General features: G+C 45.8%; 1 protein-coding gene across 1 annotated transcript; it reads left to right on the plus strand.

The window, feature by feature from the left end:
* The first annotated feature begins 6,516 nt into the window (after nt 1-6,516).
* On the plus strand, nt 6,517-50,049 carry Slc15a1 (solute carrier family 15 member 1). The gene is given in 24 exon segments (XM_052734203.1): nt 6,517-6,535; nt 19,780-19,796; nt 20,162-20,243; nt 20,339-20,480; nt 21,415-21,534; nt 24,279-24,378; nt 24,593-24,683; nt 26,833-26,870; nt 26,872-26,917; nt 29,197-29,279; nt 30,043-30,129; nt 30,601-30,690; nt 32,966-33,010; nt 33,127-33,159; nt 33,241-33,329; nt 34,747-34,828; nt 35,892-36,011; nt 37,186-37,332; nt 39,775-39,824; nt 44,240-44,347; nt 44,467-44,575; nt 45,228-45,371; nt 47,782-47,889; nt 48,984-50,049. Coding segments are annotated over 24 exon segments (2,142 nt in total). The 3' UTR covers nt 49,176-50,049.
* Nucleotides 50,050-72,089: the final 22,040 nt, after the last annotated feature.

Below are 72,089 nucleotides of genomic sequence, written 5' to 3' on the forward strand. Positions count from 1 at the left end.
ACAAGGTTCTATGCTTTATTGCATTTCTTAGGACAATTGTTATCTCTCTCCATTAGAGAAAATTCTGGTTAGAAATAAATGTGTGGCCTCTACTGGATAACCCAGTCATATCTAACAGGGTCCAGACCAGATCTTCGCACAACTGACTCCATGATGGAAATGCCGTTTAGGCTGTAAAACTCGGCAGGTAGACAGCACCACCTGCCAAGAATGAAAACAAAGACCTAATCCATCAAAGTCCACAGTTCTGGGAAAGTCTCTCATGTACTAACCTTGCTTTTTGGCTTCTGTAGTTCTGCTTCTGGCTAACTGTTCTTGTTATCTGAAGTATGTCAACCCAGAACATGGTTTTTGTGCTTAAAAGCTCACCCTGACAAAGTGACTCAGTACTGCACTGGGATCCGGAACACCCAGGGTAGCTGCCAGCCAGCTAATAAGACTTCCTATTGGCTTAAACCCATGTCCAAGCAGTTTTCTCTAATGAATACCCCACAACACATGGACCCACGCTTTGTACTCACCCAGTGTCCTACATATCATGGCAACTGGGACTGCATGCCTTGAGTATTGCAAGCAGTTTTCATTGATGGGGCATCATGGAACGGTGTGGACATGCCTACTGGTCTATCTCTGCAACTCATAGGCCTGTTCCAGTGTTTCCCCATACTTCACTTACAAAATACAGACAAAAAATAAAATTAAAAATTCCAAGACGGTGTGCTGGAGAGATGGCTCTGCAGTTAAGAACACTGGCTGCTCTTCCAGAGGACCTGAGTTCAATTCCCAGCGCCCACATGGCAGCTCACAGCTGTCCTCGATTCCAGTTCCTGGGGATCTGGCACCCTCACACAGACATACATGCAGCAAAACACCACATAAAAATAAATATATCTTAAAATAAAAAAGAATTCCAAGATGATGATACCAGAGCCTTAGTGAAGCACAGGACCTTCTGAGTGCGTTGTGTGGTGATCACACAAACCACAGTCCCACACAGACAACTCGGGTTTTATTTACCCTTTCAAAAATTAGTAAAAATGTTCAAATGGTTAGTTGGTAAAGCCACCTTGCAGTCGTGAGGACCTGAGTTCAATGTCCAGAACCCAGGTGAAAATGCCAGGCATGGTGGTGTTTGTCATGTCTGTGCAGAGAAGGCAGCCAGGAGGATGGCTGGGGATCTTTGGCCAGCCAGTCTAGACCAATTGGTGAGCTCAAGGACAATGAGAGACCCAGTTTGAAAGGAGGTAGACGGTATTCCGGAGGATGCCACCAACGGTAGTTCTCAGGCCTACACGTGTAGGCCTGTGCACCCATGAATATACTCACATATCTGCACATATGTTAATACCCAAGCATTAAGAAAGAATGCTCAAGGGGTGATAGTTCAGCATAGATGTTAATCCCCTCCCAGACCCACTCTTCGTTAGTAACACTATTGCTGACAAACTGTCTGTCCCAAGCTTTGGAGACAGATAGAATTGATTGGAGTCTCAATTTCAGTGTTTATTTTATGTGAGATTGGACAAATTCCTAAACCTTTCTTAGTTTCAGTTTTCTCCAGTGTGAAAATTCAGGTGAGGATCCACTTATGGTGGTGGCGAGGATTAAGGGAATGAGGATAAAATGTCTGGTTCTGGGGGTCCCATGGAGCAGTGTTCAGAGTGACTGCAGCTTTTATTACTGAGAGAGTGAGTCACACGTTCAGGGAACAGTGTAAGCGAAAGGGCCCAAGATGCACAGGTCCAACCCCTCGGATGGTTCAGCTCAATCAATGATGGTTTCGTGAGCTTGGATCAGTGACAGTGACAATCAATCATGGCTGCCCACTTGACTAGACTTAGGATCACCCGCAAGATACCTCTGCACCTGTCTCTGAGGGTGTTTCCAGAGAGGACTGACTGAGGAAGAAAGGCTCACCTTGAATGTTGGGGCCACCATCTGATGACCCGGGGTCCTGGACTCAGAAGGGGAAAAAGGAAAAGAGTAACCACACACCAGCTTTCCTCTTTTTTGGCTTCCTGCTCTGCCAAGCTGTGAGCAAAGCAAACCTCCCCCACCTGCCATGGACGGGATCCTGCACAGCGACTTCACTGCCAGGCTGTGTCCTCTGAACCTGAGCTAAGATGGACCCTTCCTCCCTGAACTGCTCAGGTGTGTGGCCACAGCAATGAGAAAAGCATCCAACGAAGTCACTTCCCTTTTCCATACCTGGGATCCCCGGCCTTAAAATGCAGTAACTTGACTATTTCATCAAGTTACAGAGATTTCAGTTGAGAGAATATATATGAAAATACTCTGTACTAAAATACAGATGTTAGGGGGAGAAGTAGGGGTGAATATGACCAAAATGCACTGTATGAAATTTGAAGAATTAATAAAAATATTACATATGAAATGTTAAGGAGTTAGAAAATCATCCTGTCAGATGAAAGTCAGTTTGTCCATGCTTCCTAATACAAAATATGTGAACTGTAGTGTGAATTCTAATTGGTCTTAATAATAAAAACCCAGAGGCAGATATTGGGGTAAATGCTGAAAGATCAGAGAAGTAAAGGAACCAGCCACCAGAGAGACTTTTTACTTCTACCGAATCTTCAGACAGAAGGGGGCTAAGTTCCTGTCTCCTCCTGCCTTATATTACTGTCTCCACCTCCCTAGTGCTGGGATTAAAGGCATGAGCTTCCACCTCCTGGCCTCTATTGTTAACTAGTGGCTAGCTCTGCCCTCTGATCTCCAGACAAGTTTTATTTGTCAGAATACAAACAAAATATCACCACACTGAACCTAGAAAAAAAAAATATGTGTTAAAAGCATAGATACATCTGGGTGTGGTGGTGCATGCCTTTAGTCCCAGCACTTGGGAGGCAGAGGCAGGTAGATCTGTGTGTTAGAGGCCAGCCTGGTCTACAGAGTGAGTTCCAGAACAGTCAGGGGATGAAGAAGGGAAAGAGAAAATGATTTCAGAATTCCGAAAGCAGGTTCAGCAGTGAGTTGGAGCAACTATGTTAACAGAAGACTTTGGAGGATACACAATTTTGATATGCCTCATTAGTGGGGTACTCACTCATTCTATTTTCTTAATTCTATTGTATGCTTTCTTTTTTGAGACACAAATGAATTTCAGAAACTCAAGGTTGTCCTTGAACTCCCTATGTAGGCAAAGATGACTTTGAAGTACTTCAAACGGCTGGGCTTTTTAATCTGCTAGAGAAGCCCCATGCTAAGACCTGGAGGGGTGAGGGGAGAGCGAGCTGAAGAGAGGCCACACAGTGTGACTCTCCAAGTCAGTGTAGAGGACAGAGACCCTCCCAGATCTGCTGCCCCCACCACACGCCAAGGAGCAGTCCAGCCTCTGGAAACAGAATGCAAGCTCTGTGGACAAAGGACTGTTTTGTTTCACAGTTTGTGTGATGCCAGGCACTAGCCCTTGAACATGGAGGTAACAAATGACTAATGCTTGAGCGAAGGGTTGAATAAGCAGAATAGAGACAGCACAGGCCTCCTAAGTGCCAAAACACCAGCGACTGTCCAGGATCCCATCGTTTCTGATTCCGTGGATGCTGGAGCTGCTGCTGCTGATCCAGGACCACACCGAAACCCTGATTGGAAGTGGGGTGCTTTCATGGAGGCCCACGATATGGAAGCTTATGAACGCAACAACTCAAAGTTCATCTGCAGAGGAGACCAATCAAAGGAGGAGCCAGCTGCTCACCTCCGTCCCCAGGGCTAACAGCAGGTGTGTGCCCGCCTCCCCGCCGGCCCTGTGTGGTCCTTCCACCTGCGGCCACTAGTCTTCTAACAACATCAGCTGTTAGTGAGTATCAACCACTCAAGGGTGGAAGAAGTTTCCTCCTCCTGTGCCCACTGAAGGAAGGGGAAGGACAGGTGCAACTGCCTGTGAAGAAGGGCTTCCTCGGCTCCACCCACACACCACCGCCTCCCAGCAGGGCGGCTGGGAGTTCTCAAGGGCAGATGATAAGGACGGGTGATCCGATAAACAAAGTGAAGCATAATGGTACTATAGAAGACCCAACATCTCCCTTAAAGAAAGGGAGTTCTGACCCATGCAGGAATATGGCTGAGCCTTGAGAAGCCACTAAGAGTGAATCTGCACAGTTCACTCACACAGGACACCTGCAGGGGTCAAACTCAGAAGGAAAGCAGAGACTGCCAGGGACAGGGGAGCAAATGCAGACTTGTTTAATGGTACAGAGCTTAGCTTGAAAGCTGAAGTTCTGTAGATGGATGAAGTTGGTGAATGTACTTAATGTCTTCTTAACAGTTAAGATGATCAGCCTCCGTTATGTATATCTCACTGCCGTTTTAGGACAGTTGTGGGGTGTGAAAGGGGTAACTCTCGCCTGTAATCTCAGCTATAGATGAGCTGGGGCTGGATGGGGAGTCTCTCCTCAATAGATAAGTGAATAAATAATCAACAAACAATTGAAACTCACTTTCATTTCCATCATAATGCTCCTCTGTAGGCTTCTAAAGCCCAAACCTCCTCAAGGCTGAGCAGAAAGATGGACATGCCAAGTGTTCCACTCTGTAATCCCAGAGCTGGGGTGGGGAGGGTGGGGGAGCAGGACTCCAGGTCTCTTGTGCTGCGGAGCAAGTTTGAGGACACAGACACACACAAACTGCTTTCCCACACAAAGGTAGAGCGGTTCTCTGAGCTGTTGTTTGCAAAGTGGGGTCCCAGCACCAGCACAAGCCCTTTAGACTGTCAAACAAGCAGGTTCTCGGCCCAGTTTGGCTCTCTTGACTCAGCAAAATCTCAAGGTGGTGCTTGGCGACACACATTTTAACAAGCCTCCAAGGCGACCACTCACAAATGGAGTCCTTGGTTCCAGATCTCTCCAGCTGCCCCTGTCACTTGGGACAGTTGCACCTATCCTGTCCCTTAGGGTCTGGGAGCAGCGTCAGGGACAGGTATCCCGCCGCAGCCAGGGTTTATGCGATGTTAACCTCGGCTCCTTCAAGGGTGGAGCCCCGGCCAGCCCCGCCTCACACTCCTACAGACCCACAGGTAGCCAGCTGGGCAGGGCCTAGAAACAAAGTCAGGGAGCCTCAACTCCTGCTCGCCAGTCACCAGCCGGGAGCCTTGGAGCCGCCACCATGGGTAAGTGAGCATGGGCAGCTGGGGCGGGGTCTCCGGGAGCAGGGACACTTCTGTCGCGGAACGCTGGGCGGGCGAGATTGCGGAGCAGGTGCCACCGGGCGGGGGATGACTCCTCGCTGGCAACAGGGAGCAGACTGGCTGGAGGCTGTAAACCTAGGCACAGGGTTCTGAAGTCCCCTCCTAAGCGGTCAGATGCCAAGGCTGGGGCAATAAATGGCAGCACCCGCCACCCGCCTGCCTCTTAGAGACTCGGGTTTTCATTCTCTCGGCGCCAAGTGGCTGTGGTCTTGGAGTTGGACTGAGTTCTGCTGGTGATGGCAGGAAGGAGCGGTGCTGGGGGCGCTGGGGGGGCCCGGTAGGGTGTCTTTGCTCTGCCTTTGCCTCTAGCTGAGAGAGTGACCCTGGAATTCTCAAGGGAATCACTGGCCCCAGGATAAGTCAGTCCTGGCCTTCTTCAGGTTCTTCTGCGGTCCTCAGATTTAAAAGACGCACAAATCCAGTAGCCCATTCTTGAGCAGTCCGTAATAGGCCTGCCCTGCTTCAAAGTAAGCCGGCTCTGGAAGTGACTGAGAACCACAGACCTGAGGCCACCGGTTCCCTTAAAGCTGGGATAACAAGCTGACTCCCCCAAAGCCCCGCTCTGATGGCCAGCCCCTGCTCTGCAGGCTGCGCGGGCACAGGCAGCCAAGAGCCAGCTTGCTCGCATCGCATCGTGTTCATTCTACGTCGTCGCTACCCTCGTCCCTCGTGCCTCACTTCCTACCGGACCACACCAGGAGTTTTAGAGATAGCGTCAAGGGAGTGGGTCACACACTGGACGTTAGCTGTAGCAAACTGCTGTAGGGAAAGAGTTCTCGGGTCATTTTAGATGGAGGGCATCAGACTATGGACCGCACCCAGCTTCAAAGGGGAGCTCCGGATCCCACTCCCACGGCCACGCTTGTAACATTGCTTGGGGCTGCTTTGAGCTGCCCGTGTCCGACTCTGATATCAGGGGCCTGGCTTGTCATGGGATTAGCATTGTGTGACATGTGTCTTGCCCGTCTAACAGATAGCTCTGGTGAGAACAGTTCTCAGAAACCTGGAAGAAATGAATATAGACTTTAAAAGCATAGGGCCCCAAAGGAATGGGTGTTTCCTTATTTATAAGCTACCTCAACTGGAGTTTTGCAGCAGGGGGTTGCATGGCATGAGAATAGCAACCAGCGGTCTATATTCAAACCAGGGTTTGATTTGTAGACATCTCAGCTTTCCAATGTCAAGAGCAAGGAAATGGAAAAGATAATTAAAAAGTGTTGTTGAGGGAAAAAAAAGTTGCAGTGACTTGCTCTCTTGAAAACAGTTGTGGGCAGTCAGATTGTGTCGAAGTTGTTTCAGGTGCTGTGTGATGGACCATGACGCTAGAAATGCTTGGTGAGTGAACAGAAGAGCAGAAACTGGTTCTTGGAGGAAGTGGTGCCCCAGCTGCCGACTTCTTCACTGTGGTGTTCACACCAGGGACCCTCCTTCCCCCTGGGAATCCAATGACTGGGGAGGAGGGACCTGTGAGTCTGTAGCACTCACAGGCTAGGCAGCTGCCTGGGATGTGGGCATCCATGGCTGACCTGACCGTGTCTGATGGAAATCTTAAACCTCAGACTTGTTTTTAAGTGGAGATCAGCAGTCTTTTCTGAGCGGGACCAGTGGTAGTGACGCCTGGGCTCTGTCCTTGGAGTGTAGAAACAGCCGCAGACACTGTAAACACGTGGGTGGAGCTATCCCAATAAAACCAGTTACAAGCATTGACAGTCAGGTTTTGTATGGTTTTCTTTTCACTTTTAGTTGTCTTTTTTTTTTAAATACTCCTTTTAAATTTTTATTGAATTTTATTTATTTACTGTGTATGTGTGCATACACACATCTCATCCACTCTTGTGTTTTTTGAGACAAGAGTCTCATTCTGTAACTCAGACTGGCCTGGACCTCAACAATGCAGCCCAGACTAGCCTCAAACTCATAACAATCCTCCTGCTTCAACCTCCCAAGTGCTGGGATTACAAGTGTGAGCCAACAGACCTTGCATTTATATAATTTTCCATGTACTCACAAAATAGCCTTCATTTTTTTTTCTTCATCATTTAAAAATAGTACATCAGTCTTAGCTCCTGAGCTAGATGCAGCACTGAGCCCAAGTTTGCTGACAGCTGACTGAAGGAATGCATGCTGAAGAGAGGCACTTTCCACACCGGTCTCTCCGGGCTGTCTGGTGGAGAGAGGTCTCTGAACAACAGAAACACTCACAGACTGGGGAGAAGCCTCAGGAGAGAGCAGCCACATCACCGTTGGGAGGCCGGGGAGACATTCTTTCAGTGTTTCTAAGACTTGGTCTCTTTCCTGTCGTCACTCTTATCTAAAACCTTACAAAGGGTCATGCTGGATTTGATGCTGCTGTGGAACACGTCTGACACATCAGTTAACTCACGAACTTAAGTCTGGCTCTGACAATGAGGTACAAGAGTCAAGTTCTGAGAAGGAAGCTTCTGGATTACTTGAGAAGTCTGCTTCCTCGGTGCAGCGTGATCTACCACATGCCTTCCTCAGATCTCAGCCTTGTTTGTACGTCTTAGGAGTCTTTCCAAGCCAGCCTCTTGCTTGGGTGTGAGGGGATGAACCAGCCTTGCCTAACCTCCCACCTGGCCATTTAAAGTCCTTCCTCATTCTCTCCAGTGTGCAGGGCTGAAGTGCAGGGAAGCCGGCATTCTGCTCCAAGCTAGGAGCGATAAGCTCGCAGCTGAGGCTTCTACATGTGGATGGAGACCTGACTAGCAGCTAAGCTGGGGGCTTGCTAACATTTCTAATTTTATTTTTACCTTTTTTTTTTTTTTGAGATGAAGTCTCAATTTAAATGCTTTGTATCTGAAAATGATCTTGACCTTCTAATCCTCCTGCCTCCACTTCCCAAGTGTTGGGATTACAGGTGTACACCACCCATTTTATGTGGTGGCAAGATCAAATCCAAGACTTTGTCCAGGCTACGCAGACACTCTACCTACCATGCTCCATCCCTAGGCTTTCTAACTTTAGCACACAGGAACCCACCTGAATGAGCACCACCTCTAGGTCCCTGGCTCCACGGAACTGGGATGGGAGCTAAGGATGGGCTAGTACACAAGTTCTGAGGGTGCCCCCGTTGCTGGCCCTGGGACCACACTCCGAGAATGATAGCTTACAATGACTTTAAGTGATCATGACTGGCCAAGCTCTCTTCTCCTTGACCCTTACCCGTGTTTAAATGTTGCTATTGTGTTCTAGAAATTAGATTGTGGTAATAATTAGTGTGGCCTGCACCCCGGGTACATGTGAGTACATGTCCATTGTGATGGGTAGATTTGTGGCAGTTTGGAAAATGACTGGAGGCAGGGAGAATCAAAATGCAGTGATGGTCCACTGTGGCTGGCAGCGTAGGCCTAAGTCCCTGATTTATACAGATGTTTACTTCCCATGGAAGGCCAGAGAACAGTCCCTCCTGGAAGCAAATCATATCCTTGGGGCAGGAACCAATAGAAACATTTCTGTCCTCTGGATTGCTGTTGAGATAAAGGAAAGCACAGGAAGCAGCTGATGATGGAGTTATAAGATGGAGGCATAGCATTCTTCCTGCTAAATCTTGGTTTTGCTGTTCACACTTCCAGGAGCCTCCTGGGTCGGGGGAAAATATCACCATCTCATTTTCTCAGGTTTTCTGATTTTTAACTTTCCTTCTGCCCTTGAAATTACTGAGGCATCTCATGAAGAACAGAGAACAGATCTAGGGCTTATGCATTTGGCTAGTCCAGCTCCAGGAAACTTCACTAGCCGAAGGGCACGTTCCCATTCTGTTCTCCAAGGAGAACCACTTGGGACAGAATGGCCACATACCATGGAACCATGCTTAGAGACTGGGACTTCTCAACTCTGTTGTGTTCCCACTGCGGGTCCAGAGCTCCATGACACAGTGGCAAGTGGATTCTATCCCTGGCCGGAGGGAAAGTGGGTAGGTTTCTCAGGTGAGCCGATAAAGAAATAAAAACAAGGGTGAGTCCTGAGGGACATCTGCAGTCCCGCCCTGGTGACAGAGAGGAGTAAGAGCAATGTTATCAGGAGCCGGTGACAATGACTGACTCAGAGAATCCTGTAATGCTGAGGTTGCAACACAAGGAACCGCAGAGTCTCTGTTTTGTAACTTTGTCCCTTGGTTTACAAGCACAGCTGCTCCCGGCTGGCAGGACAGAGGTGAAGCAGGTCTCAGCACTTGGCTAATGCTATTGCCGGAACTGGAAAGGCGGCTCAGCAGTGATGAGCACTTTCTGCTCTTCCAGAGGACCCAAGTTTGGTTCCCAGCACCCACATAAAATACCACCTGAATTCCAGCTCCAGGGGCTCTATCACCATCTTCTGGAATCTGTGGGCACCTGCACTCACATGACATACGTATGCTCTCTCTCTCTCTCTCTCTCTCTCTCTCTCTCTCTCTCTCTCTCTCTCTCTCTCTCTCTCTCTCTCTCTCTCTCCCCCCCTCCCTCTCTCCCTCTCTCCCTCCCTCCCTCTCTCTGTCTCTCTGTCTCTGTCTCTCTCTGTCTCTCTCTCTCTCACACACACACACACACACACACACACATCTTTTTTAAAACAGAAGAAAAAGTACACTGTCTGGGGGAGGAGGAACAGGATCTTCCCCAGACTTCAGAGGTGGGAGGTTTTCCAGGTGTTTCCACTGAAGCCTGCCTGAAGCTCCCCCACCAACTTGCAGGAGATTTCCACCTATTGGATAGTAAGTGGGTGGAGGTGCTAATGAGCATGCGCCTCCCTAGGAGTTTTGGTTCAAGAATCAGACTCAAGACTAGAAAGAATACAAAGGTAGGAAAGCCCATCCCACGGTCTCAAACCAAACCATTTAAAATGCCCGCAGTCTGCCCACAGTGACAAGCTTTTGTAACAAGCTCTGTTGGAACTCATCAGCGGTTCACTTGTAAATTTGAGACATTCTTGAGGAAAAGAATCCTCTCTGTTCAAGCCAAACACATGAACTCACATGGTGTGATTCTTTCCCATGGCTCCCATAACTAAAGCGGCACAGTGATCTAAAACATGAGTGTGTTTCCTCATAGATATGGGAGCTGGGAGTTCAAAGTCAAGGTGTTAGGAAGCGATGCTCTGTCTGAAAGCTGGGGGGGGGGGGGCAGCTCTGATCCAGGCCTTTCTCTTGGCTTCTGGTGACACTGAAGTCACTGGCTCAGGGACATTGCTTCAGTCTATTTCCCCTGCCACGTGACCATCTTCCTTCTGTGTGTCTTTCTCCCATCTCTTCTCTTGTAAGGACATCACTCACAGTGGATTAACAGCCCACCCTTCTCCCACTCAACCTCACCTAGATGAATTATCTTTGTAGCAAGCTTATTTGCAAAATGGTCATATTGTGAGATTCTGGAAAGCACTGTGTAACCCACACATAATACCAAGAAAATGTGTTATATTGCATACATACAGAGTTAAGTTGTAGTATATGTAGCACATAAAGATGACTGTATTGGGGTCAGCAGCAGCATCCCAGGTGTCACCTTGGGTAGCCAGTGACTCCCCAGCAACATAGATGGACTTTTGTGTCACAGTCTCAGTCAATCCTAAACAACCTATTTAGTAATGGAAAGGGCATGAGAAAAATTACCCCCATGATATAGGTAACATCAGGCAAAATCTGTGCGGGGTGTAATGATGCACATCTTTAATCCCAATACTCAGGAAGTAAAGGTGTGCAGATCTCTGTGAGTTCAAGGCCAGCCTACTCTACATAGTGAATCCAAGACATCCAGGGCTACAGAGTGAGAACCTGTCTCAAAACTCAGGGAGAAATGTATCAGGTGAAATCACAATCACTTAAACTGTCAAAGTAAGCACAGGCAACTTACCTCATTATTCTAAAACTCAGGACATTGCTCTGCAAGTCTGTGTTAGGGGGAGGATTGGGCGGGAGTCAAGTCTCCAGGCAGTCCGTGCATAATGTTCAGTCATTTATACACTTTTTATTTTCAAAGTAGCCATTTCTTCCGTTTGTTCATCCCCAGATTGTAAAACTGGGGGAAAAAGTTACTTAACACTTACATGGAGCATTATTAAATAATATGTAACAAAATTGAAAATGCACACACTTTACCAACTTCTAGAATTTTCTTATCTTTTCATATTAGCAATGAGGTGTGTGCAATCTAAATGTCAACAAGGAAAGCATTTTCGTTCTGTCTCAAGCCTTTCAGATTAATTTTGCCATAGTGAAGCAGGTTTTAATTTTCTAGTCCTGATTCATCACCTTAAGAAAAGAAAGTGTTGTGTAGGAAAGTTGTAGTCTCAGTTGTCTTTGAAACAAACTCCTCAAAAGACCAAAGGCTAATTCCTTTTAATTTAACAATCTATAGATGGTGTGGATCTTGTTTTCCCCTGTGAAAATATATTTTGTGTATCGATACAGCATGCCCACATACATTCCTGCTGCTAGTAGGCAGGTTTCTGTCCCCCATTGGGAATCTCCAAGTTGAGCTGGAGGGGATGTGTTGCCCAGGAGGCCTGCAGCCACCTTCCTCTTGCTTCTGTCTCCCTCCAGAGGTCTCTCTTCTTTAACAAGGAATACAGCCATCTCTTCTGTGTTGGCTAAATGCTTAGTCTAAGCCTTAGGCTAAGTCCTGACCCAAGGGTGTCCTGCAGTAAAATATCCAAGTGTAGATAAAGAAGCCAGCTTGGGGAACAAGGGTTATGTCAGTTACTTTCTATTGCTGTTACAAAACACCACGACCAAGGCAACTTATAAAAGACAGCATTCACTGGGACTCACAGTTCCGGAGGGTTAGAGTCCATGACCATTGAGGAGGGGAAATTGGCCACAAGCAGGTAGGCATGGGTCTGGAGTGGTAGGTGAGAGTTTATGTCTTGATCCATAAGTGTGAGGGATGAGGGGAGGGAGGGAGACTGGAAGGGAAGGAGAGAGAGGGGGAAGCGGGGCGGGGGCTGGGGGACTAATTGGGATGGTTTGAGCTTTTTTAAAACCTCAAAACTGGCGGCGGTGGCGCATGTCTTTAATCCCAGCACTTGGGAGGCAGAGCCAGGTGGTTCTCTGTGAGTTCGAGGCCAGCCTGGTCTACAGAGTGAGTTCCAGGACAGGAACCAAAACTACAATGAGAAACCCCCCTGTCTCGAAAAACAAAACAAAACAAAACAAAAAACCTCAAAGCCCACCCCTAGTGACGCATCCTCCAGCAAGGCCATGCCTCCTAATCCTTCCCAAACAGTTCCACTAACAGGAGACCAAGCATTCAACTATATGAGCCTATGGGGGCCATCCTTATTCAAACCACCATAGTTTACCATTGTGATGCCTAGGGAAACAGTCTTACTGAGCACCTGGTCCCTGTCTATATCTGGGCAGAATTTAAGACTACTTCCTGGGTCTTTTGTTTTGCTACATAATAACTCTGGCCTGCTGGCCATTTCCTGCCATGAAGCAATCCGGGACTGAATGATCTCTGTTCTTGTCCTAGGATAGCTGGATCCTGTGGCCCACCATACCATACCCTGTATGCTGAGTCACAACAGAAGATGTGCTCAGAGAATCGTGTCTGGTTATAAGACAAGATTGTGTGCATGTAGGCACACATGTGTGTAGAAGGCCAGGATTAAAAGCATATGCTACCATGCCTAACAATGTCAACTGTCTTCCTTAATCTCTCTCCACCTTATTTTTTCAGACTCTCTATTTCTTACCTGTTTATCAGGCTGGCTGGCCAGTGGGCTTTGGAGGCCCTCCTGTCTCTGCCTCTGTAGTGCTGGGATTTATGTGCTGTTTGCCATGACTGGCTTTTTCTGTGAATCTTGAGAATCTGAACTTAGGTCCTTATAAACATAAGAAACTACTGACTGAGCCATCTTCCTGGTCCTTTAGAAACCTTTTTAAAGGACAGGGGGATGTTGCAACGGTAAAGTAACAAGTGGTACCTAGCAAACAGCCTTTGACCGTTATGGGCTCGGATAGGTATCCCCGAAGTTCATATGTAGAGAAGTCCAGGCCCCCAGTACCCAGAATGTGACCTCTCTAGAGACCAGGGCAGTTGCAAATGTGACCAGTGAAGAAGAGACCATAGTAGAGTAGGGTGGGCTACAAGTTCAGAATAACTAATACCTTTATTAGAGGGGCAAATGTTAGCGTAGATACATACACGAGAAGGATGCTGTGTGGGCATGAAGACAATGCTTCTATAAACTGAGGAATACCAGAAAGTGCTAGAAAGCCCCCAGAGAGGTCCAGAACATTCTCACTCTCCAGCACAGAATACAAAAACTCTGACAACACTTTGATCTCAGACCTCTAGCTTCCGGGACTGTGAAGCAATGGATCTAGGCTGGTTTTAAGCCACCAGCATCATGTGATACCTTGGATTATAATTCTACAAAATGCTTATGCTGTCCAGGAGCTGTGCCCCGGACCTAAGCAGTGGGTGCCAGTTGAGAGCACACATGAGACAGAGCATGACCTGACTGACAGATGAGAACAACGCAAGTAGGTCGTACAGAAGAGTGCCCTGGCATCTGGCCTGCAACACAGACATGTCAGGAGCTGCTGTTGGCACTGTGAGTTCTGTGGTGCCCACTGCTGAGGAGCTGAAGCTAGGCAGCAGTTAAGTGGCTCTATGTTCCATGCCTGTCTCCTGAAGAGCTATACAGATACCCATCACATGTGTTGAGACTCAGGAGGTGCATGGGGTCTGGACTCATCACAGGCCCCTCCTCCTCCTGTGTCCCAAGAGGACTACATGACTTCTGCTGTGACTCAGATCAACCATGGACAATCTGGTCTTTGGTAAGGTCTTTAGCACTGAGCTGATCCTTTTAGCATTTAGGTAGCTTTCTTTATTCTTGGGGTGTTTGTTTTTGTTTAAGACAGGATCTCTCTACATAACACTGGCTGTCCTAGAACTCACTATGTAGACCAGGCTGGCCTTGAACTCACAGATATCTGCCTGCCTCTGCCTCCCCAGTGCTGGGACCACCATCCCTGGCTTCACTTGCTTTGGCAATGAATGGCATAGAAAGGACAATCCCCAATGCCATCATCACACCGTTGCTTCTTTGTATTGTGGTTATAGGCACCCATTGAATAACTCAAGATAAAGTTCATATGTCAAGATCTGTAAGGATGTCAGCAAAGTCCCCTTTTCCGTGGAAGAAAAGATGCCCAGAGGGTAGGGTGCTGATACTTTTAGAAGTGTTAGGAAATAGTTTTTCTCCATCTGAAAGTAGGGGTTCCTTTCTCAGACCTCAGCAAATGCTTTGTTTTTCCAAGACCCCAAATCCAACTTCTGGAAGTGCGCTCTGTGGCCCGAGGGTTGCTGAGGGATCTCAGCTGAGTGCCATATGATGTTCTGACCATGGATGGCATATGCCCACAAGGTTACAATATATTGTAGACCTGTGATAAGTTGTACCCTCCAGGTTTGTGTCAATACACTCCATAATGTTTGAGCAATGATGAAAATATCATCATGATCTTTGCTATCAATGACGAAATACGTTTCTCAGAACACACCCCATTAAGCAGCTCTCACTGTATTGATTTCTAGGCAACAGAACACTACTTAGAGATTCTAACCTACATGGTTTAAAATGTGCTCTGGGTAAATCACAGGAAATATTCTTGTTAACAGAGAAATGTTTTTAAGTGATGGTCTCACTAGAGTCTCATTTTTTCCCTGCTTCTCTGTCCCTCCACTGCATTCCAAAGTTAGTAATGAGAGAAATGCGGAATATATCCTGACTGTTATTAAATTTTGTCTAAATTTTTTAGACAATAGAAAGTAAAAATCTATTAGGCATAATAACAGCAAAATGTTTAGTCAGTGATTAGACATATTGGCACCACTGAGCTTTCTAGATAAGGGTATCTGGAGTCTAGATGTGGCCCTGATCATACTTACATCTCTAAGTGATCTAGAGATCATGGAAACATGAGTCACTCCAACATGCTGCCTGAGTGTAGTGACCAGGATAACCACCACACCGATGGACTGAAGTAACCAAGCCATGTTGAAGTTGAAATCAGATGGAGAGGAAACTATTTCCTGCCACTTCTAAAAATATCTGCATCTGAGTTCAGATCAAGTCTGAACTTTTGGCCCCTAGTTCTGCACTCGACCTTTCTATGATAGCAGTCCTGTTCACAAAGGTACATTTGGATAAGAAACGTTGACTTTGGTGTGTAGCCAGCAGATAGCTCTGATTTCTATAAAAAGCGCTGAGCGACCTCTGCCCGGGAATAATAAAGGCAGTTCTCAGGAATGCACACCTTTCAAAATACAAAATACTTCCCGTAGGATGGCTGGGCCCTGCCCCTCAGGCTTCTGTTTGAGTGAGGTTGGACATTTCCTTTTCCATGATGAAACTCTAGGTGTGATGATTGGTCAGCTAAGGTCTCAGCCCACTAAACATTTCCCATAACCGTATATACATTGTATGTAAATCAGTGCTAGGTAATATTTAACAGAAATAGAGAGTTGCACTGTGGAGATACGGGTCCTTCCTTGTGAGCCAGAGCACTGGGGACATGAGAAAGGCACCCATGTGGTGAAACTCACCCTGGCTCTGTGGACTCTGTCAGTCTCACTCCTTGTTCTGTCCTTAGAAGGCCACGGGGAGGTCATATTCTGTGAGGTTTAAGTAGATGGAGCACTGGGGGCACTGCTGTACCTTCAAGAACACCTGCCACCCTGCAATAAATCAGGGCACTGAAGAACACCCAAAACCTGGTTTGCCTCCTCTGCCCTGTTCCCTGGGCACTAAGACTCTTCCTTGTGTGGGAATGAACGGTGCTGTAGGGAGTGTCTGTAGCTAGTATACTGTATTACCGTGTTCTATCAAGAAGAGGTTATGTACCCCAAAGACTAGGCAAGGGTGGAGGATGAGAAACCATGGAGCAGGTACCCTTGGGAATGCTCAAACATCAAGTGTGAGGGGGGAAAAGACACCAAAACTCAAGACAGTGACAGAGGGGTGGAGAGGGCTGGCCTCTAAGAAGCAGTGACTGTCGCCCAAGCCTCCAGCTAAACTGGAGTGATCCATGGCATGGCTTCGGGAAAACTTCCTCTCCCTCTCATCTACCCAGGGCTCCTCATAGGCCAAGCACAGCAGAAGTTGTCAGGTCCTAGGGATGAACAGAAGGAGAACGCTCAGCCAAGGAATGTGGAGTTGGGGTGGGGGGTGGGGCGTGGGGGTGGGGGTACAGGGTAGTTACTTTTCTCACTGCTCTGACAAAATACATGAAAAAAGAAGGGAGGGTTTATTCGGGCTATCTGAGTGTACAGACCATCACAGCAGGAAAGTCCGCCACTGCGGCAAAAGCATAGTCACGTGACCTCCACAGACAGAAAGTAGAGAGAGATGACATCTGGTGCTCAGTTCAGCTTCCCCTTGTTCAATGCAGGACCAGCCCAAGGGTGCGGTTCACACTCAGGACAGGTCTTCCCTCCTCCTCAGTTCAACCTCTCTGGAAATATCCTCTTAGCATGCCCAGGGATGTGTTGCCAAGTGACATAGATCTAACCAAGATGGAAGTTAAGATTAACCACCACATAGGTCAAGTTTCAGGTCAGGATCTGAACTCTGCTTGAAGATTGAGACAATCGACTCTTTGGAGACCTTTTTTAGTGAACACTGAATTGTCATTCAGGAGAGTACCATTCAAGACTGAAGAGTCTAGGATGGTTGTTGTTGGTTTTTGCTCTTTGGGGGGGCCTGCCACCTAGCTCCCAAATAAATTATACATGGAGGCTTATTCTTAATTATAAATGTCCAGCCTTAGCTTGGCTTGTTTCTTGCCAACTTTTCTTAACTTTAAATTATCCCATCTACCTTTTGCCTCTGGGCTTTTTCCTTTTCTTACTTCTATATATGTTACTTTCATACTTATTCCATGACTGGCTGGGTGGCTGGCCCTAGCGTCCTCATTTCCTTGTTCTCTTGCTCCTTCTCCTTCTCCCTCTTCCCAGATTTCTCCTCTATTTATTCTCCCTGCCTGGGAGCCCTGCCTATCCTTTCTCCTGCTTCTCTATGGGCTGTTCAGTTCTTTATTAGACCATCAGGTGTTTTAGACATGCACAGAAACACAGCTTCACAGAGTTAAACAAATGAAACATAAAAGAATGCAACACATCTTTACATCATTAAACAAATGCCCCACAGCATAAACAAATGTAACACACCTTAAAATAATATTCCACAATAGATGGTAGTGTCTCCAATTTACTAATACATTAAGCTGGGAGAGAAACCTTCACATAAACTTTTTTTTTACACGTCTGTGGGCATGTTTGTATCAGTCAGAGGAAACTTTGTAAGAGTCCGTTCTCCTAATGTGTAGATTCTGTAAATTGAACCCAAGCCTTCAGCCTTGGCATCAGTGCCCTTCCTGTCTGTGCCATCCATCTTGTTGACCCCTCATGAGCTCTTATAAGTAGCCTTACGAAGCAGGTGGCACTCTTTATCTTCATTTCAACTATCCAGTTATCCAGGCTTGCCCAGGACCCCAGATGCCAGCTGGCAGAACTGAGGTTCAATCTCAGGTCTGACCCCTTGGCTCTCTTTCTGTACATGGCACTTTGAAGTAACCCCTTCCATCAAAGAACTCTTAACTGGGAAAAACCCAGTTTGGTTATGGTGTGGAAGCCCTGGCTCCAGCTTCAACAGCAAGAATTAAGAACTGGAGTCCTAGGAGACCAGGATGGTGTGATTTCCTTCCTCAGATCAAGGACTAAAATATCATCAAACAGACTCTGAAGTGGGCAAAACACAAGACCATCTGGTGTGGTGCCTGGGGTCACGGCTGAGCTGGGCAAGTGGAAGGGGCCCCCAGCTCAGCTGACAGGAACAGGAAGGGATGTGCCTGTCAGGGAGGTGAGTGGGGGCTGATTTGGGGGGAGCCATATGATCTAGGTCAAGAAAAGAGTTCCTCCCACAGAACTCGGGTTTTGCTTATTGTGGGGTGGATCTGGGAGTTACATAGACTGACAGTACATGGTGGGAATCCTGAGGGGAAGAGTTGTGAATGGAGAGACTGAGGCAGGAGCAGCGGTGGACCAGTACCTGCCCAGCTTCTGCCTTTGGTTTCTGCTCTGGATAGCTAGCTGGTCTTCCTGGTTCTCAGGGCCAGAGAAATGATAATCTTTACATATGGATATCTGTCAGGCAACAGAACCACAGCTTACACGTGCTTCTCAAAGTGTGAAGTCTCCAGACTGCATCCACGTGACCATGGAGCTTGTTTGAAACCAGATTCTCCCTCAATCTTAATACAAGGCATAGTGACCAATGTGGGTTCTAGACGAGCTCTCTCCTAGAGTTCGCTCTGCTGCAGGACAGGGCGCAGGGGCCATAACTGGGGCTCAAGGATTACTTATAATCCTCCAGTGCAGCAGTTTTCAAAGCATGCAACCACTGGCGACTGGTTAGAAAATGCAGTCACGTGTGTCTGCCAGACCTACGGAGTCAGCAGCTCTGAGCAGCACAGCAGTCTGTTCTCACAAGCCCCCGGGAGAGTCTCAGGAACCGCTGGGGTTGTGACTCACCACTGCTGAGCCATTGACTCCTAACAGAGGCAGGAATGCCTCAGGAGCCCTAGCAGCAGAGAACTCTAAGATGAGACCAATGGGGGCTGGGAAACAGGAAGAGGGTGGGTTTCCCCCCTAAAAAGGGACACAATGGTGACAGGTAGTGATAAGTATGGAGCAATGTGTAGGTATAGAGAGCAGAGAAGATTTAGTGAAGACAAGAGACAAGGGTGTAGAACACCCCAAAATTCAGAGGAGGGAGGCAAAGGAGCAGAGGTCTCTACTTCTGAGGTCGTGGAGCTGAAGGGTGCTCCTCAGATCTTAGGTTTGGGTTCTCATGCTTTGTTTCGTTTTCGCTGACTTCTAACAATAGCCCGGCTCACTGTCCGTACTGTAAAACAGATAGGGATGTTAAGATGTGCAGCATGTTTCTTCCACTGAGAGACTCAGTCTAGAGGGGAGGCAAGAATATGTGTGAATGACCCATCATTACACCATACTGTGTGTCAACACCGATGCTAAAACTCGAGTGGAGAGGTATACATGAAAGGAGGCAGAGCACCCAGATGGCAGGGCTGCCATCTCCCATGCATGAACTGAGAGAGCATACAACCTATGCGGTGGGCAAACAGTTGGATATCACCGAGTCTTTGCACGGAGGAGGGCTGGAGGGAAGGCAGGGTTAGGAGCAGGAAGGAGTGGTTGAATCCTCACTCGGAATTAGGCACCCCAAAGCATGTACACCTCAGTGGTTTAACCCCCAGAGGACCCTGATGCCCTGGTGAGGTAGTGAAGAACACTGGAATGTCTGGATTTTATAAGAGGTAGCCTTTGAAGTGTTTGAGGAGGAAATGGTTTGGGCATGATTTTCTGAGCGCTGGTTCTCACTCCTGAACGCTCACAAGCATTGCCTGAGGAGATCAGTTCTCACTGCAGATGAAATGTGAAAGTCGAGGCTTGGGATCCCAAAGAACGCCAAAGCTAATTGTTATGAGAAGCCAGGGGAGCTGAGTCGGATGCGAATTTAACATTGGTGATTTGTTTTTTTTTTTTTTTTAGGGACATCCAAGTCACGGGTGAGTATCCTTTGTCCTTCTCCTGTGTCTCCATCATGGAAGTTATATAATGTTTTGTTCCTCAGTGGCCACAAATGTGCTTTATTCACTCGACACATGCTTTGCTTAGGGCATATGGGATGGTCCTGAGTTCTGTATAAGAAGCCCTCGCCTTAGGAAATCTTTATTTCCTGCTCATGCTAGTTAATTTATTTCATTGCAGTCTCTGTGTGGGAATGACTAACATAGGCTATAAAAATCACAAAATTCAAGATTCTGGGTCAGAATAGATAGAACTGAGAATTGATTATGTGTGCGGTGGATCTCTGTCCAGCCTCCAGTGCTGGTGTGTGAGCACGTCTGGACGTTATTTTCCTTTTTGTCAGAGCTGCTTTGGTTACCCCTTGAGCATCTTCTTCATCGTGGTCAATGAATTCTGTGAAAGATTCTCCTACTATGGGATGCGAGGTAAGTTTCGGGCTCACCTCGCCCTTCTGTAAGAGCATGTGTTCCCTTAGCCAGCCCTAACTCGGTTTCTCTCTTCCACCTGCCCCCGCGGAAAGCACTCCTGGTTCTGTACTTCAGAAACTTCATTGGCTGGGATGACGATCTGTCCACGGCCATCTACCACACATTCGCTGCCCTGTGCTACCTGACTCCAATTCTTGGAGCGCTGATCGCAGACTCCTGGCTGGGGAAGTTCAAGTGAGTGATCGGGACTTCCTCATCACACAATTTGTGAGCTTTGTGATTTGGGATGATAGGCTAGGCAGGAGGAAGACTCAAGGAAAGAAACTTATAGGACATATGCGGTCTTGTTTCTGCTTAATATCATATTCTTAACACAGCACTGGGAATCAAGAAGGTTGTAGATTTGTCATTGTTTACTTTTGGTTGTGCCCAGCTACAACCAAACAGTATCGTTTTGAAATAGTGGCAAAGACCCTGTCTATCACTGGTGAGACTTGGCGTTCAGAGCTGGGAAAACAGACTGCCTGATGCTCAAGCCTTGCTGCTGCAGGCTCATGTGGCTTGGTGGATGGGAAACCACTGTGAGCACTCACCTAACCAGAGGACATCTCGTGGGACTTTATAGAGAAGGAAGATGTTCTCCATAGGCAGGAGCAAGAACAGTCATTCTCTTTAAAGACGTGTGTCAAGTTGGTCTTGTCTTCTTACCAGGCACAAGACTAGAAACTCTTTTTGTAATTGTTTGAAAATTCCATAGATGTATGTAATGTTTTTTGATCAAGTTCATCCTGAATTCTTTCCATCCAATTCCTCTCTTACCCCACCACTTATTCCTTCCCGACGCCATGTTCAGTTGTTTTAACCCCTGAGTCCACTCAATGCTGCCAGGATTAGTAAGTCGTATTGTCCAAAGCTATAAATACTAATTTCTGTGGTAGCAGAGGTTGAAGTGGAGGGAAATTAGAGGTGGGGCTTCCTCTTCTGGGCTCTAACCAAAATTTCACTCTATGCCCCTATTCTCTCCCCTCCTGAGAGTTCATATTTTTACCCAGTTTTGAAAAAACGAGTGGATTCATGTCAGGACCCTTCAAAGTTTTGCAGGAAGAAAAATGAAAACGGACAGCTACTGTGCAATTAACTAGGACTTTCTTACCCTTTCTAAACACAGGACAATTATTTCATTATCCATCGTCTACACTATTGGACAGGCGGTCATCTCAGTGAGCTCAATTAATGACCTCACGGACCACAACCATGATGGCACTCCTGACATCCTTCCCGTGCATGTGTGAGTCCTTGGCCACTGCTGCCCCGTCCCTCTGATGCCCCGCCCCCTCACTGCTTGCTTGTCTGATACTCTGATGATTTACCTTGTTCCTTGAATGTCCCCAAGAAAACAGAGAGGTTTTGCCTCCCTAGTCAGTAATGCACAAAAGGCAGTTCAATGGACTGAGAGTTGAGTCCTCAGGATGCCACCACCCTAATGTCTGCTCACTTTGACGTGAGTTGAGACATCCCATTTCGTGTATGGTCATGGTGTATGGTCATGCTCATCTTGTCTTTCTTAGAAGGACATAGCTCCCATAGACCTTGGCCCTCAACACCACCAGCTTTCCTCACTATCCAAGACCTTTAGTTTCTCCCTGTAACCACATAGGTTATTTTTGAGTAGTTCCATAACAGATATTGTACTAGTCATCTGTTCTGAACTGTTGACAGCAAGGTTTATTCTTGTTGGAGTTAGTCTCCTTCCCTGCAATCTGGCTCGGTAGACTAATTACAAAGGTTGCTTGTTTGCTTTCTGTTTTTTAACACAGCATCAGCCTCCTGTTTGCTGCATTGTATGTGTGCATCACTATTCTCTTAGGGTTTCTATTGCTGATGAAACACCATGACCAAAGCAACTTGGGGAGGAAAGGGTTTATTCAGCTTACATTTCCACATCACTGTCATCACAGAAGGAAGTCAGGGGAGGAACTCAAACAAGGCAGGAACCTGGAGGCAGGATCTGATGCAGAAGCCATGGAGGGGTCCTACTTACAGCTTGCTCCCATGGCTCACTCAACCTGCTTTCATATATACTTCAGGACTACCTGCCCAGGAATAGCACCACCCACAGTGGACTGGGCCCTCCCCCATCAACCACTAATTGAGGAAATGCCCTTCAGGCTTGCCTACACCCGATCTTATAGAGGCATTGCCTCAATTGAGGCTCCCTCCTCCTTGATAACTCCAGCTTGTGTCAAGTTGACATAAAACTATGTAACACAGCTGACCGCTTGTGAACTTGACACAGAAACACATCACTGTTAAGCCACAACCTTCCCTTCCTTATTCATCTCCAAGATCACACATTCATATGAACATTACAATATAAAATATTCCAAAATTTCAAAGTTCCTCAGTCTTTAAAAATGTAAACTCTTAAAAGTTCAGTCTCTAGCCAGGTGTGGTAGTGCACACCTCTAATCTTAGCACTCAGCAGCAGAGGCGGGCAGAGCTCTGTGAGTTCGAGGCCAGCCTGGCCTACATAATGAGTTCCAGGACAGCCAGAGCTACATCATGAGATCTTGCCTCAAAAAAAAAAAGTTCAAAGTTTCTGTAAAATATCCAAACTTCCTTTTCAAGTGCAAAGTCTTTGTAGAACTCCAAAATCCTTTTCAAAGTTTGAAGACTGACTTGTTCTGGTTGCACTTTAGCTCCCTAGTGTGGGAGTAAGTCATCTCGTGGGTTGTAAAACGACTGAAATTTAAATTAGTAGCTCTAATGCCCACATCTCTGACTTTCCTGTTGAACACATTTGCACCCAGAGGACAGTCATCCGTGCCTGATGCTTGGGCCCAGAAAGAGCAGTGTTGTTGAGTGGGCAGCACAGACTACCAGCTCTGAGCCAGGCTCTCCCACGAAACAGCGAGGTCACCCTGGAGAAGCTGTCTTCTCCAGAACATGGAGAGATGGCTCAGTAGGTAACGTGTTTGCCATGCAAGCTTGAGAACCTGAGCTCAGATCCCCATACCCAAAAAAGTGGGCATGGCAGCATGCATCTGTAACCCCAACCCTGGGGGAGCAGAGACAGACAGACCCTGGGGGCTTACTGGCCAGCCAATATAGCCAAAATGAAGAACCCCAGATCAAAGAGAGACCTCATCCATCTAATTTTTAAATAGTTTAAGCAACATTGGCAGCCAAGAAGATATTTTTTTTTTTTACAAAACTTGAGGTTTATTGTGCCTCACTCCTAGCAAACTCTAAAATCATAAATGCTATGGGTTTTCCCTTTTCAGACAATTTTTAGGTCAGCATACAAAGTAATGAGCATTGTGATGGCATTTTCATACATATGCTATTATACTTTGTCTTATTTCTGCCTGCTGCCCCATGATTTTTTTTTAAATTCAGGAGGTAAAATGCTTACAGATAACCTGGAAAATAACAAAAATAAAATTAAAATAAATAGTCCTTAGTCCGACAACCTAGCCATAACAATATGTCATTAGTTCTGCTCTTTCCAGCCTCTCCACTGTAAGCAAACAGAGAAGCTCACAGTTCCTAGCCAGATGTTCTGCTTTGCAATTAAAAAATGTCGCCAATGTCATTAAATGATTATTATGACTCCATTTTGATTGACACAAGACTTAGGCTTGTTTGATTGGAATTTGCGTAGGCATGTGTGCTGAGAACTAAACTGTGTATACTAAGCTTTTACTCTACCACTGAGCTATGCCCTCAGCCCCTTAACTAATATTTCATGCACTCATTCTTTTATTAAAAATGATAAGGCTACCCGAAAGTCCATATATAAATCTTTGTTCAGATTTTAAGCTATTTTCAATTTCACGGGTGATAAATAATTAGACAAAGATGGTATCGTTTTCATTCAATGCTCACAGCCTGTGTTCTTGTGCGTTCCCTTCTCATTGAGGCTGAACCTCAATGTGATTGCTGCTGCACCTGGTCCTTGTAGGGAGACTATGGGGGAGGCTCCTTCCTCTGAGGACCTGCCACCTTGCCCTTAAACTGCTCCTTTCCCAGAGCACTGTCCATGATCGGCCTGGTCCTGATAGCCTTTGGAACAGGAGGAATCAAGCCCTGTGTGTCTGCATTTGGTGGCGATCAGTTTGAAGAGGGCCAGGTAAGAACGTGAACTCTTCAGGAGCCCCATTCATGACTGACAGTCCCCTAGTGACCACATGGCTGGAACGAGTCCGATCTCTGTTCCACTCTTTTCCAGAATACTTGAAAGTAAGATGCTAACCAAACTAAGTCAGAGATGAGCTCAGCTCCCAGCTCCATCATCTCCCATGATCCCCAGACAAATGTCATAATCTAACTTTGTTCTATGACAGGAAAAACAGAGAAACCGATTCTTTTCCATCTTTTATTTGGCCATCAATGCTGGAAGCCTGCTCTCCACGATTATCACTCCCATTCTTAGGGGTAAGAACCATCTAGAAAGAACTTGAGTTTTCTCTTTCTGATTATGAGAAAGTCAGTTTAAAAAGGCCAAGTCTTCCAGGTGTGGTGGCACACACTTTTAATCATAACACTGGGGAGGCAGAAGCAGGTGGATCCCTGTGAGTTGGAGGCTAATCTGGTCTATACAGGAAGTTCTGGCCCAGCCAGAGTGAGACCCTGTCTCAAAACAAAGGTTAAGTTCTTGTCTTGTTGGTTTTATTTTGTCCTTTTTTCCTCTAATGGCCAAGCTGTCACACATGCTGGGATATTTATCAAAATCTAAACTGTAAACTTTCTTCTACACTTTACTCCCTTCTAGTCTCTCTTGACTTCCTTATTGAGGATCACTGGAGACTCCAAGTCACCCCCTTCTCACACCACTGATTTTCTAATATTAGACATATTACATGGGGAAAGATATCGTCCACAGCAACGTTTGAGAAGACACAGAGCAGGCTGTAGTTGACTTTTGGCTCTTTGCTCTTCACTCCCCTGTGGTGGTGTTTCTGTGAGTTGGGAAGAACTTAATGGGCAAGGTTTGTCCTTTGGTTTCCAAAAGAAATACTCAGAAGTGTGAGAGGAGTGGTGGCTTATGCTTTTAATCCCAGCACTTGAAAAGTGGAAGCAGGAAGCTGCAAGTTCGAGGCTAACCTAGGCTCTACAGTGAGACCCTGCCTCACAGAACCAGGGCATGTAAAAAGAAATTCTCCAAACCAGAGACACCCCAGAGAGGAGTATCAATAACCCTCAGCACAACCTAGTCTCTTGTGTTTGTTCACACTGCACTGAGGGCTTGTGAAGTTTCCATGCAGAATGGAAGTTTTTCCATTATTTGGACAGACTAACAAAGCTGCAGCGTCTTCAGCTGAATCTGATTAAATTGTGAAATGGGGGACATGGTTTGAAGACGCCCAAAACTTAAGCCCCTTCCGAATTTGGTTTTTATTCATGAGTTATGTCCCCTTGCCTCCTCTCCCACTTCCTGGTTCTTTGGAAGAATGTACAGTGTACATTTGAATTATAGAATGTGTCGACAGTGTAACTTCTTAAAGTGAGACCATGACTGCACACACATAATAAACTGAACATGTGACAAGGTTCCTATCACTCCATTAGTGAAGATCTGGGGAACCACAACCCCTCAGACAAGGATTTGATTGACATTCCTTGAGGAACAGGGTCTTCTGTGTTGTCAGGAATGGGATCAGGTGTACAGTCATGAGCAGGAACGTTTACCCAACCACCGCTTCCCACTACAGGATTTTGAAACATATACTTTAAGACCAGAATTCCTGTTGGATCCAGTCCTTCCAGAAGGCTCCAACATCCCACTGAAAGTGTTTGTGGGGATCTGCTGTTGCCTTTACAAAGCCTTAATGCTTTTCCTTACCAGTCTGAGGGTCTCCGATCTCTGCCAGAGGTGGCAAATTACGGGTCACATCCAGGAACCTGAATACAGCCGTCATTTAGCTCTGACTGCGTCCCCTGTGGAGGTAGAGTTGAGGAGTTGTGACCAAAGCTAAGTGGATCCTAAAGCCCCAAACAGTCACTGTCTGGTCCCTCCCAGCTCATAGCTGCCATACTGACAGGACACCCGCAATACTGAATGGTAGTGCATTTGCCTTAATTCACTGAGTCCCACATATTCGAGTTAGAACGTCCAGGCCACATTTATCTCCACTAGTTATAAAATTCACAGACAAGGGGCCGGTGAGGTAGCTAAGCAGGTAAAGGTGCTGGCTGTGAGTCTTGACAACCTGAGTTTGATTCCTAGACCCACACAGTGGAAGAAGAGAATGGAATCCTGCAAGTTGTCTTTTGACCTCTAGATACACTCCATTACACACACACACACACAAAGAGAGAGACAGAGACAGACAGAGGGAGACAGAGACACACAGAGAGACAGACAGACAGAATAAATGAATGAATAGCAAAATTTAAAAATGAAATCCATAGCACAAGCTGTGGAGACAGTTTGTTCAGCTGGCAATGACATCATTGAGGCCAACAGCTAAGTCCAGAACATTAGCAAAAACAACATGGTGTCATCAGGGAGGGATTTTAGAAATGGGAACAACATATGCATTAGGAAAAAACTTGATGCCTTTTAATTGTTATTTCTCCTCAGTTCAACAATGTGGAATCCACAGTCAACAAGCTTGTTACCCCACTGGCCTTTGGGGTTCCGGCGGCTCTCATGGCTGTTTCCCTAAGTGAGTAGAAATCAGTTGAACTGGCACAAGTCCATGCCCAGGGCAGGATCCATATTATCATGGCTAAATTTTTAAGTCTGTGTGCCAAGTTATAACGAAATGTATTGTGAAGACCTGCATTGGATGTTTGGCATGTTCTCCCTCTAGGAGAGGAAGAAGTGGAGTGGCCATATTCTGAGGGAAATAGGGTCCTAAAAGGGCTTAGGAGGAGAGGCACCAGCTGATCTGGACATTAGATTTGAGGCCATCTAAGCAGATGAGGGGAGGTGATGGAGTCTGCTAGCTTGGTTAGCTCAGGATTGAAAGTGTCTATTGTTGCCAATGTGAGTCAGCTACAGCTTGAGTAAAGAAGTCTGGTTCAACGGCCATTGAATTCTTCTGCTAGGGTCTAAGTTCCCATTACACATTATCCCAAAGGTTTCTACTAGACCCCTTTCCTGCTAGAAGGAATGTATGTTCATAGCAGTTATATTTATTTGCACATGTGTGTTTTATACTAGTGGCTGTATTTCTTTTTTAGATTACTTTTAGCTAGTATGCAGAATGGCAAGTTTCATTATGACATTTTCATACATAGCTATCATTGCATCTTCGTATCTTTTTCATGTTCACATCCCCATTACCTATCCCAGTCCTTCCTCATCCTTCTTGCTGCTCCCTGGGTGGATGGATGGATGGATGGATGGATGGATGGATGGATGGATAGATAGATAGATAGATAGATAGATAGATAGATAGATAGATAGATAGACAGACAGATAGACAGGTAGGTAGATAGGTAGAGACAGGTAGATAGACAGACAGGTAGATGATAGGTAGACAGGTAGATAGGTAGACAGATAGAATCTAGATTCTGCATATGTGCATTAGTTTTGAGCAGTTTTTTTTCTTAAGAAATACAAAGAGGAAACTTGGGATGTTCTGAGTTGAAAGTTAGTATGAGAACAACCTGCCAGTGGTCCCCTCAAGCTCCCACGGCTTCTTCGCCTCTCTCCGGGCTTTGTTTTCAGGTCTTACTGGTATCAAATAGAACCTTTTTTTCCACCTCTTTTTCTCATATTGAAATAGTTTTACTGTGTTTTTTCCATTGTGTAAGCACTGTCCTTGCCCCTTTTCAACATCTCTTTTCTCCCATAATTCTTCAAAGACGGCCGTCGTCTTCTAAAGGACTAATGCATGCTTCTCTCCATGCTGAGTAGAAAAAGGCACTAAGTAAATTCTCACTTAGTCTGTATAAGTCATTCTTAAGAAGAAGATTCTATGTCTTCGTATGAAAGAATTAAGACCACAGGCATCTACAGCTCTTTTAGGAAGTTCTGGGCTTGAGTTAGGCTTCAGTTTGTCAAAAAGTTGAAAGGTTAAAATGGTGACTGGTAAAGGGAAATGCTGCCTCAGCCTGCTGGGAAACTTCATCACCCGTGTTTGTAAGGGCATTGGGCATGAGCATGAGTCAGTATCAGTCAGCTGGCCATGCAGGACATCTACGGAACAGTCATGAACCTGGTGAGACCCAAGGGCCAGTGGCTGTCAACGCCTCAGGCCTTAACAAGGAGAAGCGAGTGATCGATTAGTGCTCTTCAGTCATCAAGTTGTAGCACTGGGCGATCTGGAAGCCTAGTGTAGGATCTCCTGCAGAAATGCTGTGTGGGGGCCATTTTCACAAGATGCCTGTAGTTCACAAGCTCCACAAAAGAGTAATAGCCTCATTGAAAAGGTTCTCTCATTTTTATCAAAGCAGCTGCAGAGGCAATTAATTATAGCCCTGCTTCTGTACGGTAACTGGGGGTGGGGTGGGGATTCCGCCATTGATGACTAAGTAAACCTTTCAACAGATTATATCCCTTTCTCCTGAATATTAAGAGCAGGAAAAAAATCCCTCCTGCTATTGCAGCCAAAAATATTAGCGCTGTATTTATTGTCTTTGTAGAATAATGTATTCCTATGGCATGCAAAAGCTCCTGCGCCCTTGGTCTCCTTTAAATAACTTTAAATATTGAACTTGTGTTCAAATAGCTATGCTGAGTGGCTGGGAGTCTCCTTTGGGGGTGGGATGGACAGACAGCGTTAGGCTGTGGCGTTTGTATATGGCAGCACAAGCATCCTGCTCCCCAGAGGCTCTGGTGGTTGCTATAATCAGCAACAGTTCTTCACCTGTGAGGCAGGGAAACAATTCTATACGCAATCCCATGCTTCCGGACAAGGGGACGATGCAGATAAATGAGCACCTTTCAGACCGCGGGGAGCTCTGGCAGTGACACCTCTTCCCCTGCCCTGTGCAGTTGTGTTTGTCCTTGGCAGTAGGATGTACAAGAAGGTCCAGCCCCAGGGCAACATCATGAGCAAAGTGGCCAAATGCATCGGTGTAAGTGCCCTCCTCCCCCTCCCCTCCACTCCCCTCCCCTCCTCCCCCTCCCCTCCTCCCCCTCCCCTCCTCCCCCTCTCCTCCTCTCCACTCCCCCTCTCCTCCCCTTCCCTCCCTTCCCTTCCCCCTCCCCCTCATTAAGTCACTCAGAGCTTTCCTCTGCCTTCCTCCTCCTTTAAATCAAAGTTCAATTCTAAAAAAGAAGAAAAGCTCAACAAAGTTTTAATTTTCCCTTTAAGATGATTTTTTAGTGTACTTGGGTGTCTTTATACAACTTACCAAATAGAGCCAGGTGTTGGTGGTGCACACCTTTAATCCCAGCAGAGGCATGAAGGATCATGAAGAAGGCAGAGGCAGGCATATGTCTGAGTTCAAGGCTAGCCTGGTCTACAGAGCGTGTTCCAGGACAGGCAGGGCTGCACAGAGAAACCCTGTGTGGAGGGGAGGGGGGCACTTTTATGTATTTTGTTTTTACTTGTTAATTGGCTATTAGAAAACTTAATACAAATGTGTATATGTATTTAATTTCTATTGAACATGCTTTTCTAGCCAGGCTGGGGAGTAAAATACTGACAATGGGACCCCAACACAGGCGTCTGGATTAGAAAGAGACCCTTGTTGGATGTTTCGGCCAATGTGCCTAGTATCTATCATCTAGTTAAAATGAGCCTTCTTTTTTCCCATTAAAAAAGAATTCATTGAAATGTAGTTTTCTGGTATAGTTGATTCTCTTTTATAATTTAATTTTCCTTCCTCCCTTCAGTTTGCCATCAAAAACAGATTTAGGCACCGAAGTAAGACATTTCCCAAGAGGGGGCACTGGCTGGACTGGGCAAAAGAGAAGTACGACGTAAGTGCCATCCTGCCACAGCGGCCCGGCTGCTCCAGAAGGCACAGTGCAGAGTGCTAGCTTCATGGGCGACACCCTCAACCGTGCCCGCCAGCACTTGCCGACACGTGGAGTACAACTATGCACCGTTGCTTTAAAAAGACCTTAAAACAATGGTTATCGTTGATCGTGGACCAACAGGAGCCTGTCATGGCTGTTCACTTGGGTTGTCTTCCATTGCTTTGAACAGAGAAGAGCTGGGGTGGTGGTAACCTTGAGATTGTCACGGAGTAAGCTCTGGGGGCCGGTCTCCTGAAGAGCTGTTCTCCCTTGTAGCTTCCCTTGTTCAGAATGTTCGGGTTTCCTAGCTAAACATGTGGTGTGTTCTTTAGACTAAACAACCACTTCCCAGCTTGTCCCTGGATACACGTGTCCCAGCTTTGCAACAGGGCCACAACTGCTGTTGATTCTGGCTGATTTGTCCACCCGCAGGAGCGGCTCATCTCACAAATTAAGATGGTCATGAAGGTGATGACCCTGTATATTCCACTCCCCATGTTCTGGGCCTTGTTTGATCAGCAGGTAATGTGTCTTGTTTCATCAGTAGGTGGTGAGTACTGCCAATCACCAGGCCACATTGCATGTTCAGCTCCTAAAAACATTCTCTTCCAGTTTCTTTTTCGTATTTTGCTGATTTAATTGTTGCATCATATTTAGTTTACTGGTTAAAGCACATCCTAAAAGGTTCCATCCACGTGTCTACTGTGAGTCAATGAAGAAAATAAGGTTTGTTTACCTAGAGTAACCCTGGGGAAATGTCCTCAGAGCATCTGGGACCCCTGCCAATCAGAACCCAGGGCACAGTCTGTTCTACTGACCCAGTATGATGGAAAGGTATTGCCTCTGAGGAGGTTTGTGGAATGTTCTCCTTAAAGGGGCTTGATGCAAATCTCCTACTTTAATATAGAATATTTGAACCAGAATACAGGGTTGTAAATGACTAGACTCAAGTCCTCCTACCTAAAGCAGGTGCCTGACCAGACTAGACTTGTGGCTTTGCTCTTTCATTGTTGAAACAGTCATACACACACACAATGTACTTTGATCATATCCATACACCATTACCTCCTTCCACCTGCCCCCACCCCACATCCCAATCAACTCCATGTTCTCCTTTATTGTTGTGATGATAGCCTGGTTCCAGTTCATGTTTCCCATATGCACAGAGATGGGATATGAGGCCATGTGTAGGACACACATTGGGGTCTACACAATCATGTCAGAAAACCCAGTGCACAATACTCCCTAGTCAAACAAGGAGACACTGTTTCTTCAAGAGCCTGTGAACAGCTATGTGCCACTGTACAGACAGGACTAGTGGAAGGGTGGGGACCCCTGGAGAACATTCAAGCATGCACGCATCTCCTTCTGTAACATGAAGTAGAGAGCACCCTGGTAGGACAAAGGAACCACCTTGAGTGTTGGGTGAGAGGCTAACTGGGATCAGACTTGCACTAGAAATGTAGGCATCACTGGCAGCTGGGTGACTTAGGCTCAGAACTCAGAACCCTTTCTAACGTGTTTGCCCTGACCACCCACCTCTGCTGTGAGGCCCAAATTAGACATTGCATACAAGGTCCTCAGTGACTGGTATGTACTAAGAACTCAAACAGCACAGCTCTGCCGCTTCCCATGTTGTCTTCCCCATGGAGTTGATGGATTTCCTTTGATCCATTGAGTGTTTAGTCGACCATAAAAATCATCACATCTGCTGGACAATGGTGGCACACGCCTTTAATCCCAGCACTCGGGAGGCAGAGGCAGCAGATCTCTGTGAGTTCGAGGCCAGCCTGGTCTACAGAGAGAGATCCAGGACCGGCTCCAAAGCTACACAGAGAAATCGTGTCTCGAAAAAAAAAAATCATATCCTATAAGAAACAGATGAACTGCAATTAGGCTGCCCAGATTTAAGGCCATCACTGTCTTTGTTAGAAGCATTTAAACCCCCTCCCTAGCTTTCAAAAGATGGTTCTTTACTATTGTAATGTTCTAGATACTAATACCAGCATACATAGAACACGGTGGCCCAATGAGCTCACCCTGAGAGGTGGTACCGTGTATTCACGCAGCCTTGTGCTTTTGTGTCTGTAGAGGAACAGTCTTATTAAATAAGAAACACAGAGCAAATGCAGAGTTAAAAGCCCAAAAGGTCAGAGTAGTAGCTAAGAGCTGAGACTAAAAACCTTTCTTACCCTTCACTGCCGCTGTCATCCTTCCCCTCAGAAAGAGACTTACTTCCTGTGTATCTGTCTTTTTATTGACTTTCTGTTCTGCCTTCTTATTGGTTGTAAACCCAACCACATGACCTCCTCGTCACTGCCTTTCTATACAGACCTCCAGGCCTTCTATGGTTGGTATTGAGATTAAAGGCGTGTGTCTCCTTGCTGGCTGTATCCTTGAACACACAGAGATCCGCCTAGCTCTGCCTCCCAAGAGCTGGGATTAAAGGTGTGTGCCACCAACGCCCGGCTCTGCTATGGCTCTGACCCCCAGGCAACTTTATTTATTAACATACAAATAAAATCACATTTCAGTACAAATAAAATATCACCATATGTGTCCCCTGAGGATAGCTCTGTCCCAGGTTCTTCATGCATCCCAGGGCAGAGTTAGGTCTGTTGGTGTACAGCTGGTCCCTGTCTTCCTAGTATTGTGATGGAGCCAAGAGGCCAACTGGATGTTCATGACAACTTCGAATCCCATAACATTTTAGCTGTGATTTAGAAGGTTCAGTGGTGGATTATCACATTAAATAGCCACATGCCCCCATGACACAGTCCATGTGCTCATTTTTCAGGGCTCCAGATGGACGCTGCAAGCAACAACCATGAGTGGGAAGATTGTAAGTTTACCTGCCATGGTCCTTTCTGGTCGCTTCTTCTTTTGTCCCGTGGTCCCCTTTCTCCTTCCCTTTCATGGCATTGTTTTTCCAGTAATATTTTGCCTCCTCTTTTTTAGGGAGCCATTGAAATTCAGCCAGACCAGATGCAGGTAGGGGAAGATCTTTGGGTCACTTTCCAAGCCCCAGTGCTCGTGGAGATAACACTTAACAGCCCCTCTCCACTTCTGCAGACGGTGAATGCCATCCTGATTGTCATCATGGTCCCCATTATGGATGCTGTGGTGTACCCTCTCATTGCAAAATGTGGTCTCAATTTCACGTAGGTAGCTGCTTAATGGGGTTGATTGAGGTGCTGTTGGTTCAGGGTTTTGCTCTGCTTCCAGAAGCATCTGCCCAGATCAGCATTTCTCAACTTATGGGTCACGACCTCTTTGAGGGTCGAACAACCCTTTCACAGGGGTTACCTAAGGCCACCAGAAAACGCAGCTATTCTTATTATGATTCATAACAGTAGCAATATGACAGTTATGAAGTAGCAATGAAAATAACTTTATGGTTGGGGGTTTCACAGCATGAGGAACTGTTTTAAAGGGTGGCGGTGTTAGAAGGTTGAGAACCACTGACCTAGAGGATGGGCCATTTATTTATTTTATTTTTGCAGTACTCGGGATTGAACCGAGGAATTTCACACATGCTAGACAAATGTTCTTCTACTGAGGCAGAAGCCCAGGCTTCTTTTTCCTTTCTATTTTGAGACAAGGCTAGCCTTGAACTCACAGTGTAGCCCAGGTAGGCTCTGAACTTGCAAGTCACCCAAGGAGATGGGATTATAGGCTCTGCTACAAGGCCTGGCTGATGGAGAAGGCTTTAAAGAAACCGATTTAAGAGCTGTTTGGGGCACAGTGATGTGTCACTGGGTAAGAGCGTTTTCTGTGCAAGTGGAAGATCTGCGTTCAGATCCCTAGAACCCATGTCAAAAGGCAGGCACAGCAGTGCCACCCCTACTGTCAGAGCTAGGAGGCAGAGACAGGCAGATCCCCGGAGCTTCAGATTCACTAAAGATCCTGCCTCATGAAAATAAGGTGGGCAGGGTCAGAAGACACCTGACAACCTATAGCTTCCTCATGTGCACACATGGGCTTGTACATATCCATACTCACTTGCATACAACACACACACAGCTTTAAAAAGAGATGTTTGTATGCATTGTTTATGAAAATGCTCTTTAAAATAAATAAAAATGCTATTAATAGAAGCCTGAAAAAAGCTGATAATCAAGGCTCTCATCATGTGTATACATGACAGAGATCTTAGTTGTGAACATAGGATTTCTAAATGTAATAATACAAATAAGGATTCTATTTGCTCTCACTAGCTCTAGCCACAAATAACCACAGAAAGGGACTCAGAGATGGCTCAGTAGTTAAGAATGCTTGCTGCTCAAGCGCATGGACCAGAGCATCCACATGAAGCAGCTCACAATGCCTGTAACTCCAGCTTCAGGGGATCTGACATCTTCTGGCCTTGAGAGCACGCTCACATGCATATGTACATATACTCATATAGGCAAATGCACACGCATAAATAAAATAAAGTCCTGAAACAGTGGCAACCCCAGAAGTGTCTTTGCCGGGAAGTAGCTAGGATGGGAGATACCGCAGCTTGTCCTTTGGGGCTCACTCTTGGTTCGTCTGGGTGAGGTGGGCTGATGTTCACTTCTCTCTTGTCCTCTTCAGCTCCCTGAAGAAGATGACAGTTGGGATGTTCCTGGCTTCCATGGCCTTCGTGGCGGCTGCAATTGTACAAGTGGAAATTGATGTGAGTGTTCTCCTGGGCTCTCTGTGAGTTTCCTTTGGAGCTGGGAGGACTAAAAGAGACTAGGGGGCTCTCCCCATAAACAGTAGGAGTTCCTGGAGTAAAGGACAATGGGAGGCTGGGGGTGGAGGCACTGTGGGTTCTACCAAGGCAGGGTACAGGAGGTCCTGGAACCGATGGGCGGACTTCATTGGTTGGAAAGACGGCATGAGTAGCTTCCGGCTATAATACAGTTTCCATAATGGGAGATGAGTTCATGGAATTGTTCTGAACTCTTTGGTGAGAAGAAGCTTATCATTCACAGACAGGCACTTCAGAAATATATACACTGTCCTCTTCATGGAAAAACACATTTTGGATTCTAATATATCTACTAAGGGCTAATTCCTAAACCAATCCTAATACCTGTTGGGTGCACTTTTCCTAAACCAGCCCAATGCTGCCTCCTGGATATAAGACTTCCGTTCTAGAGGCAAGGAGTATGTGATCTACAAAAGTAGAAGAGAGACTCTCTCTCTCTCTCTCTCTCTCTCTCTCTCTCTCTCACACACACACACACACACACACACACACACACACACACACACAATTCATGGCAGTGAACATACATAAATGAAGTTTCCCATCTTAATCATGTCTAAGCATGCAGTTCCATACACTTCCCTTTACTGTGGAACCCGTACCACACATACTTCCAGAAATTTCCCATCATCCCAAACGGCACCTCTGAGACACCCAGAACTGATTTCCTGATTTGTCTCTCCAAGGCCCCCGGCAGGCACAGTTCTATGGTCTGTCTCTAGGATTCTGCTTCGGGATCACAGGATCATAGTCATGAAGCATTTATCCTTTTGTGATTGGCTTCTTTTATAATGCCCTTAAGGCTCACCCACCTTAGAGGATATAAAAATTCCCCTTTGTTTTTAAGGCCAAATAAGGTTCCATTACCATGCCCAATGTAACCAGTAGGCTTGTCCAGGTGTCTGTCAGGAAAGTGACTCCTGAGCTAGGGTGACAGTGACCATCCATAGGAGTCCTCATTGTTGATTTCCTTTCTTTTTCTCAGAAAACTCTGCCAGTCTTCCCTGGAGGAAATCAAGTCCAAATCAAGGTCTTGAATATCGGAAACAATAACATGACTGTGTATCTTCCTGGAGATACTGTGACACTTGAACAAATGTCTCAAGTAAGTGAGAGGCAGTAGGACCCCCTGCTTCATCTTCTCGGCTGAGTTATGACACAACTCAAAGGAGCTCTCCTTACGGGTCCTTGTAGAAACCCCAAAGCCAGTCTAAGATTGATACATGTCCATGTTCACCTCATATTCCCCTCTAGCCCAATGGGCCTCTGACTTGAATGTGGGTACTCATCACCCTGGAACGCTGGAGAATGCAGACTTGATCTGTAGTCCAGAAATCCCGCATTTCTATAACTTCCCACAGGCTGCTGCCATAGGAAACTACCGCTCCAAAGCAGGGAAGGTCCGTGGTCCCAAACAGGGCCAACAGATCCCTGAGGAGATGTTGAAGAGTCTCTATTGGCAGTTCTTGGTAGTCATAAACTAAGAGTGTGTAACTGGCATTTCATCTATGGAAGCCAGAATTGCTGGCACTCAGCCTCCACAGGGAAGCATCGTCTGTCCTGGTATACACAGTGCCGATGCCGAAAACCCTACTCTAGAGGTCATTGTCCTTGAGTCTGGTCATATGGAGAACCTCGAGGCCCTGACCCCAGTGATGCAGGTTCGTCTGCTCTCATCCCTGACCCGCCACCGCTGGAGCAGTGGTGTTAGAAGTCTGACTCCTGGTCATCAGGGCGCCCATACTGATCTCACCAGAAACGTTGCTTTTCCTCTGGTGGTTTGTTTCGTTTTCGTTTTTGTTTTTGTTTTTTAATGTGTATGGGTGTTTGGCCTGCACATGTGCCTGTTTACATGTGTGTGCCTGGTGCCCTCAGAGGCCAGAAGAGGGTGTCGAATCCCTTGGAAATGGAATTACAGGTGGTTGTGATGCACCGTGTGGATGTTGGGAATCAAACCTAGCTCCTCTGGAAGAACAGCCACTTAACGGTGGAGCCATGTCTCCAGTCCCAATCCCTGGGACTGTTCTTTGCATAGGACCATAAGTGACTTCACAGAGAGTGTTTCCTCAGACTAAAACAAAATTAGAGAGTTTAGTGAACAATATAATCCCTGTGGCAATACAGAAAGAACTGTGTGGCAGTGTCCTTGGGGATGGGAGACCCAGTGTTTAGTCTCTACAGGGTACTGGATGAACATGGAATGCCATGTAACATGGCATTACAGTGTTCAAATGCACAGTGCTGACTCTGCCCTCCCTCCCCGCACCCCACATCTCCAGACAAACAGATTCCTGACTTTTGACGTAGACAAGTTGACAAGCATAAACGTGTCTTCTCCTGGGTCCCCAGTCACTGCCGTAACTCATGACTTTGAGCCAGGCCATCGTCACACCCTTCTAGTATGGGCCCCCAGTCGTTACCTCGTGGTAAGTAGTTGGTACTTACAGCTTTCTCTTGGCTACTTGCAATATTAGAGACATAGCTTTTACATTTTTTTAGATTTTATTTTGTTTGAATGTTTTATCTGTATGCACATTGTACACCATTTGGGTACCTGGTGTCTGAGGAGGTCAGAAAAAGCATCAGATCTCCTGGGACAGGAGTCATAGATAATTGTAAACCACCATGTAGGTGCTGGGAACCAAACCCAGGACCTCTGCAAGAGCAGCAAGTGCCCTTAGCCGCTGAGCCATCTCTCCAGCCTCAAGGCACAGCTTTTTATGGGTGTGACATTGCTGTATCTGTATAGAGTATTATATCAGGCAACCTTCAAGTTCATCTTTCTTCAAGAACACAAGTCATTGGACTTCCAGTCAAGGTTTGGCTGGTGGGTAATAAGGATTACTATTAATAAAGATTTAAAAAGAAAGCTAGGAGCCAAGTGTGGTGCTCCACACCTTTTTCACCAGCTCTCAGGAGGCAGATGCTACCCTGGACTGTTAGCAAGGCCCTTCTGAGATGGGCATAGCATCACACACCTCTAATCCCAGCACTCAGGAAGCAGACACGGCAAGATTTCTTTGAGTTCCAGGCCAGCCAGAGCAACACAGTGGGATCCTGACTCAAAAAAGCAAAAATAATAAAAATTGAAAGGCAAATAACTAAAAACAAAACTGTTTGTGTTGTGATGAGTGTGTGCCTATGCTTATGTGTGCATGCACTCTCTTGTGTACATGTGTAAACCACATGGATACATATGTACATTCTTAGAGACCTTTTTGAGATAAATTGATTACCATATCTTTATTTGTATTAATTTTTAAATGTGCACTTAGAGTAGCCTTACAAAAATATGGTATGTATATTAAATACAAGGAATAAAATACATTTGACATATTTGTAGACAAAATGCAGATGTGTCATTTGGTACATGGAGAGTGAACATGTAGTTGAACTGAATAAAGGAACTTCAGTCAGTCTGTCAGGGGAATTTGAGTAAGAACATATAGAAAACTCAATGTGCAATTAATGTTATTGGCCATTTGCTTAATTAGGAAGCTGTTGAGTGGCTTGTTCTATCAGGAGTGTCCAGCCTGTGGTTCACACTCCCCAGAGTAGCTCCGAGCATGCCCCAGCACAAATGTACTTAGTTAAAGTCTTATGAGATTTTATTTTGCAGTGATTTTCCTAACTCATCTGTGTGGTTCTCACACATGAACTTTGTTTGTTTGTTTGGTTTGGTTTTGGTTTTTCGAGACAGAGTTTCTCTGTGTAGTTTTGGTGCCTGTCCTGGATCTCGCTCTGTAGACCAGGCCGGCCTCGAACTCACAGAGATTTGCCTGGCTCTGCCTCCTGAGTGCTGGGATTAAAGGCGTGTGCCACCGCCACCCGGCATTACACACGAACTTTGTATTGACAACACAGTGTTGCAATGTCCGAAGGTCGGACAATCTGAATTGCTGGAGAGTCATACTCTGGAACCATTGACAATCAAGATCAATAACAGCAGAAGCGTGTGCTAGCCTGGAGGGAGAGCAGGGATGAAGAAGGGACCCTGATCTCCTAGGACAAGGGCCAGTATCATGCTCTCAAAGTCTGAAGTGTTAGTGTGAATTGATTCCAATGAGCTAAATATCAGGAAATTATTTTATTTATGTGAGTATGTGTGGGTGTGTATGTGTATGTATGTGTTATATGTGTGTAATGAGTCTTTCCCTGTCCCACCAGTCAGCTCCCAAATAACGACACAGAGACATATTAGTTATGAAAGCTCAGCCTTTAGCTTAGGCGTGTCTCAACCAGCTCAGAACTTACATTGACTCATTTATACAAATCTATGTTCTGGCACCTAGTGTGGCCTCTCTTCCATCTCACACCTCCTGCTTGTTCTGTGTCTCCTTGTGTCCCCACCTTTCCTCTTCCCTGGATTCTCTCTGCCACCCAAATCCTGCCTAGCTATTGGCTGTTCAGCTTTCTATTAAACCAATCAGAGTGACACATCTTCACAGTGTACAAAAAGATTATTCCACAACATATGTGTTTGTGTATATATGTGTATATGTGTGTATATGTGCATGTGTGTATGCATGTGTATATGTGTATATGTGTGTATGTGTGTGCATATGTGTATATATGTATGTGTGTGCATTTGTGTGTATATGTGTGTATATATGTATGTGTGTGCATTTGTGTGTATGTGTGTGTTATATGTGTGTGTGCACGTGCACATGATAGGTACATAAAAGAGCAGGGCATGCATGCCGCAGTGTGTGTATGGAGGTGAGAGGACAACTGTGAAGTGAGTTCGCTCCTTCCACCTCTACATGGGTCACAGGGGTTGAACTCAGAGAGACAGGCTTGCACACAAGGCCTTCACACTGAGCCATCTCACTGGCTCGGAAATAATTTCATATTTTTTTCTCTCTCAGGTAAAAGATGGACTTAACCAGAAGCCAGAAAAAGGAGAAAATGGAATCAGGTATGGAGATTTCTTTTGAAACTGGTTCTTTCCACTTCTAACAGAGCTTGACACGTTACCTTAATCAAGTCTAGTGGTAACAAGGTATGAAAATGTCACGTTTGCATGAGAATGCTTGGCTGGTTCAGACAACATAATTCATCATCTTAATAAACCAGAGAGAAAGTCCACATTATCTTATCAACTGATGTAGAAAAATAATCTGATAGAATTCAGGATTCATTCATGACACACACACAAAACGTTAGCCTTTACCTGGTCACGAAGTCTCTGGCTCTTAGTGTTCAGGGTGTCAACTCTCCTCTCTGGAAACTGGTTTTCCTCCACGTGCTCTGTGACCTACCAGAGCACGTGCTCTGCAGCCCCTCCAGACAGCGTCTTCAGAGACTCCGCTGTGCCCAGGTGAGCGCTTTCTTCCCTGGACTCCACGCTGTCACTGTGCCCAGGTGAGCGCTTTCTTCCCTGGACTCCATGCTGTCTTTTTCTCACTCACCTTTTTCATTTTGCTGTAGCCTCTGCCCACACACCTTGCTAAGCAAAGGAAGCTATTCAGTGAGCAGCGAGTCATCCTCTCACACATGGTGCATTCCCAGAGTTCTGGAGACTTCTCTGCTGGCTTCTGACTTAAAGGCACTCACTTATAATAGTTTCTCACCAAGCTTCTGGTATCTTCTCTGATTTTGACAACCCCAGATTTCTCCGCAGGGTAATTAAATTGGTGTGATTCATTTTGCCAGCCCAGGTCGTTCAATTTTTCGTTCCCTCCCTCTCTCATTTTCTGGGTGCCTGTCTGTGCTGATGTCAGGACAATGTGCCACAGCCTGGTGTTAAACAGGAACTCATGTTTTCAGCGTTCCTCCAGCGGGAGGCCCATGATCAAGGTGCAGTCAAGACTGGTTTCTTGTGAGGCCTCCCTCCTTGGTTGACTGTTGATAGACACCTTCTTTGTCTCTGCCGGTCTGAATCCAGTCGGCCATGTTGGATTAAGGCCACAAGCAGCTTCCTTTTGTCTCCTTAAATGTCTTTTCTCCAAAGAACGTCTCATTTTGAGGTGTCATGATGAGTTTCAAGGGCACACTTCTCTGTCCATAGATGGCCTTTGGTCTTTGTAATTACCTGTCTTGCCCTGCAGAACACACACACACACACACACACACACACACACACACACACACACACACACACACACAGCTGCTCTGTGCTTTGTATTTGGCTCTGCACTGGAAGCACCTCTAGGGTTTCATTTTGTCCTCAGAACATTTCCATTGCTTTGATTTCCTTAGAAATGTCCCCCAACACTGGAAACCTTAGACAATGTAGATTATGGTATTTAGGCTATTTATTACTTATTTCTGTGTAGACACGTGTGGGTGTGGAGGTCAGAGGACAACTTTCAGGAGCTGACTCCATCTTACACCGTGTGGGTGCCAGAGATCAAACGCAGGTCATCAGGCTTGTCAGCAAGCAACTTCACTGCTGAGGCTGCTCACTAGTGTAACTGAGTGTTTAAAAGCGTGCGTGCGTGCGTGTGTGCGTGTGTGTGTGTGTGTGTGTGCACCCACTTACCGCGACTGCTCACTAGTGTAACTGAGTGTTTAAAAGCGTGTGTGTGTGTGTGTGTGTGTGTGTGCGTGTGTGTGTGTGTGTGCACCCACTTACCGCGACTGCTCACTAGTGTAACTGAGTGTTTAAAAGCGTGTGTGTGTGTGTGTGTGCGTGTGTGTGTGCGCACCCACTTACCGCGACTGCTCACTGGTGTAACTGAGGTGTTTAAGAGCTTGTGTGCGTGTGTGCGCACGCACTTACTGGAAGTCAGCCCTCGTGTGTTGCTCCTCAGGGTGTCCACACTGTTTTTTGAGCAGAGTCTCGCTGGCACTGGGATGCTCTGGCTAGGCTGGCTGACCAGTGAGCCCCCAGCCTCTCCTCTGCCCCTGTATGGAGAGTTGAACTCAGGTCCTCCTGCTTTTGAGGCAGAGACTTAACTAACTGAGCTACCTCTTCAGCCCCTAAAAGTTTAATTTTAAAAATGTGTTTGTGTAATCTATGTGATGAGGTTGTAAATTTAAAAAAGTCTTTGATGAAGAAGAGAGATGCATAGCATTGGCAAGATGCTGACCCCACCCACCCATGCGTGTGGTAGTAGATAAGTCAGAATCACTTTTCTAGTGAGTAGTAATGCCAAATCCTTGACAGAGCAAAAGGATGTCATTGTTTCCGTGGTGGCTTGGAGCCAGTGCTAGAGAGGAAGTTCTAGAGAACCAGAAAAGATTGATAAACAGAACAACTTCAAAACCTCCGTGACATCAGACTTTCTGACTAATGTGTAAATTAAAGAAGGAAATACAAATTTTCAAGCAAATGAAATTTATGTTACACGATCAGTAAGTTGCAAGATTTAAATGGACATCTTTTAAATAAATTGGCAAGACTTCAGTCAAAAATTGGTTGAGGGGCTGAGAAAGGGCTCAGCTGGTGTTCACAAGAGTTCTTCCTGCTCTTGCAAAGGACCTGAGCTCAGTCCAGAACACACAGCAGGTGGCTCACAGCCTCCTGTAGCTCCGGCTCCAGGGATCAGACATCGTCTCTGACCTCTCCTGACATCCACACACATGTGCCATACACACACACAAAAGAACATACACACAGGTAAAAACAAGAAATAAAAATAAATCTTTTAAGAAATAGGTTGAAAATTTAATATTGCTTTCCCCTGTGTTTTAACACTATATATTGCATTTCCATAAACAATGTGTTGATTAGTGTGTTTTAAACATAGAATAACATAAAAGTTATTGTCACAGGCATATATTGTTCTACAATAATGCTATCACTATTATATAATATACATCACTTTAATATTTGACCATATTAATATCTGTATCTTCTATCTGTTCACTTGACCACATGATAGCACGATTCCATTGCATAGATACACCATAATCTATCTACCCATCTCTATTCAAGGGAATTTAGCTTATTCTTAGTTTCTTAAAGCACGACCATAGTCTGTATTCTCACCTATTTCTTTCTCTATGGAAGTGGTCCTTAAATTTTTATCACTTTTAGTAAAAAATATTTTGAACCTGTATCTGCTATATATGAATATGGCATCCACGAGGCTGGAGAGATGGCTCAGCAGCTAAGACTAGCTGCCACTCTTGCAGAAGATCCCGTTTTGGTGACTAGACCCCAAGCTAGCAAGTCACAGCTGCCTATAACTCCAATTCCAAGGTATCTGAATTCCTCCTCTGGCCTCTGAGGGTACCTGCATGCAACACACACACACACACACACACACACACACACACACACACACACACACACACATATTAAATGTTGATATGATATCTTTTAAAAATTATTTGTGGCCAGATAGTAGTGACACATGCCTTTAGTCCCAGCACTCTGGAGGCAAAGGCAGGCAGATCTCTGTGAGTTCAAGGCCAGCCTGGTCTATAGAGTGAGTTCCAAGACAGCCAAGGCTATACAGAGAAACTCTGTCTCAAAACCGAAAAAAAAATATTTGTGTATATATAGACTATCTATCAAATAAATATATGCCATAAAGCTGATGAGACTGGGCCATATGTTTTAGGGATACAATGGTTAGGTTGCTCTTTATAGTACTTATATATCCATCATTATTATTTCTTGTTCTATATATTGAACAATCTGCTATAATCTGTCACCTACCTATTTGATGGACAAAACAAACAACTGATCTCCCTTGGGCCGGCAATGTGCTCATCCTTAGAGCAGTTAAAGAATCTCAGGGTCTTCTATAGCAAAGCGCCTCTAAGGAAACGTCTGTAACCATCTGTTCTCAAAGTGACATTCCGTACGGTCCTAAGAAGGCAGGAAGGCAAGCAGCTCACCTGCTTCCTCCTGAGGTTTAAGCAAGGGGATGTGTCAAGGCTAGAAGCCTTGGGACTTGGGCTGAGGCTTTCAGGTGTCCCTTCCTCGCTGCATCCCGACAGATGCTGGCCAGAGCCGCAGGGCCTCCACACCTGAGTGCAGTCACTTAGGACAGCCTCTTCGTGTTGGGTTAGCTAACTTCTTTCTCTCAGATCTTGCGTCCTCTCTGTGCCCCATGCTCTTGGAGGTAACTGAAATGGCAGACTCTCCTCCCCCGAAGGAAGCCTGGCTGGGGCTGTTGTCCAGCAACTTTTATATTTTTTTTTTTTTTTTTTTTGGTCCTTCACCTGTTGAACTCTGAAACTTTCCATTCAGGCAGCACAAACAAAGTCTGGCTGCCTTCTAGAAAGAAAAGGAATCAGTCCTTGTTTCCATGCCTAGTTAATGATGCCCCTAAATATCAGTAAGCTAAGCAGTTGCTAGCATGCGAACATAACCTAACACTGGATACCAGACCTGTGACCAAGTTCTGGTTACAGACAGATGGTTTTCTGTTCCAGATTTGTTAACACCCTTAACGAGATGCTCACCATCACAATGAGTGGGAAAGTGTACGAAAATATCACCAGTTACAACGCCAGCAACTATCAGTTTTTTCCTTCTGGAGTGTAAGTACCTCTTCTGGGCAACTTGCTACCAAATTCAAGGTTGTCTAGTGTTTTTCTTTTAAAAAAATGGAGATTTTAATACCAAGAACCATAACCTCTGTTGTTCTTTCTTTTAACAGAAAAGACTTCACAATAAACTCCACAGAGATTGCATCAGACTGTCAACGTGCTTTTAAATCTTCCAACCTTGACTTTGGCAGTGCATATACCTATGTGATCAGAAGGGCGGTTAGTAGTTCATTCTACCACAGCAGACAGCCAGGTCAACCTGGGCTGGCATGAACCCTCACAGACACTGAGGAGTCTCATGATTAACTAGAGGAATTGGGATCTGTAAATGGGTTTAGGACTAATTCAACTCACCACTAATTCTTTTTTTTAATTGTGCAAGTGTGTGTGTGTGTGTGTGTGTGTGTGTGTGTGTGTGTGTGTGTGTGTGTACAACCTATAGGAGTCTGTTCTCTCTTTCCACTGTGTGGATCGCAGGGTTCAAACTCAGGTTGTAAATTTGATGGCAAGCCCCTTTCCCCACCAAGCCATCTCACTGGCCCACCACAGATTCTCTAACTTACTGTTGACTTAAGTTGACTGTAGAATAAAACCCAACAGACTTAGTCACATAGTAGTTAAACGTTCCTATTGATCAGTATTTGATGCTTCCTTATGGACTGCTGACTTTAGGATTTAATGTTTAAAGGGGGCAAGGTTTTAACTGACGGGCTCCCAGCATTGCACAGTTACATTTAAAATGGGCACTGACGTCCTAAGTTCCCCGATTTAACCTCAGAAGATCAACTCAATTTATCTTTATGAACATTGTTATTCTAAACGTTCTCTCTGCCTCCCTCTCAACTGCCTGCTTGTCGCTTTGACGGTCTAGAGTGATGGCTGCCTGGAAGTGAAGGAATTCGAAGACATCCCGCCCAACACAGTGAACATGGCCCTGCAAATCCCGCAGTACTTCCTTCTCACCTGTGGCGAAGTGGTCTTCTCTGTCACGGGACTGGAGTTCTCATATTCCCAGGTCTCTTGTTTCCTCCTCCCTTCTGCTACCTGCTGCCCTCAGAAAAACGCGTAGGGAGCTCGGTTTGAGTCTGGGATATCCCTGTGCTTAGAACCTCTTTTGTTTGTTGGCTGTGTAAGACAGGTCTTAGTCTGTAGCCCAGGCTAGCCTGCAATTCACCATCCTCCTGCCTCTGGCTTTCAAGTACTGGAATGGTAGGCATGCACCAGCACGTATAGCTTGTTGATAGATTGTTTTTTGTTTTTTGTTTTTGTTTTTTATTTTTTTTCGAGACAAGGTTTCTCTGTGTAGCTTTGCGCCTTTCCTGGAACTCGCTTTGTAGACCAGGCTGGCCTCAAACTCACAGAGATCCACCTGGCTCTGCCTCTCGAGTGCTGGGATTAAAGACGTGCGCCACCACCGCCCGGCGATAGATTGTTTTTTTTGATTCTAGAAAGCATTATGGTGCTGTATCAGTTACTTTCTGCGAAAGCGTTATGCTGTATCAGTTACTCTTTCCTGCTGTGATGAGACACCAGGACTAAAAGCAACTTCCAGAAAGAAGGGTGTATGTGGGCTGTGGTTATGATGAGTGTCCATCATGGCAGCACATGGTAGCCAGAACAGGAAGCTGAGCGCTTGCATCTTGAATCACAGGCACAAAGCAGAGAGAGTGAGCAGAGAGTGGAACAAGGTTTTAAACTCTCAAAGCCCACCTCCAGCAAGGCCACACCTCTCCCAAACACCAACAACCACTCGGGACAAAGTGTACAAATGCCTGATCTTACGTGAGATGTTTCTCATCCAAAGAACCACAGGTGTCTTGCACAGAGCAAGGGCTAATATCCATGGGAATACTATACTGTTAATTTTGAGGGGCCACAGACATATACTTTACTCCCAGATCACACTAACACTAAAGTCCTAAAGGGGGAACGGCATATCAAGGACTCTGCCAGGGTCCGAGTAGCAGACTCCGCATTTTGTAATATCCAAAAGGCACCAGTTATGCACAGAAGTACTTGTCTATAGGTCTGCATTCTGGTTACATTTAAGGTCTGGTTGATGTCTCTCTGCCACTCCCAGTGACCACATCAAGTCAGATCTACTGCTAAGAACAAATATAGCCCCTTTACTCTTAAGGCTAGAGATATAGCTCAGTTGATAGATCACTTGTCTCACGTGCTTGAAGCCATGGGTTCAATTCACAGCACTGTCTGAAACCAGGTGTGGTGGTGCACGCCTGTAATCCCTGTCCTGGGGAGGGAGAGGCAGGAAGATCAGAAGTTCAAGATCATCCTTGGCTACATAGTAAGTCTGAGGTCAGCAGAGATGTGTAACACGCTAACTCAGAAAAATACTTTTTTTTTTTTTTGCTTTTAAGTACATTTGGCTAATGACTTAGAGTTTCCATTGCTGTGAAGAGACACCATGACCATGGCAACTCTTATAAAGGAAAACGTTTAATTGAGGTGGTGACTTATAGTTTCCGAGATTTAGTCCATTATCATTATGATGGGGAGCATGACAGCATGCAGGCAGATATGGTGCTGGAGAAGGAGCTGAGAATTCTACATCTTGATCCAAATGCAACAGGAAGTGAACTAAATTAGGCATCACTTGAGCATAGGAGACCTCAAAGCCCACCCCCACGATGACACACTTCCTCCAACAAGGCCACACCTACTCCAACAAAGCCACACCTCCTAATTGTGACCCTCCCGATGAGCTTATGGGGGCCAAAACTACCACAGCTAATTAGACAAATTTTATTGGTACCCCAATTAGAGCTTAATGTCTAAGCATTTGTCAAAACCACAGTTAAAGGTATTGAACCCTGGCATCTTGTCCTTCAGTATTTGTGATAGTCAGCATGGGCGGGTCACCCCTTTCTGTGATGACCGCTCTGTTTGACAAACACCAGGGCCTGATATCGGTGGTGAGAGCTTGAGGAAGGACATGGCAGGAAAGCTGCTGAAGGGAAAGTTTGCAGCCCAGACAGTAGCTCCCCTTTGGGGGAGAACGTGCCACAGATGGCTCTGCCTGGAAGCTTGTGAGCAGAGCCCATTCGCCTGTAGCTCTGCCCCTGTTACTAAGACAATACTGTGTGTCTAAGTCTGCATCAGGAGGGTTTGTGTGTCTCCTCACACAAATGGTGCCCTCCTTATGTTGACATGAACCTGACCTTTTTTTAATTTACTCATCTACATGTTCATATGTAGAGCAGGGTCATGCTCTGTAGCCAAGGGATCAAACTCATGATCTTCGTGCCTCAGCCTCCCAAGTGCTGGGATCACAGGTGTGAGGTGCCACACTGAGCAAACCTGACCTCTCCTCTGCACTTCAGGGATGCTTGGTGAAGGGGTGGGGGCGGGTTCTCCTGGCCTGCAACAGGAAGCAGGTTGTGATCCACTCTGCTTTGCTTCCTCAGGCCCCTTCTAACATGAAGTCGGTGCTTCAAGCAGGCTGGCTTTTAACCGTGGCGGTTGGCAACATCATCGTGCTCATTGTGGCGGGGGCCGGCCACTTCGAAAAACAGGTACGAGCGGAAAGAAGGTTGGACATGCCTAATAGTGTTTTCTGTAGCTTTTGAGACAGGGTCTTATGTAGCCCAGATTGGCTGCAAACTTGCTGTGTAGCTGAGGATGACTTTGAACTTCTAACCTTCCTGGTTCTCACCAGGACCCTCCCCAGCTGTCTATAAAGATGTGTCCATTTGAGTCACAGCCTTGTTGCACACAAGGTCTACCTGATGGTTTCCTGTCACCGTAGCAGTTACGTTGTTTCCTGTGTCAGGAATGGCCATTGGGCTGCATGCCCTTGAGCCCAGGTACTGTCAAGAAACATACATGTGTAACTATGTATATGTGTGTATGTATGTGCACCATGTACCTGCAGGTGCCCCTGGAGGCCAGAAGAGCAGTAGGTCCCCTAGGCTGGAGTTTTGGGGTTTGTGGGTATGCTGGGAACCCAACCAGAGACCTCTCGCAGATGCTCAGAGCTATGGAGCCATCTCCCCACCCGTGTTCAGCACAGTCTTTGTACTACAAGGCTACTGCTTGTTCTTTGCCATTTCCCATCCTTCTGGCACCAGCCATAAATTTTAAGAATTTCAGAAAATTCCTGGCCAGTGGTGGTGGACACCTTTAATCCCAACACTGGGGAGGCAAAGGCAGGCGGATCTCTGCAAGTTTGAGGCCAGCCTGGTCTACAGAGTGAGTTCCAGAACAGTCAGGGCTATACAGAGAAACCCTACCACAAAAAAAAGAAAGAAAGAAAGAAAGAAAGGAAGGAAGGAAGAAAGAAAGAAAGAAAGAAAGAAAGAAAGAAAGAAAGAAAGAAAGAAAGAAAGAAAGAAAAAGGAAAAGAAAAAGAAGAAAAAATTTTCAGAAAATTTCTGTCATCTTCCCAAAGATCTTGTGTTTCTGCACCCCATGTTAATAAAAAATGTCACCTGCTCCTTGAACATCTGGGAAAATCTAGGGTCTCTGTGGGGTGCCCCCCATTTCCTGGCAGTTTCACTTCAAGGTGTCTTCTGCCTAGAAGCAGCAAGGAGATGTGTGTGCAGTGTTATGTTAATGTGACCTGTGGCTGGTTTGTTTGTTTTCTTGCTTCAACTCTGATCCTCCAAAGTGGGCCGAGTACGTTCTGTTTGCCTCACTGCTTCTGGTCGTCTGCGTGATATTCGCCATCATGGCTCGATTCTACACCTATGTCAACCCAGCAGAGATCGAAGCACAGTTTGATGAGGATGAGAAGAAGAAGGGCACAGGGAAGGACAACCTGTATCCCGCACTGGAACCTGTCTCACAGACAAATATGTGAGGGTCAGGAGGCAAGGGGAGCCCCAGATTCCCACATGCGCCCTGATCTCTGCCCCAAGGGTGAGGACACCACTGTGTAGCCCTTGATGGAGAAGACTTCAGACTGTGAACCAAAATAACAACAAAGCTGCTTTCTAAGCTGCCAGCTATGAATCTGAAACTCTAGTGGGAGCCTTTTAATTGCTTTTTTTTTGTGGGGGGGAGTTTCTTGGGGGAGTTTCAAGACAGGGTTTCTCTGTGTAGCCTTGGCTGTCCTGGAACTCACTTTGTAGATCAAGCTGGCCTCGAACTCACAGAGATCTACCCGCCTCTGCCTCTGGAATGCTGGGATTAAGGCATGCCCCACCACACCCAGCTTTATTTAAAGCACACACTTCATTTTTTTTTTTAAACACTGGGCCATATCTTGCTTTCCTGCCACAGAACTGAACTTAGTTCAGACTAACTTAATTTTGAAAAAGTAACTGTACTGTTTTTTTTCTAACACTTTTATGAAAACAAGGTTGAATTTACAGAGGGCTTTTTTAATATTATATAGTGAGTATCAGCTAGTTTAAGCTGATAACTTTACCTTGAGTTTTTTGTTTGTTCATATGTTTTTCTAGTTTTCTTTGCCCTACCTTTTTAAATTATATGTAACTCAAAAGACCATCCAGTGAAGGCCAGTCGTGAGCTGTGAAGTGACTGGTGTGAGATAAACTCTTCTTCTTCAGAACATGTGTTCATGTGTCTTTGGGTAGGGTGGGAAACCTTTCCAATGCTGTCTGGTTATACTACTACATACGTGCTCCTTCAGATGTCTTCAGAAGTTTTATTAAAGCTTTTATTAAAGCATCAACAAAAGCAATATTCACATAGGGGAAACCCCAGAAACATGAAACACCAAAATTTATTTCTTCCTGGTCCTGTTTTTCCCCAGGGAAGTAAAAAAAATCTATCTTTTACTAATAACGTTTTTCTATACTCACATATGTATACATCTCATGGTGTTGTTCTTGAATTGATGAATGTTCTTTACTTGAAGTAGAGATTCCTTCTAAAATATCATAAACACTTACTACCTAATTCATCCTACAGATATTTGGTGTGTGTTTTGTTTTGTTTTTTCTGAGACAGGGTTTCTCTGTGTAGCCCTGGCTGTCCTGGAACTCGCTCTGTAGGCCAAACTGGCCTCAAACTCACAGATATCCTCCTGCCTCTGCCTTCTGAGTGCTGGAATTAAAGGTGTGCTCCACCATTGCCCATCTTACTTGTTTTAAACTTCCACTCTTTTCTTTATGGGTATGTCTTTTTTTATTGGTGTGTGTGTGTGTGTGTGTGTGTGTGTGTGTGTGTGTGTGTGTGTGTGTGTGTGCATTTTGTATAATTCGTTCCACCAATTAGTTTTGAGGTATAAGCCTTAGGGCGTGGCTTCTAATCCTCGTATGTGACTGCTTCAAAGGAGGGGGGCGGGTTGTGCCCCTTCTTGAGGTGGATTGAGATGATTCACTCCCAGGCAGAGCAGACGGCTGTTCACTTGGTTCTGAGTTCAGGAGTGTATCTCCCCCTTTATTACTTTAGTAAATCCTTGTTACCCCCTTAAACAGACTCACGTGGATTTCTCATAATAGCCGTGTGTCTGTCTGTCATGTGTGTGTGTATGTCTGTCCTGTGTACATATGTCTTTGTATCTGCCGTGTGTGTGCGTGTGTGTGTGTCTGTCTGTCTGTCTATCTGTCACGTATGTGTGTCCTGTGTACATATGTCTTTGTATCTGCTGTGTGTGTGTGTGTGTGTGTGCGCGCGCGCGTGTCTGCTATGTGTGTATGAGTAACCTTAGGGGCCAAGTGAGGGCGTCAGATCCACTGGAGCTGGCGTCACAGGCAGTTATAACCCAACGAATAACATGGATGCTAGGAACTGAGCTGGGTCCTCTGAATGAGTAGACTGTGCTCTAACCGGCTGAGCTATCTCTTCAGCCCAGTTGTTTGTTTTGAGAGAGGGCCTTGTGGATCCAAAGTGGCCTTGAGCTTGCTGTGGAGCTGAAGATCTTGAGCATCTGATCCTCCTGCCTCTACTGCCCAAATTCTGGGATTCAGGTATGTGCCACAATGCCCAAATTTAGTTGATTCTGGGGACAGAACCCAGGGCTTCCTGTGTGGTAGACAAGTGCTCCATCAACTGACAAAGAATGGAGCTATAATTTAATAATCCCTGATGCCAGGCCCAGGATGATCCTAGTTGGTATTCCTGTACAGAGAGGCCACAGTTCTTAGATGTCATACAAGACACACAGGAAAGCAACTGCTGAACTTTGCCAAGATAAGGCAGGATGGTCCTTCAAAATTCCTGCTTCACAGAAGAGTCTGCCAGATATGCTAGGCCTGTAGGATGAAGATTAATGCCCCAATGTTACAGAGGAAATTTGGGTGACTGTCTAGGCAGCTAGATGTCTCTGTTGTTAGGTAATATTACACCCTTCTGGGGTTTCTGATGGAGTTAAAGACTAAATAGTTAGAGCTGTAGTTTTCCTTAGTTATGATAAAGTACATTAGGTATAAAACTTTAGAATCACTAAGATAAGATAGATTAAGGAGTATTTTCTCTAATGACTGAATATTGTAAATGTAATTCTTACTTGATAACTGTTTTTGTTGTACATAGTTTTACTATGTTGAAATTAAAACCTTTCATTTTTATTTAGACAAAAGGGGGAAATGTTGTGGAATATTAGTTGAAGATGTGTTACATTTGTTTATGCTGTGGAACATTTGTTTAATGATGCAAAGATGTGTTACATTCTTTTATATTGCATTTGTGTAACTCTGTGAAGCTGTGCTACTTTGCCTGTCTAAAACACCTGATTGGTCTAATAGAGCTGAATGGCCAATGGCTAGGCAAGAGAAAGGGTAGGTGGGGCTGGCAGGCAGAGAGGAAAAATAGAGGAGAAATCTGGGAGAAATGATCGAGGAGTGAGGAAAGGAGAGGAGGACTCCAGGGGCCAGCTACCCAGCTACACAGCAAGCCACAGAGTAAGAAGTAAGTAAAGGTATGTAGAATAGAGAAAGATATAATAAGCCCAGAGGGAATGATTTAAGAAAAGCTGGCTAGAAATAAGCCAAGCTAAGGCTGGGCATTCATAAAAAAGAATAAGACTGTTATTTATTTGGGAGCTGGGTGGTGGTCCCCCAAAGAGTAAAGAGAAAACCCAGCCATGCACTCATGCACTGCAGCCCCCCTCCCTCACTTCACACCACTCCCTGGGTTCCCAGACTTCAGCTTCCCAGCTTTCTTACTCAGCTCTGGGAGCATCTTGTTCACCAATTTCCACCACGTGCTGATCTCCTGCTAAGTAATTGCATTTGACTACTCAGGCCTAGTCCTTTATTGGCTTCTTCCTTGGACTCCAATTGTGCCTAACAACTCTAGTGTAAAAGCCTAGGCTTGAGAGGCCAATAACTCTGCCTCTCTGCCTTCACCTGGCTTTTCTGCATCCCTCCTGCCTTCCTCTAAATTCCATGCTGATCAGCTATCCCCAAAACAGTGCACTATCCAACTGTTTAAGTACTGTTCTACAAGGGGAGGGTAACCCTAGAACAGACTTCACACCTTGTCCCTAACACCCAGAATATTGTCAGTAATTTTCACAGCATGGGATCTTTTTCAGTTGCTTCGGTCTTGTGCTGCTGGCTCCACAAGATCTATATGTGTGTTTTGTTTGTTTTCATTTTGCAAATGAAATTTGTCTCTAGGTACTAAGTATTTATCTTTAAGTCAGTTTTAAACTTTAAAAAACTTGACAAAATGTACAAGTTTGACTATTGTTGGCTATTTTAACCATTATGCATTCTGCAAAAAAAAAATTATGTTCTCACAGTTTGTGACAACCAACTAAGGCTGAACATACACTGAACACTGGGCATGTGCGGACAGTGGGCTCAGCGGTCTTCTGGATTACCTACAAGTGTGCAATCCACCAACCATCCTGTAGTGTGGTTACTATTATTCTGCTCACAGAAGACAAAGGAAAAGCAAGTAACCCACTCAAGGCCATCCCCACAGCCTGGCTCTAGAGTGCCAGCCCCCCCATATCTGCCACCTCTTACCACCATGTTTAATCTGCTATAAGGAGTGCATCAATCTTAATCCTCACAGTAACCATGGGAAAGGTTTCACGGCCTTCATGTTGGAGATAAACCTGAGGACTAGGGCTGGAGAGAGGCTAGCCATTTAGATCATTTACTGCTCTTGCAGAGGACCCAGGTTTGATTCCCAGCACCCACATGGTAGCTCACAATCAACCATAACTCCAGTTCCAGGTGATCTGATGCCATCTTCTGGCCTCTGAAGGCTGGTGCACATATGCACATGCAGGTAAAATGCTCACACGGGTGAAATTAAATAAATCTTAAAAAGGAAAACATTGTTTTAAACTGAGGAAGAGCAAACTTTAATAACTTGTCTCAGCCATATGCCTAGTGAGTGAGCCAATATTTGAACCCACGTATAACTGAGTCTTTTCCCAGGAGGCTCCGGCATCTGCCACTTACCACAACCTGCCTGACCTCGAGACTATAGCACATAACAGATTGTATGTCATATAACACAGTAAAATTGATAGTTAAGGCAGTATGGGTGACAGGGCCCTAGAGACCAGTATTCACCAGCACCCTGGGCTGGACAGCCATAGCTGCCTAGATGGCCATGTGTGGGTATGAGAGACCGGAACCCTGGCTCAAAGGACAAGCCAAGGAAACAGTGTTACCTTTACCATCTCAGAGGGAGGCTGGGGCTCTTGTGAAGCTGTCCTGCAGACACTTGTACTTCCTCCCCACACGCCTGATGGGAGACACCGCCATTGCTAAGAGAGGTCATGAAGGTAAGCTCTGACCTCACCAGAAGGCGGTGGTGGAGCGGGGCACAGGGACATGGAGATGGGACACTCAACCAGTGAGACCACAGGAGGAGAATGGTCAGCGGCAGTCCTGAAGAACCAGTGTGGCCAGATCCCGTGCCTGACATCACAGACAGCAGGATAGCAGGACATTGCATTTATTTAATTTTTAAATTGTGGTAAAATACACAGGAAGTAACACTCATCATTTTTAAGGTTACAGAACCATGGCATAAGTCACATCAACACTATTGCGCAACCATCCCCTCCATGAGTCTTTGAACACTTTTCCCTGCAGAACTGAAACCCTGCGTTCACTGAACACTAGCCCCCACTTCCCCTCTTCCAGGCCACCAGAGTGAAGACACAAAAAGGCCACTGTTCTCTACTGGCTTCTACTCCCGCTCACCTGTACCCTGTGATGTGGACCTCTGCAGCTTTCTAGAGAGTCCTGGGTGTCAGGGCTTCTGTCCCAACCCTGGTCAAAGGCAGCTAATGAGAGGCCCGGGCCTCTAGGGCTCCCAGGTGTTTTCACTGAGGCCACTGCCACCGCCATTTGCTGCAAGCAGGGACCAAGCGCTTTCATCCGGCCTTCAAGCATCCTTCAGGTACTGGTCATCTCAGAGCCACGTGAGGCTCCATTTGACTTAATTTCTGGCTCGTCTAATGAGACTTCTTGGCTCCATAGCTTAAAGGCTCAAACGGAACAGGAACTGAGTGTGGCGGGCAGCCATCCTGGCACCCTGGAACCGAGAGCCCCATACTTCCTAGGGCTGAGTGTCCTGAGAGGAAGAAGGGGGACCCTAAAAGCTGTCTGCTTAGTGGAAACCAAAAACAGGCCTGTATGCTGGGGAGGCAGCCCATCCTTAGCACTGAGCCGATCATTCTTCCTCCCTGTTCCAAGGCTTAGGGTCTCCCGGTCTCCATGTTCACGGAAAGGCCAGGCGGCTCAGAACCTGGGCGGACGGACTACGCAATGACCAGCAGAGGGAGCCAGTAGTCTCCTTCCCACATTGTGCCTGTGAGAAGAAGTAACTTCTTTCGCTGTTTCGTTTTATTTTGGTTTTTCGAGACAGGGTTTCTCTGTGTATCCTTGGCTGTCCCGGATCGCGCTGTAGACCAGGCTGGCTTTGGACCTGTAGATTCTCCTGCCTCTGCCTCCCAAGTCCTGGGATTAAAGGTGTGCACTGCCACTGCCCCAGCTTGTTTTGGGGTTGATTTTGCTTTTTGTTTTTTTGAGACAGGGTCTCACTATATAGCTTTGGCGGGCCTGGAATTCACTAGATAGACCAATTTGGCCTCCAACTCACTGCTCCTGCCTCTCTACCATCTGAGATTAGTGTGAGCCACTGTCACCGTGCTTGACGAGAAGTGACTCCCAAGGCCAGCAGCCCCTAATAAGACCACAGACCTTCAGTGGACCAAACTTCAGTAATCCACTAAAAGTTGTACTTGGGTTCTTCGTACGGTTTATAAACCTAGACAGAATTCATGATAGGTCCCATGGCGTCTAAAGACCACAACCCACGTGTATTCAATAATTATTTACTAAGAACCATGCAGACATCCAGGAGAGAGTGGATTGAAAGCCAGCCAGAGAGTAAACAGAGTCGGGGGAGGAGGGAAGAGTCCGATTGTCCATTATCCCCAAAGAGCTCACAAGAAAGATGAAATAAGAATGTAAAGCTCTAGGTAACCAAAGGAAAGTATGCACAGCCTGGAGGCCATTCACCCCCAGAGCAAAGCTGGACCGTCTGACACACGTAGAACATGGAGGAGACTTTCCCCAAGTGGAGTACTCTGACCAAAGTGCAACCAATTTAAGGATATCTTGTCTATGGGTTTGAAGCACACGCACGCATGCACACACACACACACACACACACACACACACACACACATGCTTGCTCGCTCGCACACAACACACAGAAGTACCAAGTCTGGGCAGTTACCCTCCAAAGGCTGCGGCAGGGGTAAGAAGTGTAGATCTGCCTCATCTCTTGTTAGCTCTGTGCACTTGCACAGAATGAAGAGACAATGTCATCGTGTCCCTCGGGGCTGCTGGGAGGTGGCCAGCTGAGTTCATTCTTGGTTCTGTTTGTTCAACTGTTGGTTACTGATCACCCACCCTGAACCAACCCGACCTGGACACTCTGGGTGCATCAAATAATGAAAAGATCCAAGCCACTGTGGCAGTATAGACAATCAACAAGGAAGCCGTGGGCAAGGGTTTGATACTGGGGAAGGTGCTGAGGATTTAAAGACATGGAGCAGGCCTCAGCTGTGCAGTGTGTGCCTGCCAAGTTTGAAGCTCTAGATTGTGGTGATATTGTGTTCCCCAAAATATTGTGCACCCTAATAAACTTATCTGGGGTCAGAGAACAGAACAGCCACTAGATACAGAGGCCAGAAAACGGTGGCACACACACCTATAATCCTAGCATTCCAGAGGCAGAGATTCCTGAATCTCTGAGTTCAAAGCCACACTGGAAACAGCCAGGCATGGTGACACACAACTTTAATCCCAGGAAGTGATGGCAGGAAGCAGAAAGGTATTTAAGGCGTGAGGACAAGGAACTAGAGGCTTTTGAGCAGCAGTTCAGCTGAGATCCATTTGGATGAGGATTCAGAGGCTTCCAGTCTGAGGAAACAGGATCAGCTGAGGAATTGGCAAGGTGAGGTGGCTGTGGCTTATCCTGCTTCTCTGATCTTCCAGCATTCACCCCAATACCCGGCTCCAGGTTTGTTTTTAATTAATAAGAACTCTTAAGATTCTTGCTACACTAGATTCCATATAAATAAGAAAAATGTTGCTGGTCGGTAGGAAGGGAACTTCTGTTGGGATAGTTGGAGCCATCATGATGGGGTCCTAAAGGGACACAGCCTGTAGTTCCAAAGGGCAAAGGAATTCCCTGTTTCTGTTTCCAGAAGGGCTGGTGGTGAAAGTTCCATACCATGTGACTTAGCCTGTGTATCAGGAGTCTTCAGGCCCAAAGACACTAAATAAAAGAAAGTTGTGCAGAGTCAGGCAGATCTCTGTGAGTTCGAGGCCAGCCTGGTCTATATAGAGAGATCCAGGACAAGCACCAAGACTACACAGAGAAACCCTGTCTCAAAAAACCAAAAAAACAAACAAAAAAGTTGTAACTCAAGCTTGTCTTGGGCCTGGGGCTGGGGGAGGCTGGCCTTGCGTTGGGAGAGGGAGGGATCCCGCAAGGCCACAGCAGGTTCTTGTCAACAAGAGAGGCTGCAGCTGGTGTGGGCGGTTTGTCAGGGGAAGGAGGGCACAGCAGTTAGAGGTTTTGTGATCTAACGTTGGATCCCTCTTCACATTAAAGTGGTGCATGGTGGCTCGAGCCTGTGATCCCAGCACTTGGAGGTGGAGGAACAGGGTCAAGAGCTCAGCTTATCTCGGCTCTTATCAGCTACATAAGTCGTTAAGACCTGCCTGAACACGTGGAAGGACAACTTAGGAAAGGATGGTCGGAAAGCATCTAAGCCACCTCCGGGGTGAGGGAAGCCATTGTACAGGACTACCCCCTGAGCCAAACCACTGCCATCTACAGGAGTTCCCCGGGCCTGCTCGACAGAAAACTTCAACAGCTGAGCTTCCTGACTGTTAATGGTCCCTCCTGGAAGGAGGGCGTGGTGAGGGTCATGAGACCTGCGCCTGAGTATCCCAACCAGTTGTGTGCAATGCTGTCCTAATGCACATGGCCTCTGGGTCTCAGGGAAAGGCTAGAGGATGTAGGTGGGAGGACTGGGGGAGGACCCGTCTACACAGGCACTGGAGAGTCATAGGCATGCCAGGTGCGAACCTCCTGTGGGGTCCTGTCTGTAACCTTGAACCCGCTGCTCTGTAAGAGAACTAGTAAACTCTCTGGTTCCTCAGAATGAACCTTGGTGCAATCACCTCTTGGTTGTCGATGGGCGGTAGAAGGAGAAGGTGGGGGTGTTTACTTCTCCCCAAGGGAAGGTGTTTTAGCAACAGAAGCTATCGCCATCATGGGGGGTGGGGCAGAGAAGCAGGACAGAGGGCACAACTGTTAGAATACGTAAAGAGGGCATGTTTAGGGTCTTTGAGAAGTAGCAGGAGGCCATCACACAGGGTTGAGGGCAAGGGAAGTGGTTAAGGGTGAGGACAGAAGGGACCGTGTATTCAGTCACAGCCTTATATGTCATGGTGAAGACACTAGCTTCTCATGGAAGAGTCCCACACACTGGCCAGTGCTGAGGTGGGATCCCTCCAGCTGAAGAGCCAGCAGACCGAGGTCAAGCATTGAATCGGGATCCCTCATGACAGACAGAAGGGCGATTCAGACCAGCGAGGTGGTGAGTGGGGGCTGCTGGGGACGCTTTGGAGGTGGATAAGGCCAAAGGATTATGGACTGGATATCCAGTCTCTGATGGACTGGGAATGGGAGTCAAGAGACGGAAATTAGGACTTTCAGGTTGGCCATCCTAAGGGCTCTGTTTTCGTACGCAGAGCTGCTGTCAAAGGAAGCAATCAGCACCCCCTGGCTGCCCCTGAGGAGGCTGAGGCATGTGGCAGTTAAGCAATGTGTGTGAGGGAGCATGTTTGCCCTACAGAGAGATGCTCTGTCTTCCTTCTCCCCCCACTCCCTCTCTCCTCTCCTCCCCTCTCCCCTCCCTCTCTCACCTCCCCCCCCTCCTTTTCTTCTTTTTTCTCCACCACCATTATTCAGTTATTTGCTTAACAAGTTTCTTCAGAAAGGACTAGAAGACACTTCTGGTTCTCTTTGTACCTTCACAGTCATGGGATCAGAGAACCTACAAGACCTTCAGCCAGAAGGAGACATGTCTATGAGACTCCACATTTGAGCTCTAGGGACAGTATAGAAGAGTGGCCACCATTGACATTGCAGAAGTCAGGGATTCAACTTAAGGTCCATTTGCTTCTTATGAGTTGCGACCTCCCCCACGGTGACTGTACGCCAGCACCGTGAGCCCTAACCCCCTGAAGCTCGGCTTGTCAGCTCGTAGCAACGAGGAGAGTAACTAACCCAGGGAGCAAGTGATTACCGTTCTCATCAGAAATATAGGTTACCTGGAAGTGTTGCCCTCAGAGAGATGTTGCAAAATTTTAAATTACAAGGACCAACCCTCCCCATTCGTCCAGGACTGAGAGGTTCCCTGGCTGGAGATGAGCTGATTGCTTGAATGAAATGAAGCTGAGTGTAGAAAGTGCATCGGTTTTGCACGTAGTAGGTACTCATACAAGCTCATCATTGGTCTATTTCTTCACCAACAAATACTTAGCATTTTATATACTTAGTATACTTACCATATACTAAATGTGATTTAGTACATGGGGGTGCAAAGTGGATGCACCCTTGCCTGCTTTGATAGATTTTAAGGCGTTTGATGAGCACTCAGACCAACTCCTTGGGGTTCGACCACGGTTGAGTGAATAGTGGGGACCGTGTGGCTGGGTGCTGGAGAGGTGGCCTTAGGCATTTTTTCATCTGTCCTCTACAGATGCAATCAAACAAAACAGTCATCTAGATGGCTTCCAATTTTTGTATAATGGGAGTTTAAGAGGCTGGGCAGCCCCAGGAACTGGACAATGACCTGAGCAACCCCAGTTGCCCCTAAGTTTTGACGGAGGGCAAATGTTTGTCTGGGAGTGTCCCATCATGGCCACAAGATGGCAGGAGAGTACACTGAGGTTAACAGTAACAACCTTTTTTTTTTTTTTTTTTTGGTAAATGTCAGACCTATCAGGAACTTTCATGCTTATACATCAGAAGGCCTTGTTAGACACTAAGGATTTATATTCCAGAAGTTCCGATCTTGAGATTGGTGGAAGTCTACTTGGGTAGTCCAGGGATTCCGGCAATGGTAGCATTACTCTTCCTCAGGATGGCACCAAAGGGCACAGGACACCAGTGGCATTTACTGAATGGGGGATACTCAGCAAAAAGACTCTCAATTGTAAAGCATTTCCCACATGTCGGGTTCTGCATCATTTCACTAATGTCTTACCCATTCATTTTCATTCAACAGATATTGCTGTATTCCAGGCATTGATGTAGGCCCGGTAAACTAGTAAATGCAAAAACAGTGGTGGCCATTGATAAATGCTAACAAAAGTAAGCCGAGCAAGAGGTCAGGGAATAGTAAAGGGCCACTATTATACTATATAAATATTATACATTATCTACCAAAAAAAGTTTTGTTGGTTTCAATATCTTGAAGTTTTTTCCAGAACCTTCTACAAGATGCCAATCTAGGAACATATTTCATGGTTCCAGAGAAATCCTTTAGAAATGACCTTGGTATTTCCTTTGCTTTTCTGGTCTGAATCCTATCTTTACCTTTTGTCCTTCTTGGACATTTTCAAGTCTGAAAATGTGTTCAGATTCCTCTTCTCTTTGATTGACACTTGGGACTGAGTACAGAATTCCAGCTGGAGGTGGTTCTCTCTTGAGAATTTTGAGAGCATCCTTTCTTGCTTTTCAGCTTCTGATAGCGCTATTAAAAACCCATGCCAGTCTCAGTATTTAGTATTTTATGTTACTCATTGCTTCAACAAAATACCTGACAAAAAGCAACACGGTTGAAGAAAGGTTTGCTTTTGGCTCACAGTCTGAAAGAACCATCCACCACGATGGGAAGGCAGGGCAGCAGGAATCTTAGGCGGCTGCTCACATTGTATCCAATGTCAGGAAGCCGTGAGGGATAAACTCTGATGTTCAGGTGGCTTTTCCCTTTTTATTCAGTGCAGGACTGTAGCTCAAGGGATGGCACCAACATCCTGGTAGGTTCTTCCCCGGTTAACCGTTTCTGGAAACACTCTCATGGACACACTCACAAGTATGTTAGCAGTGAAGATTAATCATTGCATATGGGAACCATTTTCTCCATAGAAACATGTAAGGGCATCCTTTGGATCTATTACAGGTTGTTTATCCTTTACCCCAAAGGCTAGAGATTCTTTTTTTTAAATTTTTTAATTTTACGTACATTGGTGTTTTGCCTGCATGTGTGTCTGTGCGAGGGTGTCAGATCCCCTGGAACTGGAGTTACAGACAGTTGTGAGCTGCTGTGTGGGTGCTGGGAATTGAACCCAGGTCCTCTGGAACAGCAGCCAGTGCTCTCAACCACTGAGCCATCTCTTCAGTCCCAATGCTTAAGATTATAATAATCTGTTTTATTTAAATTAGAAACAGACTGTTTAGATTTGAGGACTACTTTTTATCAATATGGAGAATTTGTATATATAAAATGAGGTATCTTGGGTTGGGAATTCCTTTATGTTTCCTATACAACTTGTGCACACAATCTGAAAGTAATTTTAAAATACATATTTATTTATTTTTTTGAGATGGGGTCTCACTATATAGACCAAGCTAGCCTGGAGCTCACAGAGATCCACCTGTCTCTGCCTCTTGAGTGAGGAGATCAAAGGTGTACATCATCATGCCCAGCTCCATAGATAGCCATCTCCAGTCTCTGAAAGTCGATACACAGTATTTTATACATTTGCATTTTGACTGCTACCTGCCACATGAAGTCAGGTGTGGAATTTTCCACTTGCAGCCTTGTATCACCAGCCAAGAATTTTCAGATATTTAAGCGTTTTAGAGTTGAGGTTTTGGATTAGGGACGCTCAACCTATAATTTGAAATTTCATGGTGATGTGTCATTTTTATCCATTGTGCTGGACGTTCGCAGAGACATGCAAATGGAGAACACATGTCCTTCGAGTATAAGAAATTGTGATGGATTTTAGTTTTAATTTCCTCCCTTCCATTCCGCTGCTCGCTATAGAAGTCTTATTTCAGCGTTAGCTCTCCCTGACCAGCCTCCGACACGCTTACCCTGCATCTTGTCTTCTAGTTCCTGTGCTCCGTTTTGCTGAGATTGCCTCAACTGTGTAGCTAGAGTTTTCCTGCCTGGCCCACAGTCAGGACAAATCTTTCTCACCTGCCAGTCCCACAGCTGCTCAGACCCAACCAAGTAAACACAGAGACTTATATTGGTTACAAACTGTATGGCCGTGGCAGGCTTCTTGCTAACTGTTCTTACAGCTTAAATTAATCCATTTCTATAAATCTATACCTTGCCACATGGCTCGTGGCTTACCGGCATCTTCACATGCTGTTTGTCATCGTGGCGGCTGGCAGTGTCTCTCTGACTCAGCCTTCCACTTCCCAGCTTTATTCTCCTCCTTGTCCCGCCTACACTTCCTGCCTGGCCACGGGCCAATCAGTGTTTTATTTATTGACCAATCAGCAACACACTTGACATACAGACCATCCCATAGCACAACTGTGTTTCAGGCTTTCTCACAGATGTTTATTTCTGCCATCATGTCTTTAAAGGGTCTTTTCCGTTCTGACTTGAAAGCTGGGTATGGTGGTGCTCACCCATAATGCCAGCCTTGCAAGGTGGTGGCAAGAGGTCAGAGCCTCAATGCCATCTTCATCTATATACCTAGTTTGAGGCTAGCCTGGCCTATAAAACCCTAGATAAATAGATAGATGGACAGGCAAAGAGATAGATAGATAGACCGATAGACAGGCAAACAGGTAGGAATAGATAATTTAGGTATTTGGGAGACAGAGGCAGGAAGATCTCAAGGTCAAGGCCAGTCTAGGCTACAAAGTGATTTCCAGACCATCTAGGGTGATATATCAGGATCCTGTCTCAAAGAAAGAAAAGAAAGAAAGAAAGAAAGAAAGAAAGAAAGAAAGAAAGAAAAAGAAAAAACTTACACACAATAAATGAATTAATCTGAATTGCTATTTGTTACAATACCTGGCAATATTTCATGATTGCCACATCTTATAACAGATACTATTTTTTACATCTTTCTTCCTGTATAGATTGTTTTCCCCAAACTGACTTTTTACATCTTTTCTGATGTGCTTGTTCCTAGTATATTTTCCAAACAAACATTTCATCAAATGTCTGAGACCTTTGTGTGCCTGTTTGTGTTTAGGAGTCAAAGCCAAGAGCCCAGTCGTCAGCTCTAGGTCCTGACTCACATCTTCCTTAGGCCATGTGCAGGGATGAGCTTTTCTTGCAGAACTTGAAAGGTGCTACTGGCATTGTGGGAGCACCCGAGCCTTAGGAAGGCTCTCCCATGCACAGTGTAGGTACGGCGTGATGGCTGCTCTTGGTTGTCAACTTGATTACATTCGAAATTAACTAAAGCCCAAACTGCTGGGTACATCTATGAGGGATTTTTCTTGATTGGATCATTTGAAGTGGGAAGATCCACCTTTAGTCTGGGCCACAGTTTCTGGTGACCGAATATATAAAGGACATGGAAGAAGAATGTTCTTGCTCTTTGCCTGTTTGCCCTCTCTGTCACTGGCAAGTCCATTCCTTGACTGGCATTAGAGCCTACTTCTTTGGGATTCCAGTATATATTGAAGACCAGCTGAGACATCCAGCCTCATGGACCAAATAACTATTGGATTCTTGGACTTTCTGTCAGGAGACAGCCATCATGGGACTAGCTGGAACTATAGCCTTTGAGTCACTCTAATAAATCCCTATTAGTTCTGTTGTTTCTCTGTTGAACCCTGACTAATACATATGGAGTTAGGCGTGGTCACAGAGAACAACTGATACTGTAGGTGATGTCTTTAGTGGAGGCAAATGGATGGGCACCCACCTCTGAGGGGCTTCTATATCCCATTGGCTGAAGTCAGTAGAAAGCCAAGAGAACAAGGGGCTCCTTGGTCAGCCAGGCAGACCAGTCTCCTGGGACAGAAGACAGCCAGCTGCCGGGCAGGTGGACCTAGAAAGGCCACGGGAAGTACAGAGCCAGGCACCAGCAGGGACTGTGGCATTGCCGCAGTCTGCTTAACAACCAGGAAGACTCAGAATGCTGCAGAAAGGGAAGGGGCCTGAGAGAGCCAATCAGCGCTGGAGGGGCCTGGAGAGCCAATCAGCGTTGGAGGGGCCTGGAGAGCCAATCACCTGGAGAGCCAATCAGCGTTGGAAGGGGCCTGAGAGAGCCAATCAGTGCTGGAGGAACACAGGTCCTAGCCATATAGCTACTTGTCTCCTGGAGCAAAGTTCACCTCAGCATCACAGTTTCCGATTCTCCAAAAGGCCACAAGGGTGTAGAGATAATGAGAGGCAAGTGTTGAGGGCAGTGCTGAGAAGTGAGGGCCATGGCATCACCATGGATATGGCCTTGATGGACAGGGCAGCAGCCCGTGCTGCCTGTCTCCCCAGGGCCTCAGACCACACACTGTCCTAGGACCACTTCCTTCCAGAGAACCCAGGTTTCTTATCCTGCTAAGCAGATGTTAGCTAGCTCTTGGTTTCTGGCTTAGAACAATTATCTTTTTTTTCCCTTATAATAATGTTTTATTTTAATTAGAATGCAATTATATCATTTCTCCCCTTCCCTTCCCTCCCTCCAACCCCTCCAGGGTCCTCTCCCGTTCCCTTTAACCACCCACCACCCCAATACCTCCGTCTTAGTCAGTGTTCTTTTGCTGTGAAGACACTCCATGGCCACAGCAACTCTCATAAGGGAAAACGTTTAACTGGGGCTATGGGGGACATCCTTTTTCAAACCACGTCAGCCCCCCTTTACTTATTCTAAAACCTATGACCTTTTTCATTATTATTACATATATGCATAAATATGTAAATACAACCTGCTGCATCCGTTTACTGTTGCTTATACATAGGTGATTTCAGAACCGACCACTTGATACTGGATAACCACAAAGGGGGCTCACCCCGGGGGAAGACTAATTCTCCCTCTGTCATACATGCCTATTAGTGTTGTCCTTGTCACATCTGCTTTAGGCAGCCATGTTGTTGACACATCATGAGTGAAGCTTCCCCGTCATTTCTAGAAGGCACAATCTCACAGCAGACTCTGGCTCCTAAAGTGTTTCTGCCCCTTCCCCCACATTCCCTGAGCCTCGGGTTTAGATAGGAGTTGCATTGTAGATGGAACCTTTGGGGCTGGATACATGATCAGTCATTTTCTACATTTTGACCAATTCTGGCTTTCTGTAATTGTCTGTCTACTGCAAATTGAGACTTCTTTGATGAGGGGTGAGAGGCAAGTAGAATGCAGGAAGGTATTACACTTATGTCCCCTTAGAACAATGTTGTTGTTGTTGTTGTTTTGAAACAGGGTCTCACTATGTAGGTCTGGCTATCCTGAAACTCACCATGTAGACCAGGCTGGTCTCAAACTTACAGAAGTCCGCCTGCCTCAATAGAAACTTTTCTTTGGATGGTTTGACCTGAGATAGGAGTTCAATTTAGGTCAGGAGACCATGGCTTCTCTGTGAGGCCCATGGGGACCAGGCATGGTCTTTGCTCTTGTCTCTGGTTACCCTGCCAAGTGGCTTCTTAACATCACAGATCTCTTTCTGTGACTTGGATGTAGGCTTTGAAAACAAACAGACCTGTGGATGATGACAAACTTCTGCAATCCCAGCATTCCAGGGGCTGTAGTGGGAGGATTGTTGAGTCCCAGGCTAGCCTGGACTACACAGCAAGACCTTGTCCCAATCAATCAATAGATAAGAAGGAAGGGAGGGGGGCTGGAGAGATGGCTCAGAGGTTAAGAGCACTGACTGCTCTTCTAGAGGTCCTGAGTTCAATTCCTAGCAACCGCATGGTGTCTCACAACCATCTGTAATGAGATCTGGTGCCCTCTTCTGGCCTGCAGGGATACATGCAGGCAGAACATTGTATACACAAGAAATAAATCTTTAAAAAAAAAAGAACATGACTTTTTAAAAAAAAGGAAGGGAGATAGATGATTGATAGATAGATGATAGATAGATAGATAGATAGATAGATAGATAGATAGATAGATAGATAGATAGATAAAAGTGGTCCAGTGAGATGGCTCGGGGGTAGGAGTGCTTGCCATTGAACTTGACAACCTGAACCTGACCCCCAGAACTCCCACAGAGAAGTGATTCCCAGAAGTTGTCCTCTGACCTCCACATATAATACACACACATACACACATGTACACATGCACAAATAAATAAAATACTAAAAATGAAGGCTAGCATAATGATCATTGAAACACTTTATTGCATATAGCCTAAACCACAAGATGTTTAGTGTTAAAATGAGAGAGACTGAGAATTAGAAAAAATACCTTACAGTAAAACAAATAGCTGATTTCTGGTAAACGGAGGACTATATATAGTCCTATATATCCTGGAGCTCACCACGTAGACCAGGCTGGCCTAGAACTCATAGCGATCCACCTGCCTCTGCCTCCAGAGTGCTGGGACTAAAGGCGGGATCCACCATGCCTGGTTCCTACACATTATTTTAAAAAAATAATAAATCAGCCGGGCGTGGTGGCGCACGCCTTTAATCCCAGCACTCGGGAGACAGAGGCAGGCAGATCTCCGTGAGTTCGAGGCCAGCCTGGTCTCCAAAGCGAGTTCCAGGAAAGGCGCAAAGCTACACAGAGAAACCCTGTCTCGAAAAAACAAACAAACAAATAAATAAATAAATAAATAAATCTTTTTACAATAAAAAAGAAAAGGACCAAGGAAAGACTATATTCTGTAAGGTCAAGGGTCATGAGGAATTGGGATTTTTATCCCCCTTGGGTATGGTGATATTTTATTTGTATGTTAATAAAGTTGCCTGGAGGTCAGAGCTAATAGTAAGCCATAGCAGAGCTGGGCGTTCATGGTGCACGCCTTTAATCCTAGCACTTGGTAGGCAGAGCTAGGTAGATCTCTGTGTGGTCAAGGATACAGCCAGCATTGGAGACACATGCCTTTAATCTCAATACCAACCATAGAAGACCAGGAGGTCTGTACAGAAAGGCAGTGACAAGGCAGTCATGTGGTTGGGTTTACAACCAATGAGAAGGCAGAACAGAAAGTCTATATAAAGACAAAAACACAGGAAGTAGCTCTCTTGGCTAAAGAGGATAGCTGCAGCAGATGGGTAAGGCTCTTAGCTCTGATCTCTTGGTTTTCTTCTTTGCATTGGTTCTGTGTTTCTTATTTAATAAGACAGTTAGTTACATCTACACTTGGGGGCTAGGTTAGCCAGTCCCAATTTCACAATGCTGGTGGAAGACACTTCAGATGCCATGGTGAGGGCGGGGGGGCTGCATTAACAGACAGAGACCTGAGGTCAGGAACCCAGATCTTCCTTAATGAGCACGTACGTGCCAGCTCATGGCAGCAGGAGACACTACCTCTGTCTCCAAGGCTGTTTGCAGTATCTTCCTCAAAAATAGTCTGAAATGCAGACACTTTCAGCTCACCAACTGTGCACATGTGTAGACTGAAGTTTCTTTGTCCCACCTTGTCCCACCTGGGCAGCAGCTGTTTTTATAAAATAATCACTCAGAGGCTTAATATTAATTACAAACTGTTTGGTCTATGGCTCAGGCTAATTGCTAGGTTGCTATTACATCTTAAATTAACTCATTTCCATTAATCTGTGTATCGCCACGTGTCTCGTGGCTTTACCTGTGTTCCATTACATCCTGTTCCCCTGTTGGCTTTCAGGGGAAGCCACTCCCCCACTCCACCTTTCTTCTCCCTGTATCTCTCTTGGATTTTCCTGCCTGGCTGTATCCTATGTTGCCATAGGCCAAAACAGCTTCTTTTTTAACCAATAACAGCAACACATATTCACAGCGTACAGAAAGACATTCCACAACATACACATGTGAGTGAGACCCAAAGACAGCAGATGTCAAAACAGACTCATGTGAGGCCAGGCATGGTGGTGCATGCCTGTGATCCCAGCACTGTGGAGGCTGAGGGTGTTCGGTGTAAGGACAACCTGGGCTACATAGTGAGATCTTCCTGGGCCGGAGGGAGGGGGAGGAGGCCCTAGTTATAGGGGCATTTAAAGTGTAATAAAGCTGTCATCTCAAATCAATGGGACAAAACGTGGACTGTTAGACTTTCCAACAAATGGTGGTAGGAAAATAGAGCAATTCTATGCAGAAAAATTAAATTGGATTCAAATGTTACTTAGAATGAGTTCCAAATGAAGTAAAGATTTAAATATTTTGAAAAATGAAGCAATGTGAAATTATACACATCAAAGTCATCATTAGCTTGTTATAAAATGTTCTCATTCTTTTTCCTTTTTCCATTTTTATGTGTATGTGTGCTATGTTCATGTGTATGTATGTATCACATGTTTCTGGGCACCTGTGGGTGTGGGTTCACATGTGTACATGTATGTGTGTGTGCCCATGGAAGGCCCAATGTACATGTCAGGAATCTTCCTCAATCACTGGTCTACTTTATTCACAGAGGCAGGGTCTCTCGATCAAACCCAGAGCTCACTGATATGGCTAGTCTTGCTTGCTAGCTTGCTCTGAAATCCCCTGTGTGTTACTCACTCTTCTGTTGCTGTGACAACACACCATGACCAGAAGCAACTTACAGAAGTGGAAGTTTATTTGGGCTTGTGGTTCACGAAGGATAAGAGTACGTCATGGCAGAGGGACACAGCAGCCACCCCCAGGCCTGGCGGGAGGAGTATGTGTGCTTACATCTTCACATGCAAACACAATGAAGAAAGCAAGCTGGAAGTGATGCAAGCGTTTCAACTCTCAAATACGGCCCCAGCAGGGCTGCACCTCCCTGTCATGTCCCCAGACAGCGCCACCAACTGGACAAAGTGTTCAAATGCCTAAACCTCTGGGGCACATTTCTCATTCAAATCACTACTATTTAAGCCTTCCACCCCGCTTTTCCATAGGTCCTGGGGTTAAAGGCACGCACTTTAACCACCGAGCCATCTTCCCATCCCTGAAATGCCAGAGAAAGTTAACAGAACAATGATTCACAGAGTCAGAATCCTTCCCATTCCGAGCCATCAGGACAGACAGAAAGAGGCTAAAATGATCAACAGTTGCTAAGACACTGGTGAAAGCTTAACAGATATGATGGTTAATTTGATGTCCCTGAAGATTAACCTTTAAATTGGTGTTGTTTAAAGCATATCTTCATGGGATGGGTGTGTATGTGTTTGAGGGTGGTGGTGGTGGTGATGTTCATCCAGAGAGCTGGAATCCTTAGGACAGGAATCTCCCAAGGAAAAGAATTCTACTCCCAGACTAAATTAATTTTTTGTTTGCTTGTTTGAGACTGGCTTTTACATGCTAGCCCAGGCTGGCCTCAGACTTGTGGCAATCTTCTTGATGTGAGCAACCATGCTGTGGTGGTTTGAATGAGAATGACCCCATAGGCTCGTAGATTTAAATGCTTGGTCACCAGGGAGTGGCAGTATTTGGAAAGGATAAGGAGTGGCCTTACTGGGGGGAGTGTATCACTGGGGGTGGGCTTTGAGGCCACAAAGGCCCATGCCAAGCCCAGTGTCTCTCTTTCTCTACCTACGGATCAGGATGTAGCTCTCAGTTACGGCTGCAGCAACTGCCTGCACGCCACTGTGCTTCCCACTATGCTGATAATGGACTAAACTTCTGAAACTATAAACAAGTCCCCAATTAAATGCTTTCTTTTAGTATGAGTTGCCTTGGTTATGGTGTCTGTCTTAGGGTTTCTATTGCTGTGAAGAGACACCATGACCATGGCAACTCTTTTGTTATTGTTTTTTGTTTTTTGAGGCATGTTTTCTCTGTGTTTTTTTTAGCTGTCCTAGAATTCACTTTATAGAACAGGCTGGCTTGAACTCACAGAGATCCACCTGCCTCTGTCTCCCAAGTGCTGGGATTAAAGGTGTGCATCTCCACACCCGCCACAGTAACTCTTATAAAGGAAAACACTTAATTGGGGCTGGCTTACAGTGCAGAGGTATACTCTATTATTGTCATGGCAGTAAGCATGGTGGCAAGCAGGCAGAGGTCCTGGAGAGGTATCTGAGAGTTCTACATCTGGATCCATGTGTAGCAGTAAGAGACTGCCACACTGGGCATGGCTTGAACGTCTGAGACCTCAGAGTCCACCTCAGTGACACACTTACTCCAACAAGGTCACACCTCCTCCAGCAAGGCCACACCTCCTAATAGTGCCACTTCTTATAGGTCTGGGGAGGCATTTTCATTCAAACCACCACACTATCTCTTCATAACAATAGAACAATGACTAAGACACATACCCGGCTTTTTTTTTTTTTTTGGAGATATGATCTTATTATAAGGCCTGTCTCTGTCTCATGGCAATCCTCCTGCCTCAGCCTCCTGAGATTACAGACATATACCAACACATTAGCTTAAGAATTGCTAGTGCCAGGCGGTGGTGGTGCACACTTTTAATCCCAGCACTTGGGAGACAGAGGCAGGTGGATCTCTGTGAATTTGAGGCTAACCTGGTCTACAGAGTGGAGTTCCAGAACAGCCAGGTCTGTTACACAAAGAAATCCTGTCTCAAAACACCAAAAAAGCAAACAAACAAACAAACAAAACCCAAAAAACAAACAACCCAAGAATTGCTGGTTGTGTTCTTTTTATTCCTTAGCACCTCTTTGTGATGATAGAACTTGAACCCAGGGCCTTTTGCATGCTAAGAAAACCCTCCAACATTGAGCTACATCCCAATGTAGATTAACTTCTGTAGATGTAACCAACCTTCTTATTAAATAAGAAACACAGAACCAATACAAAGAAGAAAGCCAAGAGGTCAGAGCTATGAGCTAAAACCTTACCCTTCCTCCTGCGGTGGTCCTACCTCTCCAAACCAGAGCTACCCCTGTGTTAAAGTCTTTATATAGAGTTCCTGTTCTGCCTTTTCATTGGTTGTAAACCCAACCACATGACCACCTCCTCACGGCCTGTCTGTATAGGCCTCCAGGTTTTCCATGATTGGTATTGAGATTAAAGGCATGTGTATCCAATAATGGCTGTATCCCTGAACACACAGAGACTTACCCAGCTCTGCCTACCAAGTGCTGAGATTACAAGAGTACGCCACCACTGCCCTGCTTTCCTATGGCTTGCTAATAGCTCTGACTCCCAGGTAACTTTATTTATTAACATAAAAATAACATTTTAATACAAATAAAATATCACCATAAACTTCAAACTCAGGTTCCCACACCCTCTCTCACTCTTGTATTTCCTCAATTGCTCTCTCATTCCGCTGATGGATTTTTAAAGTCCTCCTGGCAACGTATTAATTGAATGAAGAAAAAAGAGAACTCTGTAGTGGGGAGACCCTGGGGGCACCAGATTAACTGAGCAATCAGCAGTGGTGGGAGAGTCCTCTAGCCTCCTGATGTCAGGCCCTGCTAAGGGAATGGTATCATTTAGGCAGAAATCATGCCCCAAGTGAGCAACCCAGTTCTGATCCAGAAGCAAGCAGATTGCAATCATGAGAGGTAGAGCTGAGATGGGGAGACACTTGACAAAGCAACGGCCTATATTCTGCAAAAATGCCAGTAGCATTAAAGGAAAAAGAAAAACCAGGCTGATGAACCAGTCCTAATTAAGGGAAAATAAAAAGACATGTCAGCTAAATAAAGAGCAGATTCTGAATCAAGGGGAAAACAATTATAAATGCCATCAATGGAAAATTAGTTAGGTAACAGCATACCATCATTATTATAAAATCCTCTAACTTCTGCTATAGTTAAGAAAAATGTCCTTGTTCTCAGAGAGAGAGAGAGAGAGAGAGAGAGAGAGAGAGAGAGAGAGAGAGAGAGAGAATTCTCTTCTTTTTCAGTGCCAAGTGACAAAAATACAGATGTGTCCAGATATAGAGCACATCTGTAATCCTAGCACTCAAAAAGCTAAGGCAGAAGGATTATGAGTTGAAAGCCAGCCTAGGCTACATAGTGAGTTCAAGGCCAGTCCAAGGCTATAAAGTACGGTGGAGGCCAGCCTGTTTACCTAGCAAGATCATCATCATCATCATCACACACAACACACACACACTCTTTAGCTCCTGAACTAAAAGATATGATAACCAGTGAGGATGCCAGGTCATTGACAAAATTCAAGAACCAAGACCACACGGGTCTTGGCTACAGAACACATTCTCAAGTGCTTTCATTACGCCTTGTGGACTATCTGTAGATGTAACCAACCGTCTTATTAAATAAGAAACACAGAGCCGATTC

Source organism: Peromyscus californicus, unplaced genomic scaffold (genome assembly GCF_007827085.1).
Source record: "Peromyscus californicus insignis strain IS unplaced genomic scaffold, ASM782708v3 Scaffold_12__1_contigs__length_115047231, whole genome shotgun sequence".
In the NCBI taxonomy this organism is placed as follows: Eukaryota; Metazoa; Chordata; class Mammalia; order Rodentia; family Cricetidae; genus Peromyscus; species Peromyscus californicus.